Genomic DNA, 65,403 nt, shown 5'->3' with positions numbered 1-65,403 from the left:
GAGCTCTGTTATCAGCTGCAGAGACCTTCAGGAAAGCCTTGCTGGCCAAAAAAGGCCTCTGACAACAAAAAGGAAGCTGGGGGCAACGTGCGCAAGTGAGGTGAGTCAGCGGACATCTCCTACCCCTGAAAATAAAACCTGGTGCCTTTTTTGATGGCAAAAATATTACAAGACAGTGTCTTATTTTCAGGGAAACATGGGTAGTTACCAAATTTTGATTCAGCAAAAATGGGGATGCTGCAATGGTCATAAATGTGAAAACACAGACATTCAAAAAATTTAGTGCCACTGTAATTTTGAATGACATTAAACAAATGGTTGTAAGTTGAAGATTATCCATAGTTTCGGTTGTCCATGTAAAGGAGGTGGAATAGCCTTGCAGATGTGTTGATGCTTGATAACCATGGCCTGACTTGTTCAGTTTTGTTGACAGGGGAATCAATGCAATGACAAACAGTAGTAGTGATAGCTAGTCTCCTTGAAAGATTCCTCTCTTTGATGCTAACCTGTCTCAATCTATCACCATTGTAGTACTGATCTTTGCACAAATCTTCTGGTGTTTCTATTGTTATTCCTGGATACATGATTATCCAGTCATGGTTCAAGGAGTCAAATGCCTTCTTGTAATTAGTCCAAACTACATTCAAGGTTTTCCTTCTTTTGCAGTTTTCCAAAATCATTGCCAGTCTCTGTCTCACACTACTTCCTTCAGATCCACCATGATCATCCGGTGTCATCCTTTATAGTGTCCAGCAAGCAGGTACCAGGTAGCCCCTTCTTTTTCCACTGATCATTCCCAGCATGATTACTTTTCGAATGAGTCAGCTCTCATGATATGTCCAAAGAATGTCAGTCTCTGTTTGGTGATCTGGCTTCAAGTGAGGTTTGTTTTTGAGGTTCAGTCTAGAACAGGGGTTGCCAACCTTTTTGGACCTCAGGGACCACCAAACTCATAAGTAAATTAAACCAACTACCGGTACCTGAACACACTTGTAAGTGGATCATAAGCTTCCTAACAGACAGGAAGTAGCAGGTGAAGCTAGGCAGAATCACATCCAATACCTGTACAATCAGCGCAGGGCCCCCCCAAAGCTGTGTGCTATCTCCACTTCTCCCTATATACCAATGATTACATCTCAAATGATCCATCTGTTAAAATACTGAAGTTTGCTGATGACACAACAGTGATTGGTCTCATTCGAGACAACAATGAATCTGCATACAGACAGGAGGTTATACAACTTGCCTTGTGGTGTAACCAGAACAATCTGGAACTGAACACGCTCAAAACCATAGAAATGGTGGTAGACTTTAGAAGAAACCCTCCCATACTACCACTTCTTACAATACTACACAGTATCAACGGTAGAGACCTTCAAATTTCTAGGTTCTACTATATCACATGATCTAAAATGGACACCTAACATCAAAAACATCATAAAAAAACCACAACAAAGAATGTTCTTTCTGCGCCAACTCAGAAAGCTCAAACTGCCCAAGAAGCTGCTGATACAGTTCTACAGAGGAATTATTGAGTCTATTATCTGCACCTCTATAACTGTCTGGTTTGGTTCTGCAACCCAACAGGACAGACCCAGACTTCAGAGGATAATGAGGACTGCAGAAAAAACAATTACTACCCACTTGCCTTCAGTTGAGGACCTGTATACTGCACAAGTCAAAAAGAGGGCTGTGAAAATATTTACAGATCCCTCACATCCCGGACATAAACAGTTTCAACTCCTTCCCTCAAAACGACGCTATAGAGCACTGCACACCAGAACAACTAGACAGAAGAACAGTTTTTTCCTGAAAGCCATGACTCTGCTAAAAAAATAATTCCCTCAACACTGTTCAACTATCTACAAAGTGTACACTATTATTACTGTTAATCTTCTCATCACTCCTTATCAACCATCCCCTACCACTTTTTGATTGTAGGACTGTAACTTTGTTGCTTGTATCAGTACAATTTATATTGACTGTTTCCTAGTATGATTTGATTGTTGATTGTACCCTATGACTATCATTAAGTGTTGTACGTTATGATTCTTGATTCTTAATGAATGTACCTTTTCTTTATGTATACTGAGAGTATTTACACCAAGACAAATTCCTTGTGTGTCCAATTACACTTGGCCAATAAAGTATTCTATTCTATTCTATAATTTTAAATCCCAGGACCACTAACTGGTTCTGTGGGTGTGGCCTAATTTGTGGGTGTGGCTTGGTGGTCATGTGACTGGCTGGGCAGAGCTTGTATGTAAATATCATAAATATTTATATATTGAATTTTTTTATTAAAAAAGAGCAACTTTTACCCAAAATCAGGCAAAGCAGGCAGGCAGATCGAGTTGCTGACAGAATCACAAATTCATTCAGAGATCTATCCATCTGCCATCGGCTAGTTCAGTCTGTCACATAAAATTTGCTAACAAGCAAACTCACAAAATTAATTCTCAACACACTATGTATGTAAATATTGAATTTTTTATTAAAAAAAGAGCAACTTTTAAACAACATCAGGCAAAGCAGGCAGGCAGATTGAGTTGCTCACAGAATCACAGATTCATTCAGAGATCTATCTACCTGCCATCCGTTAGCTAAGTCTGTCACATAAAATTTGCTTGCAAGCAAACTCACAAAATTAACTCACAACCCACCATGTATGTAAATATTGAAATTTTTATTAAAAAGAGCAACTTTTACCCAGAATCAAGCAAAGCAGGCAGGCAGATTGAGTTGCTCACAGAATCATTCAGTGATCTATCTATCTGCCATTGGTTACCTGAGTTTGTCACATAAAATTTGCTTGCCGTGAGTCAGCACTGAATAATAGAACCTTCAGTCCTAAGGGAAGTTCAGCTGTGCTTAAAAGCAGAGCCGAAGATCTAAAGATTAGCTAGAAAGCAAGAAATCCAACCATTTCCTGCTTCCTAGCTAATCTAAATCTCCTGGCACAGCAGAACAACTGATGGTTGGAAAAAGGAACAATAGCAATTTAGCAGGCAAGTTTGCCAGGTAAGCAGTGAGTGGGTGGGAAGGGTTCCTGTGGGCCATGTGAGCAGCACAGGCTTGAGTTCCTGTGCAGCCTGGATTAATTGCTTTGGGGGATGCTCTGGGGGTGAGATTTCTTTGCAGCCCACCAAAATTTTCTTGCGGCTCACCAATGGGCCATGGCCCACCAGTTGGCGACCACTGATCTAGAACATGTTGTTTTTGCAATCTATGGGATGTGTAATAGTTGCTTCCAAAACCACAGTTCAAAGGCATCCATTTTTCTCCTATCTGCCTCAGTCCAAGTTTCTAGACATAATTAGGAATTGGGAAAAATATTACATTAACTAATCTGCATTTGGTTGTGTGGCTGATGCCTTTATTCTTCCAGATGTTATTCATGCCAGACATTGCAATTCTTCCAAGTGCTATATGTCTTCTGTTCTCAGGTCTGCAGTCACCACTTTGATTTTAGAGCCCAGGAAGATGAATTTCTCTACTGTTTCGATAATCTTACTGTCGATCTACTCTCTGGGAACTATGTTCCATAAAAATATGAAGCCACCTGAACAGAATCAGAGCAAATCAATGCCAGAACTAAGGCAAAACTCTTTGAGTAATGGTTCAGAAGCCACAACTGTGGTGCATCAGAACAAACAATAACACATGTAGGTTGAGAATGCCTCCTTGGGAAATTTCAATGTACCTGGGATGATCTCATCATAGCCATCTAACCAGAAGCAGTTAGATGATTAGCTTTCTTAGATATCAAATTATAACATCTATTCTATTGTGGCTTATTTTTGAGATTTTTTATCATGATTTTACCCTAATTTAATATTTTCTCTCATCTATGGTATCATCCACATTCTCTCTCTCTTTCTCTCTCTCTCTCTCTCTCTCTCTCTCTCTGTGTATTTGTTGATTATTTAACTTGTATTTATGTTTGTACATATAATGTGTCTTATCAGTATTGCATATGTGACTGCATGACCAATGCCATACAATAAGTAAATAAAAGGTAGGACCTGATCTTTTGATCCTCTGTTTTTTGAGTGGTTTATTGATTGATCTATTGATTGGTTTTTAGTTTGGTTTGCTACCATCTCACCTCAACAGAACTTTGGGCAGCTTATAACATTAAAAGCCAATAAAACCATAAAAACACATATTTCTAATAACAATAAAAATACAATTAAAAAGATGGGGAGGAAGAGAGCAGGTTGTACAGTGGGGGAAAGTTGAATCTTCTCTTAATCCATCAACCACCTCCAGCATAATGCACCATTGTTGGGGCCCCAAGCCAACTGGAAAAGCCAGATCTTCAGGCCCTTATGTATTGTCTAAAGAGATGTTTCAAAGGGCAGGTGCCTGGACCCTGTCAGATGAAATTCATTGAACAACAGAGTTCACCTCATGCCCCTTCTGCTAGGACAGGTGGAGCAGGCCAGTCCATTTGGACAAGACAATTCCTCACATAGCCTGGAACCATGGCATGCGGGGCTTTAAAGATTTTCTTTTTGCTCATATGGAAAGAGCTTGTTTTCAACTAATGCTATTGGACTGTATCAGCTGCAATACCATTCAGCAATTGAAAGTTTTTGTTAAGCAAATAATTGGCCTGTAGTTGCAGGATGCTGCTCTTTTTGCTGAACATTGCATTATCAGATAGGATTTGCAAAATGTTAACAATGTTAAATTTCACTTCCTTGTGGTATACTACTAAACTGTTCAGCAATGAATGTATGCATATTAGTTCAATGCCAACACTCATACAGTTCATCTTCACCAAGATGGTGCTGATGAATTGGTAAATAGTCAATGCTTGATCCTCCTTGCTCCTTGCAACCTGTGGCTCTGGAGCCACATGTGGTTCTTTTGGCCCTCTGCTGTGGCTCCGTCGGCTGATCCCACCACTGGCTCCCGGTCACTTCTCGCCTGGCCTGAGAAGGTAAGGGTGATGGCTGGGGATGGAGATTCGCTCCACTTTCCAGAGCAGATGACTGGGTGGGAGTGAGTGACATTGAGTTGGCCATGCCCACCCAGTCACACCAGTTGTTAAATTATTGGCTCCTGGTGGGTTTTTTTCTGTGGAAAATGGGTCCAAATGGATCTTTGAGTGTTTAAGGTTGCAGACACCTGTCCTTGCCTTTTTCTCCATTATTTTATACTGTTATTGGTTGCATATTCAGCCAGATGTTTAGATTAGATTTGGCATTTTTATCCACCTATCAAGTCCTTTCTAAGGATTTGGGATTAGTTTTACTAGTGTGTGATGCTAACGCCAACCAGTGGGCTCATAAGACATAGTTTATAGTTAATAAACAATGTCAGGAGTGTCAAACTGGTTCACCGCGGGCCTGATGCGTCAAGCACAGGCCACGCCCACCCCAGCTCCATGGTGGGGAAAAACGTTGATATGTCACATAATAGCATGACACCGTGAGTTTGACATCTGTGAACTATGTGAACTCTCTAGCTGTGATTCCTTCAATATATCATGTTTAAGCCAATCATAGCTTCATATGTTGCATGACTATGTGATATATGGAGATTTTTATTTCAGGAGAATCTTGAAAAATTACTAGATTGTACCTTATTCTGAAAAATTCATGGCCTACTGAGCATGAAAAAGTCTTGCTGTGTCTTCTTAAAAACGGGTGTCCTAGGTTTGGGTTTTTAAGGATATTTTAAGACCATGCAGTCTTTTTTCTCGTTTTTAAAAGGAGTTCAGTCTCCCAAACCAGGCTTGCAACCATCACATCCTGCGTTTCTTTCCCAGCGTTTAAGCTCCTGCATCACTGCATAGCGTTGAGAAAACAATAACCCGCTTCTGCTGTCCGCCCTCCCTCATCAGCTCCGCTGACCTTTATTTCAAGGAGTCATCCGACTACCTCGGTCCCTGCACAGAGGACGACAGCCGGCTGCCTATGCGTTTGCATAACAAAAGCCTGCCATCCAGCCGACGCCTGGGAATGTCGTCGTCACCCCTCGCCCTCCTTCCTCCCCCTCCCGTCGCCCCCACAGCATATTTGCTTCTCATTTTCCAGCCTCCTCTGTCTGACATTTCATACATTCATCCAAAAAGGCGAAGGGGGAGGGGGGCGGGGAGTGGATGAAGCAATGAAGTATTTGTAAGGAGAGCGATGCCTTGAAAATCCTTTGTCGTTTGCAACCCCGTCTCCGCATTGATGTTTCAGGGCGACCGCATCACTTTCTGGGAGGAGGGAGGGAGAGGTTCGCGTTGACGTATTCTCTATGGGCCTTTTGGAGCAGCGGGCTATTGCTCCCTTGATTTGGGCCGTTGCTATGGGTTACGGGATTACGGCCGGCGACAGCCTTCTCTCTCTCTCTCTCTCCCTGACAAACAGCCCCCAGCAAAGCTCAGGCACATGGAGGGAGCCTGGAACACACATTCCCCGGGCGGGAGGGGGGACGAGCGAGCGAAGCGCTGCTGCTTGCTTGCTGCTTGCTGCTGAGGCAGCGCTCTGTGCGCGCCGGCGATTCCGCGTGCGGCATTTGCAGCTGCGGGGGCAAAATGTCCAGCATGCGGGGTTGAAAACAGGGGGGCGGGCAAGAAAAAAATGGATCAAAGCCTTGAGGTAAGAAACCAGCGAACTACTATACTCTATGCCAGGTCGAAGGTGCAAAACTGGCCCAAGAAACCAGGTTTGGAGAGAGAGAGGAAAGCTAATGGCTATAACTGATGGCCAGGCATCCCTGTTTCGCTTCTCCTAAAATGAAGCCAGATGGCTTACGAATGGATTTGTTTATTTATTTATTTATTGCTTCGTGCAGGGAGAGAGTTAGCAATCAGACGGCAAGTTTCAGGCGATCCCAAAAAACAAGCCGGTAGCGGGGAACGGAATAGAGTACTTTTAAACATAAAAAAAATCCTTCCCAGCGTAACAATTAACCAATGAAAGGGAAAGTTTTTGAGTTTGAAGAAGCGGGACGACGGCGAAATTCTAAACAGTTCGCTTGTCGGAAGCGAGTGTTTGCAAAGCAGAGAAGGCCAGCAAGGAAAGGGTTACGTTGAAAAGCCGAAAAGTTCAGATGCGTCAGCCCGTGTCCCCTTGATTCTTACCCCATTGGCCTTTTGCAATTATAATTCTGTTTTCCTGATTTTGTGTGAGGCTAAACTGGAAAGCTAACCAATTCTTCCTATTTGATGGATAACTGTAGGTAAAAATACTTATTTTCTTAAAATTATTTCTAATCGGCATAAAATTATGAGGAAGAGAGGGTAATGTATTTGCAGGGGAGCTAAACATTTTCCAATAATAAAAATAATTTATTTCCACTTTAAATTTTGTAAGATGTGATCTACTAAAAAGGAAGGGCTGTCAGGTTTTATAAGGGATTTGTTAGAAACAGGAACAAAAACTTTTTAAAAATTTAAGCAAAATTACAGTATCACTGCAAAAACAATCAATTTTAGAAAGGGAAAACATTAGGGAAAATACTGAATTAATGCACTACTGCTTATAACTATTAACTACCAAGAAACTAGACTTCATACTCTGCTAGATATTTTTGCCTACTTTACATGAAGTTTTAGCAGATTTAATTTATAAAATGAGCTGTACAATTAAATGAATTTATTTGCAAAGCTTTGTAATAGCAAGTTGTTACAAAAAATCTTCAGAAATGAAGGTGTGGGAATTACCTAAATTGTATGTAAGTAATAAAATTTGTCTTACTATAATATACAAAAATATGGGTGACAGATTATGAAAAATATATAAACTTAGAAAACAAATTCCTTTTCCTTGTCTATATTGCATAAAATAAAAGGAACAATTTAAATCTGAGTAAGAACAAACTGAATCCCAAAATGGGAAGTGTGACTTGGAAAATTAATGGGCTTTTTTAAAAAGAAAATTGTTTTATTTGTGCTTTCTTAAAATATGTCATTACGTTCAGTATGACATCACACACACACACACACTATACATAAGTGTGTGTATATGATATAATCTTGCAATTTAAAAAATCAAGACTGCAAAGACAAAAATAAATCAACAAAGAAAATGTTTTATTTTGAAATATAACAAACAGAAGCATTTTCTAAACATTTTAAGAGTCCACACAGTTGCGATTAAGTATTTTACTAATAGACACTTGATAGACATAAAATATTTCAAGGGTCATCTGCAATCAGATGCATTCCAGAATAAACAATTTAAATGTATTTACATCATGTTGACCACGTAAAGGTTTGCTGTATGAAAAGTATGAATATAGCAATACTGAAGCATCATGATTAATATGCCCCATATTGATAAACCAAATGACAAACTGCATCAAATCCAGCAATTCACAGTGGAATTCGAATGTAACAGTGGTTCCCAAGCCTTCTATTTGCTATACTTAAGACTGAAATAATTGTTTATCCTCCAGCAGGCATCAATTAAATGACATCACGTAAATCTTTAGACATCATAAACTAAAATTAGTAATCACTTAATTTATAGCATACACATTGCTTGAAATTACTTCACAGTAATGACTCTTGATTTCTGTAAGCAACAATACTTATACTTCTGTAAAGCAACAATACTTATTCCACTTTATTTGGTTTTTTTTCCCTTTCCTCAGTTGGATGCCTTTTCATTTTATTGTAACAGCAGCAAACACTGCACTTGTGATTTTACTTACATGTTCAGGCAGTTACCTAAACATAAATAGCTAGCACTCTTTGTAATTAGACCTAAATAATTTTATCCAATTCAATAAAATAAAATAATCTGCAAGAACTCCAAGACCTTCAAAAAGTATTACTTAATATGAATATAATATGAAAACTAGTAAATACATAGTAAACACATTTTTGGATTGAGTAACCGGTTAATTTTACTGAGGATTTCCAAAATGAATTGAGTTTTCGAAGTTGTTCAGCTAGATACTTTAAACATATATATCCCTAAAAAATTAAATTGTCTTTTGTTATATCCTGCTCCTCTGGATAAAATCTAATTCCTTCACTGTTACATCTATAAAGAGAAAAAATAAAATTGAAAAAATAGCATAATTCTGTTATAATGCAAAAAGGGTTTGATATACAACATTATTTCTTTATTGCATCAAAAAGCAAGGCATACTAAATTCCTTTAACCTAGTACCCTCAAATGTGATGTACTTCAATGAGATTATGGGTCTGAAACATATGGCCTGTGACAATTGTTAGGCAAGCTTAAGCCTACTGACTTCAACTTTATCTAAACAGAATGATTGAAGCACTTGATACTCTGTAATTTTGATTATAACACAGGGTTCAAGTTTGTTGAGATGAAGCTAATATTTTAGAACATTTATTTACAAATAAATTTAGTCATTTATTCCTGTATTGCATACTTACCTGGCAATAAGTCTCATGAAAAACTGAGTATTTTTTTTAAAAAAATATTTTACCTATGATTTGGAATTGTTAGGTTTGTACAATATGTATGATAGAATTATGTGGCTATTTAAAATGCCAAATGAAAATAGAATTTGTATATTTTGAGGTCAGATATTCCAACACATTTCAAAATCATTCATTCAGAGGTTTTTTTCTGTTCTCCCTTATAATGACCCCCAAAGGATTACACCAGGAAATCTAAGATACTGAAGGTGTCTCTACAGATGTAATTCATAACTGTTCAACAATATAAATCAGGTTTCCCCTGCTTGGCCTGCAAAATAACTTGGACTAATATCTTTATAATTCCCAGCCCACATGACCTCTACTGCATATACTGTATATTTTTCAAAACTGGTTTGAAAACAGAAAGCACGTGCTTTGGAAAGTAGTTGGAAAGGTCACATGCAACTTTCAAGTTATGCCCGTCATTCCAGGAACAGCATAGTGCAAATAATATTTCAGGGTTCTTCAGGAGCTCTGCTTGCTTTATGTCTGTGTGAATTGCTATCATCGCTACTGTGTTCAAGCCCACAGGATGAACTGCAGAGGGGAGAAAAAAAAGGGGGGGGAGAGGAAATTGGTTTTCACAACACACTCAAAGCCTGAGTAACAGAGGAGAACTTTAATTATCCCCAGTCACAAAAGAGAGACAGGAAATTTGGACTTTTAATTAGTCATTTGGAGTGCAGTTGGATATTTTTTTAGCGAGATAATTTAAACGTGAATAATTCAAGTCTGACTAAATGAAATTCACATAATCAGAATGCAGATAATTGAATTTCTACTGCATTCATTAATTCAATGTGGAGGTGTATGCAAAGACTTCTATGATGAGCTGTCACAGCTCAATAAAATCTCAGTCAATTAATTTTTTTCATTATCTTAGCATTGCATCAACAACAAAAATGCTGAAGTGTTTTTATTATCATGTGTGCATGTTTAGCAGAATGTAAGGAAGTAACCTCTCAGAATCTGAATCGGCATAATTTTCTTTTTTCTTCTCTTCATGTTCTACAGGAAATCGTCGTTTCAAACAAGCAAAGTCATGGATTGCTTCAGCCACAGAATATTTCGTATTTCCAGATACACAGGCCTCAATATCTTCAGGACTCAGTTGTGTTTGTACAAATAGATGAAGTCTACTGTCTGAAAGCAAAACTGGATTCTGGAGTACCCTTTAAAAAAAAATACAAAAATTTCATCTTCCTTTCAAGAACGTTCAATATTTTTTGCCTTAAAGTTACTTTTAACTTCATACCCATTGCAATTTGAACGCAGTATAAATGTTAGAATGTTTGAGTAAGTGATATTTACCTTTATTAAAGTGGGATTTTAGGTGAGTAAAATAACATATAGCTAATAGTTATGAAACTGTTATATAAGTAATTTTCAAGGACTTTTTTTTCTGTTGCTACCATGTGAATCAATTACTAGTTTGGCTGGGGGGCAAGAATGTGTGCCTGTATGTGTGGGAGAACTAACATGGGAAATGATGCCTAATCAGTAATTCTGGATATGTAATAAAACTGTTGCCTTAAAATAAGGGCATTATAGAATTTACAGAAATTAAATGCCTATGTAAAACTTCAATTAATTTTTAATTTTACTTCAATTAATTTTGAAAAGTGTTTCTGACTAAGCATGTAATCTTAAAATGGGAATGCTCAGTTCAGCAAATATTTAAAATAATTTAATACATTAAATATAAACATCATTATGGTGTTACTTCCAACCACACACAATGTCATAAAATCTATTTTTCCAATCTAGTTTTATTCAACATTAAAAAAATTATTTAATCCAGCAAATATAAATCCCAAAATAACATTACTTCTATATTAAAATTGTGGAAATTCAGATATTTACTTTTTTATTTAATATTTGTTGAAGTCAGTTAATTACTTTTATCATTAAATGTTCACTTAATCAGAATTCTTAAATCCAACTGGGGATAGTCAATATAAAAATTCCAGAACTTTGGTTTATAATTGGCAATCATTCAGGATAAATGTCTATCAGAGAACTCATTATTTTAATATGAATAACCAATGCTGTACTATGCCTTCTGTACAAGAATAATCTCAAAATATCTCATAAACCTGTTTTAGAGAAAGGACATCTGGATTAATTCTATTAAATATAGCTATGAAAGAATCAATATGGATATTATGTAGCCTTTGTAACCTAGTGCCTTATGGATATTATAAAATTAGAGTCTACATTATTTGTCATCAGAACAATGGGACCTGTAGTCTAACAAATTTCAAGGATGTCAAATTAGGGAAGTCGGATGCAGTGAAGAATATTTTTATAATAACTCATCAGGTCAATAGAATAGAAAAATAGGGTTTGATCTATTTCCTGCTGGCTATATAATACGAAAAACAATGGCTGAGGCATATTCTTGAATTGAAGGAAGAGAAAAATTAAATCATTTAAAAATTGGAATGATAGAGAAGAAGGAAATAAAATGAGGGTTAGACCAGTCTCAATTATGTGTGCTGGAAACGAAACATGAAGGCATCTCTTTTGATCTAGACAGTCATCTTACATATCTAAGCAAAAAAAAAAATCATCTAGGAAATCTCTTAACAGCTAGGCAGAGAATAATAAAATTACTACTGAAATTCTAATTATTCCATTAAATATGTGCAATGTCATGATGCACATATAAAGGAAATAGTACTTATATCATGATGGCTGCTTCATCATTTGCCCCCACAATGGACATCCATACTCATTTGTTTCCTGAACTCATCCATAAAGGCTCTTGGATTTTCCTTCATTCTATCCAAGCCCACTTAAATCTAACCCATTTTACAAAGTTGTTATGAAAATAAAATTGGGGAGAGGGAACCGTGCATGCTACCTTGAGACTTTGGGGAAATAAAGTGAAATATAAAATAAATAAACAGGAAGCATACCAACCCTTGAAACTGTTTCTCCCTTAAAATCAAAACTAGCCTATTCACTTCCACCAGGTTTCTAATTTAGTCTTTAAAACAAGGACATCTTGGATAATACAGAATTTATCAGTTTGTGAAGTCACACTCCTGTCTGAACCACCTCAACCTCCAGTTGAGGGCAAGGTGGCATCCTGATATAAAAAACGAGGGTCTCATATCTTTAAATCTCTATTTCTTTCTGCTGTGAAAATATATTCTGCATATGTATGTCCACACCACTACTGAACATTATGAAGTGGCCAATCTGTCATGCAGCAGAGCTCCAATACAATACATGAAAGCATGCAATCAAGAGCTGTTTGGTTGTTTGCAGAGGATGCTTTGCCCAAGCCACAATCAAATCAAAGGGTTCCTTCAAGGTTTTGTACAGATATAATTCATACATGCAGGCAAGAATGCTCCGATATATTATCTAATTGCATGCACATTAACATAAACATTACACACAAAGCTCAGATATTTGTCAACTCTAGTGGATTCTGCTAATTGCCGTGGTCATTAAAGATGCTACATACGTCATTCTCCTCAGGCCGTGATGAAGGGGACAAAAATATTACTGGTAATCTAACTAATATTATTTTATCTTAATCATAGAGCTATTCAATTATTTTAAAATATTTAATGTGTATATCATTTTTATCCAGTATAATTTGTCCTTTTCAACTCCAATATACCTATATTAATATAAGATATTGGACAGTGTTTTGTTTTTGGAGCATACCCTCTATCTCAGCAACCCATTGAAAGATTAAGTGTGACCTTCATCTGAAAAATATAGGCAACTTCTTTAAATTCCATTTCAAGCTAAATCATGTTACATAAGAAATCCCAAACAAACTAAGCATTAATCATCCCATCTCTTGATAGGATTTTTCTCATTCCACGGAAAAATCCTATCGGTTTACTAACAAAACGTCATAACCAGACACTATTGTTTAAAGTATGCATATAATATGCATATAGAGATAAAGAGGGGACAAAAATATTACTGATAATCCAACTTGGTATTATTTTATCTTAATCATACATCTGTGATCATACAATTTAATTCTCAATAGATATTTTCAGTGGTTGCTTTAGAAGTGTGATTTTGTCACCAAACTAAAACCTAAGTAACTGTTGATACAATTACACCACAGTTACTTCTTTGTTACTGTTTGAAATGCATTTTAGTTTCTTTGTAAAATAATGGGTAATCTTTAAAATTGATTTTTGATGGTTTGAGGCATTGCACCACAAAAATAATGAACACTAATGTCAATGATATTGGACAGAAATTCATTTTAGCTTTATTTCATGTCCAGTGCAATTTTGTTAAGCCTTGAACTGCCAATGCACTGTTATTAACTTGCTGGTAACCTAACATATGGGAACAGCAAACAAAAGTGATAAGAGTACAGGTTGATCTAAGCACATCAAGGCTACCATTAGCCCTCTCCTGCCCCTCCCTGCCACTACAATTCAATTTCCACTTTTATTTTTCACTGGATTCATTACTGTACAGTCATTCTTTTTTCTGCTTAATAGTGCCATCTGGAGGCTTAAAAAAACTGATCAGTTCAAAGATAATAAATTAAAAACAGATAGGGTATCCTAGAAATGCAAATATGCCAAGTGTGAACAGACATGTATTGAAAGGTCTAATATCTGTCAGTCCTTTGAGGTAACTAGGTCAAGAAAAAGTGCTGGCAGGAATTCCAGAAAGGCTTTTCTTATTGCAATAAAGTAGAATAACAACCTTACTGCAATACTGTTTATGTCCCATTTTAAGTAAAATCAACATGGAATTATTTGAGGCTTTGTTCCCAAGTTTCCCTCTACCTCAAAACTCTATAATCTTTTTCTTAATCTCCCCTTAACAGCTTGTTTCTTCCTTCCGTATCCGCAAGGTCGGTTCTATATTCCCATATATTTTCCTACTGTTTTCTTAGGAAGAACAATATTTAATATTTGCCTTTGATCCATGATCCAGATTTGGACTGAAATGGGAGACAGAGGTAGAGTTTAAATCAGGGATGACAAACTCAAGGCCTGTGGGACAGATCCACTGTGCAGAGTGCTTAAATCCAGTTGACAGGGCCGGCCTGGAAATATCAAGGGACCAGTCTGTGGTACCTCTGGCAGCTAAAACGGGTTTTGTATGGCCCCCTGCATCTCGTTTTCACCCTGCATGGCCTCCTGCAGCACTCTGCTGGCTGAAACTGGGCTGAAAAACAGGCCTAAAATCAGGCCCAAAACAGTTGGAAAATGGGCCCAAAACAGGCCGAAAAATGGGCTGAAAAATGACCCGAAAACGGGCCATATGGCCTGCTTTTGGCCAGCAGGAGACCATGGAGGGCAAAAATGAGGCACGGGGGCTGTGTGCAGATCCCTCATGCCCCATTTTGGCTTGCAGGGTGCTGCAGGAGCATCCATCCTGTTGTCCTGCTGCCACCCTGCCATCCTTCCCAGCTGCTGCCAGCCCACAGACAAGAGCTACAATGCTGATCCGTCCCTTGAAGAAATCCAGTTTGACCTCCCTGGTTTAAATCATGGTTTGATCAGATATTATGCTTTTTACCAGCCTTGTACACTTGGCTTCTAGTTTATTTGCTTGTAAACAGTGCTTAAACCTGTTTCAGACATCACAGGAGAAGGTAATAAACAAAGTCTGTTGCTTCTCTCCACATCTCTTTAAATAGAGACATGGGGAAACTAAATTCACATGATAAACCCCAATCTGAATACAAGTTGTCTGTTTCCATATCCGTCTTACCTGGTTGTGCTAAGCTATAATGTAGCTAGTCTGGGTTTGGATTAGCATAAATCATAATACATAGATGATCATTATGTATCTGAATCTTACAGATATCATTTGTTTGAAAAAAATCTCTAATATTAAATATATTTTACCATACTGTGGAATAGTATGGCGCTATAGTACTATCTAATATGTAGCTTATAAATAGCACTTGAATTACAACCATTCATCCAACAATTCAAAGTTATGACAATGCCAAATAAATGCTGGTTTAGCCCTGCTCCTGTTCTAGTGAGCCCAGCACCTGCAGTCATGTGGTCTCAATTTGGACACTTGGCCACCAATTCACACTTAAAACAACTGCAGCATCGTACATCATACTTTGCAACTTTCCTGCCAGCTTCCCACAAGTCAATGGGGAAGCCGGCAGAGAAACTATCCCAGACCTCTGCACAGCACCTCACTGCTCATCAATCTCCCTCACCTGGCAGCAGCCACTAACTTGCCTGCCAGATTGTAAATAACCTGGGATTTGCAATTTCTTGCTAGTTTCCCCACTGACTTTGGTTGTGAGAAGCTAGCAGGAAAGTGCAAGTACTTACTTAATGACCTAGTTAAAGACAGTATCACTTAGCAACAGAAATCCCAATCCCAATTGTCATCTTTCTGTACAGCCTTAGTAATTTGAATGCATTACCCTAATAGGGATTTTTTTAATTTTGTAAGCATAGGAGATGTTGAAGTTATGTTTGTAGCCATTTCTTCTGGAATTTATGCATCACAACTTGTCAGCTTGAGATTTGATCTGGCCTTGTTTCCAGTTATCAGAAAAGTTAATTAGATTGCAGAGGGCTGCCAAGAGAAACTTGGTTTCATCTAATCAGTTGAGATCTTGAAACCATTGTTTGCAGCCCTCTGTTGGACAAAAATAGTAATGTTTAAAATATATTAATTCCAATTACCTAACTGCATACATGGTGAAGACAACACGCTTTCAATTCTATTCATAACTGGCTTCTATGTGCTTTAAAGAATTATTTTATCTTCCATTTTAGTCTCTAAGCAAGCACAGGTGACAATGAAGCCTTCAACAGCAATTGGCCTAGTTGATTCAAATGTTCTAGAACATTCACAAACATTTCAACTGCTAAGACAAGGACAGACACATTCTAAACTAAAATATTTACAAACTATATTTTGCTGAAAGAAGCAAAGTCACTGGCTACAGTGATGGAGAGCAATGCAAACAAACTGCAACGGGGCGGGTGGGGGGGCGGGAATGGGGACAGCCTGCAGCCTGAAACAATGACAGGATGGAAAGATCAGTGCAAAGAAACCTTTGAAACAGAACTGCTTAAAGAGCAAAAAAACCTAGAAGAGAGGTGGCTGGAAAATGGGATTTCTTTCTTCCTTTTTTTAAGGCAGTTAATAATCACCAGGATGGGCCAAACAAATTGTTGAGAATATGATGGGCTGAAAATATTGACTTGAAATGAAGGGAAGTTTTTTAGCACCACTGAGTAAGGAAATGTCTCTGTGGCCACTAAGTATCTTCTTTCTATAGATTCTACGTCTTGACCACTTTTTTAATGATTCTTGTGGTATAACTAAGAAACTGGCTTACTACTAAACAAGAACTAGCATAATATGTTACTGTGATGGTAGAATAAGACCACGCTGGAATGGTTGACATTATCCTCAGCAGCTAATTTACCCTTCCAGTAAATGGATGATTTGGCATCTATGGCAGGCATTTTCTGAGTGGGCAACTATTTGGGAAATGAGCCTTACCACATCCTCCAAATGCACTTTCAGCCTCAAATCTATTTCCGAGATAACAATAATCATTTGTGTGTGTGTGTGTGTGTGTGTGTGTGTGTGTGTAGCTACCATTTATTTATTTACTCATTCATTCATTCTATCAATCATTTGTTTATTTTAAATGTATAGGCCTACCCCCATCTTCCTGTCCAGGCAGACTCTGGCTGGCTTACTGTCAGAAAAGCTCATTCACACAAGGCCAACAAATTGGTCTAGCTTATGATGTATGGAAGAAGAAAATAATTGCCAAGGGTATCGCAGATATTAAGTCCATAAGTCCTATCAGTCTCAAATTTCTTAAGGCAGTACTATTGTGGGACTGATGGGCATTCTGGGCTAAAACTCTGACAAGATTCAGATTTCAAGGAGGCTAATTAAAACCTTGTTCAAACACACATCTGTGGGGAAGAAGGAAAAGAAAACGGGAACAGATAAGCATAAACTGAAAGTGTTTGAACAGTTCTACAGTACGGTACTAAGATACAAGATAACTGAAAGTATTAAGTATTAAAATTATTATGAATCTTTCAATCATGCATCTTAAATTACAAAAGTTTAATTTAAGGTGGTATCAATTACTTTTCATCAAACAGATATTACTGAGATATATTAGGTATATACACAAAGTATTGGAAAATACTAAATGTTTGTGCATACTAGTGCCCAGTATTGATCTATATATTGTTAAAAGCTACCCAAGTTGGGAGAGTGGAAAAATAGCCTATATTTCCTCAGTCAGATCTACTGCTTCTATTTCCATTATATTCAGCATAGAGGACTTAAATACATTAACAAAATTCCAAAGCTTAAAATAAACTTATGTGCATAAGGCAGGCCTCAAGATGTTTTGTTTATTTAGAGCTTCTAAATAAGTCTGAAGTCTGGATTTTTAAAACTAAAACCATATTTTTAAAATTAGATGTTGCTTTGTTTGGACAAAAGAGGAGGGGGCCAGATTGTGTTTATTATATGTATATTGTAAACTATTCTATTAGAAGAGAACATATAGCTGAAATGGACCATGGCCTATTCTAACTAAAACTTTTTCAGTGTCTTACGTAGCCCAATATAGTGACAAGTGCCTGCTTGTATGTGTGCTGAAAGCTAAAATACCGATCTGTTTTCAATAAATTTGTGCAGCTTATTTACTTCATTTCTTGACTCTGGATAGGTGTTCATGAGAAATATAATCTATAGAAACAAGCACGCACAGCCTGTGCTTTGGTGCCCTCTATTGAATGCATACACAGGCAAGATTTCAAAAGGAATTCATTAAAAATTCATCCTACAGTAACATACAGTAGATAAGGCTGCCCCTTTTTTCCTCCTAAAAAGAAAGCAAATACTGAGTCTTAAATATTGAATACAGAGTTAAATAATCTTAAAAGCATTACATCCATTTGATTTCAATGGTTTTGGCCCATGGATTGTTGGAAAATAATTATTCCTGCTCCTCCATAACTTATTATTCTTGAATAGGAAAAAATACAGAAATAAACTTTTATTGTATTTAAATGGAGAGAAACAAAAATGAACATTCTTGAAACAGCTGTTTTAGGTGTTACAACTTTTCTTTTACTCTGATTTATTTACAACAATGCATTCAATGACAGTTCAAAGTTACAATGGCACTGAAAAAAGACTTGTGACCACTTTTCACAGTTATGATCTTTGCAGCATCCCCATGGTCACGTGATCAAAATTAAGATGTTGGCAACTGGTTCATATTTATGACCATTGCAGCCTTTCCAGTGTCATGTGAACACCTTTTGGAACCTTCTGACAAGCAAAGTCAATGGAGAAGCCAGATTCATTTAACAACCAGGTAACTAACTTATCAACTGCAGTGATTCACCTAACAACTGTGGCAAGAAATGTTGTAAAATAGGGCTAAATTTACTTAACAAATGTCTCATTAATTTCAACAGAAATTTGGGGGCAATTGTGATCGTAAGTTAAGGATTACCTTTAACCGTGGAAACCTGCAGGGAACCCTAGCAAATAACAGGTACAAAGTTAATTTCTCCTGCTATAAACAGGCATGATATTCCCCTCTGGAAAAAAAATTGGGGCCAGCCAAAAGAGACTGCGCCGCGTGCCAAGAAATCGCACACAAAACACCAATGCTACACACCCTTTCCAGCCGGTCACGTGTGGATCAGCTCCAGAGCTGGGCAGCCGCTTCCCCGGTGGTGGGACCGAGGCCGCCGCCCGGGGAGCGCCCGCTGCTTTCCCTCGCCAGGACCAGGCGGTGGTGTGTTGCACGGAGAGACGGCTGGTCCGTGGCTGCCCAGCTCCCTTTTTCTGCCGCTCAACGGCCTCCGCTCGTACCGCCCGGGCTCCGCTCAGGTGTCCGGCTGGAGCTGTCAGGAGTTGCTACCGCCGGCGCGGCTCTGCACGGCTCTAGTCCCGCTGTTGCCTCGGGAAGGGAAAGGCAAAACCGGGAGCCACTGCACCTGAGCCTCCGGTGCCACTGCCGCCGTTGCAAAGCGCCACCGCGGCTCTTCCTTTTTGCCTTTCCCTTCCTGAGGCAATGTGGAACTGGAGCCGCGCCGGCAGTAGCCACTCCTGACTCAGGAGGCCTCCAAGGGGAGGGGAAGGAGGAGAAGAAGGGTGGGGGAAAGGATGGGGGCAATTCTCCCCCAAAAATCGGAATTCTAATTTTAATCGGAAGAATATCATGTCTGTATAAACTACTGAAAGAAGGAATTGGGTCACAAGGTAAGTTAAATGCACGTTCCTAGATTGGAAGCCATTTGGGATATAAACATCAGAACTACTGTTGCCTGGAAGTCAGTTGCTATTTATGGTATACTTGGTTCTTTCTTTCTTTTTTACGTATTTCACACTTGAGTACCCATGCAAGATAGCATTGCTACACTCTGCAAGAAGAAATCAATTCTACTCCAGATCTGATAGTTTCCAGGAATTAGAGACTTGCCAGTAGTAGTGAGCCACCACTGGTGAGTCTTCAAGAAGTGACAAGGACAAAGTTCAAGACTAACTCAGCCTTCCATCCTTCCGAGGCCAGTAAAATGAATGCCCAAATTGTTGGGGACAATAGTCTGATTCTGCAAACTGCTTAGAGAGGGCTGCAAAGCAGTATGAAGTTGTATATAAGTCTGTGCTGTTGCTATTGCTATGAACTTTTCACCTGGGATCTGATGTGGGGAGGAGACAATGGAAATCATATAATGATTTCTCAGAAAAAGAGAGAAGTGGTTTCATAATATGAGCAAAATCTATCATGAAGATGAGCTGACCACTTGTCAGTGTATCATTAGGTGATTAGCAAGAGGTTCAAGAAATTCCATTCTAAAGAATTTAAGAGATAAACTCAGTATTAAAATAAATATATCCAGTTATCAAGATTTATGTAATCTATAACTTCTTTCTGCATAAATCTTGTTTACATAAAATGTTAGACATGTGAGCTCAGTATTACTCAAATTCAAATATTTGAATTTGTAATACTTCTATACTTTGACAAGATAGCATTATCACATCAAGGTATAGAATAGAAGATATAAATACAATATAAATAAAATATGAGGATAGTTCACTAGAGCAACTTTGGTACAGGTTCAGGAACAAATCTGACCAAACATATCATAGGTTTTATTGGGAGGTTTATGCTGCTGTAATTAAGTAGAAGGAAAAAGCTGTGGGGCTTCTCTCTGGATGAATTCACAGAGAACTATCTTAAAGAGTGTTCTTCTAGGCTGCCAGGTGGAAAATCAAACTTGCAAAACATTTGGCTGATGTCCTGATGCCATCTGAGCTGTTATTAACAACTGGATGGCCTTTAGTGTCTCCCGCTTGGGTGGGGGGTTGGACTAGATGACCTACAAGGTTCCTTCCAACTCTGATTATCTGTTAAAGCTGTTAAATTTAGCAAACAAGTTATTTTGGATTTATTCCAAACTCGGTGTCATTTGGGGCAAAATTACATGTCGTATTACCATCTGTCTGATGTCATCAATGTGCTGGTTATATGCAATTAATATAACCTCAAGCCTGAACTATTTTATTGTGCTCTTCCTAGGAAGTCCTTGAAATGTGAAAAAATGTAGCTAGGCCCAACCATGGCAAGATGGTTGATGAATAGAGCCTCTTGAGATTCTTGATTATCTCCATGTTGAAATAGCTTATTGGTTGCCAATTGTCTTTCAAGATGCTGATAATGCTACTTTACATAGCTTACGGTCAAGATAATTACAGGACTCCTGTTTCCATATAATCTATCATATACTCCAAGTCATCCATATACCATGGATATATTTGGCATCAAAAACTAATTTAGTTTTCTCTTTGTAATTTAGGAGGTATCTCAAAGCCTTTTGTGTTTTAGCCTTCATGTGGAGATGATTTCCTTGCCTGGTCTACCTAAAGGTTAACAATTAAAATGTTTCAATCCATTTTGCCTAACTAATTGGTTATTCTACAGGTCATCCAAGTCATCTTCCTTATACTCTAAAACAGTTTTCTAAAACCAAAACATCTAAGTTTTTTTCAGAAAGAAAATATAAAGCTAGTATTAACATTAATGTTAATAAATATCAATATTTAAATTCTCTGAGAATCACAGAAAAAGTCATGTGGCCGATGGTCTGTCATACTTTATCTAATCTGATGAATGTCTAATATTCAACTAGTGAAAGCTTTACTGCCATTTTTCTTAAAAAATATCAGAGAATGCTGGTTCTTTATTACCTCCACCATGATTGATTATGGAACATATTTTTGCCTTGTATGGACTTCAGCTTTAATTAAATTCTATTGCTTTTCTTTATATTTCTAAAAGATTAATTCATGTATTGCTATTTTAAAACAACTTGGTTTTCAAATTAAATAATAACAATACATTATTTAGAAAATTGTTGGTTCAAAAAGGAAACCAAAAAAATTCAAAGGCAAGAAAGAGTAAAGAAAGCATGTGGGCTATGTAATCTTCCTCCACAGAAGATTAGAAGTACAAATTCATAATTATGGCCACAAGGTGGCTGCCGTGCACAAGAGATGAACTGGTATTCCAGGTAGAGGAAATTAACAACTTCATTAAAGTCAATAAGCAACAAACAACTACTCACTTTTGGAGAAATTCTTGCAATCCTTGGCGACGCTGGTCCACATGTTGGGAATTATTTGAATTAAAAAAGGGAGTTTTAGATGGAAGGTCTGGTAATTGTCTTTAAAAAAAGCAAAGAATAATTAGTGTTCCAAATGAATACATAACTTAAATTAGAAAAGAAATACTGGATTCTTATCAAAAAGAAAAATAAAAAAGAGAAAAAATGGATTCATGAATTTTTATGAGTCAATTCAAATGTCAGCTCTGTTCATTTGTTGTAAAGATGGCTATTTTTTACAGCCCGCCATGGAAAATAATGAATGGACAGAATTGAGATTTGTGTACAAATAGTCCTCGACTTAGCAACAGGAATTTTGGGCTCAAGCATGGTTGTAAGTGAGAAAAGTTAAGTGAATTTTAGTCAATTTTTCAAACTTTCTTGCCACAGTTGTTAGGTGAATCACTGCAATTGTTAAGTTAGTTACACGGTTGTTAAGTGAATTTCACTTCCCGATTGATTGCTTGTCAGAATTTCAAACAGGTGATCACATGATCACAGGACACTGCAATCATCATTAACATGAGATACTTGCCATCCGAATTTTGATCATGTGACCATGTGGATGTTGCAACAGTCATAAGTGTGAAAAAGTTACAAATCACCTTTTTTAGTACTGATGTAACTTTGAATGGTCACTAAATGAACTGTTGTAAATTGAGGAATACCTGTATTTCATTTGATTTTTTTAAATTGCCTAAACAGTGTAAGCTGTTTAAATGCCTTTTATTTGAAAAGATCTAGGAGCTGCAAAATAAAAAAAAGGATTGGATGGGCTTCTGGTATTCATGAAATCCAGGAGTCTTGCTATTTACTGTATATCATCTATTGGATTATCACTTTGATCCAAGAGTATTATTTATTGGATATGTTATTGGATTAAAATTATTCTGTTCTATCCCAAGAAAATGACATTCCCTCCTAGGAAAGGGTTATTCCAAGTCTGAGACTAAAGGATAAAGTAAAGCCCTTGAAAACAATGACTTAATGTTTGAATTCATGTTTAGGAAAGTTTTAAAATAGTTTGATGTGATACCTGCATTGATAAATTCTGATTTGTGAATTTTCACATTTGGGTTAGAAAGTATGGTTTTGTTAAGTGTCTAAACTGTCAATTCAATGAAAGCTGTTCTATTTCCTGAAATTATGCTGCTTACTGAAGTGTTGAGAAATGGGAAATAGGAACAGAAAAGCAACTCTAAACATATATTCTTTTATATACAGACTATTTGACCATGCATATTGTTACATAATGCTGCTTTGAAGATGTCTTCTATCTTCTTCTGGGTCTGCCTCATGCTCTTTGACCTTCTCCTCTTTGTATTTATGCCTTATATGGTATGCAATTCCCACATGTTTCAGTAAATGCTGTTTCTAAATATTTGATCTCTGATACTTGTTTTATGCTTATTTCCTCTATTACTATGTTTAAGGTATACTTTTCTCTTCTGATTACCATCACTTCTGTTTTTTGTTTACTAATTCCCATTATTATTTGTCTTAAATTCTTGATTCATGGACATGAGTTGTTGTTGCAGTTCTTTAGCTGTACTTGCTATCAATGCTTGATCATCTGGAAAGAATAGTTCTTTGTTATTATTTTCTTTTCTGAGCTTGGCTTCTTTGCTTATGCTGTCAGTGTAAAATAAATAATAGAGGTGATAAAATGCAACCATGTTTTACTCCAGATATTATTATGTAGCTTGGTTTGTTCTGAACTACACTTCTGCAAGTGCTATGTAAGCTTGTATATAATCTAATAGATCAGGGCTGTCAAACTCCCAGCCTGCGGGCCGGATGCATCATGCACTGGCCACGTCCATGCCCAGTTTATCGAAGGGGGAAAAAGTCCTGATATGTCATGTGATGCTGCCATGACGACATGAGTTTGACACCCCTGTAATAGATGATCACTTCCTCTAAATTGGTCATTGTTTGCCATAGTAATTTCCTATCAACTCTATAAAATGCTTTCTTTTAGTCTACAAATGTGATTAAGAGGTTCTTATTGTGTGCTATTTTAGTTATATTAGCTGCATCTGTACAGCTTCTGTCTCCACGAAAGTCCACCTGTTGTTCCGCTCATTGTGGGTCTTAATCTCATTTTTATTATCTTGGCATACATTTTCCTTGCATGTCAAGAGTGAGATGCCTCAGTATTGTGTGCACTCTCATTTGCTCCACTTCTTTTTCCATAGTAATATTATTATTGCGTGTTGCCAGTCACTAGATGCAGTTTGGTTAATCCATGCTGCATTACAGATTCTATATAGCTATCTGAAGTTATTTTCCCCAAGTGTTTGAATTATTTCTGTTGGTAGCCCATTCTGGTGATTTATAGTTACTGACTCTTTAAACAGATCTTGCCACTTGTTCAATCAATATTTCTGGTTCTAGTGCTATTATATTGTAGTCTTGCATGATACTTCATGATACTTTCCTAGGGGATTGAAGAGTTCTTTGAAGCATTCTCTCCACCTTTCTATTATTTCTGATGGTTTTATTAATGACCTTTTATTCTTATCATTAATTATTTGTGAGGTTATAATTCTCTCTTTTCCATATAGTTTTGACTACTTTGTAAAACATTGTTCAGGTTGTTCTCTCATTGTCTACTAAAGATTTTCCCAAGCACTCTCAGGATTCTTATTTTGCTTTCTTAATTATCCTATTGGCATCTCTACACTGTAATCTGTAGTTTATACAATCTTCTTTCTCTGATTTTACCAACATTTATGCAGATAGTCTTCAACTTAGGACCACAATTGAGCCCAAAATTATGTTGTTAAGTGAGACATTTGCTAAATGACATTTCCTGCCAAAGTTGTGAAGTGAATCACTGCAACTGATAAGTTAGTAACCTGTTGTTACATGAATCTGGCTTTCCCCGTTGACTTTATTTGTCAGTAGGTTGCAAAAGGGGATCACATGACCCTGGAACATTGCAACGGTCATAAGTATGAACCAGTTGGCAAGAATTTTGATCACATGATCATGGGGATGCTGCAAAGGTTGTGAAAAAAAGGTCATGTCACTTTTTCCAGCGTCTTTATAACTTCAAATTGTCACTAAAAGAACTGTTGTAAGTCAAGGACTATGTGCATAACTCTTTTTTTCAACTTTATTGCTTCTTTAGCCTCTTCATACCACTATGTTTGTTCATTCTGCCTTTTTCCACTTTTCCTTTTTCCATATAGTTCTTCTATGATGTTAAGCAGGGTAGTTCTATATCCTTTCCATTCATCCTCCACATTTCCCACCTCTGGTGACCGTTAATTATATGCTGTCTTCACCTTTTGTTGTAACTCTTCTACTGTAACTGTTTAAATTTTTCTATATTAATTATTTTCTAATTTTTATTTTGCATTTTTCTGATAATATTAAGATTATCTTTTTTATTAGCACTATAGTCTTGTGATTAATATCACATACTCCACCAAGGATTGCTTTTGCATCAAATATTCTATATCTTTTTTTTTTTTTTTTTGCTTTTGCATCAAGTGTTCTGTATCTTCTTTTTACTTTGGTTAATGTGTAATTGACCTGACTTAATAGTGATTTCATTCCATTTATATGTCGTGAGTCTCAATGTTCAAAAAAGGCATTAGTAATAAAAAGATGATGTTCACTACGTAAATCTAGCATCTTTTGCCCATTCTCATTCTTTTCACACTGTTCTTAGCAAAACATGGGCAAATGAAGTGCTCAGACTCCCTTTTATTATTACCTACTCTAGCACTGATAGAAATAAAAATTAATTAAATTAAATCACTTAATTAAATCACTTAAGATTTGCAGATGATGTTATTTTCTTCTCACAAGATCCAGAAGAGCTACAAAGATGCATACAACAGCTGCAAAAGCAGAAGAATCATTTGGCTTAAAAATAAACCTGAAAAAGTGCCTGGTTATGTTTAATAAATTAACCAAAGAGTGGATTTTTTTAATGACTGGAGACTTACTGTAGGTGTAGTCAGCCACTACATAAAACTTGGCCGATAAAATCTCAGGGGATACTATAAAGGAAATTGAATGGTGTGTTAAATGTGGTTGGCGGGTATTTAGCAAGCTAAGCACAATTTTCAAAAACAACTTACCCCCATGACTGAAGACAGAAATTTTCAATCCGCTTGTGCTACCTGCTCTAACACATGCTGGTGAAACATTGACACTAACCTCACAATTGAGACAAAGGCTATGAGTGGTGCAAAACAGCCATGGAAAGATACATATTCAGCATTAGAAGACAAGACAGAAAGACCTGCACATGGATTAGAGAACAAGCAAAAGTATACAATATCATCAAAAGAGTAAAAGAATTGAAATGAAAGAAGCAAGAAGAACTGATGGCAGTCACAGAATGGATCCCACTTGATAAAAACCTTCCATGAAAGAAACCTAAAACAAGATGGATCGAATAACATCAGCAAGTGTTGTGGGCCCAATTGGCAAAAGAAAGCTCAGGACTGTATTGATTGGAAACATGTGAAAGAGGCCTTCGTCCTGCAGTGGAAAGACAATGGCGATGATGATGATATTCTGTCTGAATAGTTGTTAATGTCTAGGATGCATTTTACTATATCTGAATCTGCCCAGCCCATTCTATTTTTTGCTATGTCCCTTCCTTAGTAGATAAGTATCCTTTCTGAATTTCCTTGTTCTTTGTGTCTTATATCGGCTAGTCCCATGATCTTAATCCCTCTTCTTTCCATTCTTTCCAAAATTTCTATTTTATTTGCCATGCTGGTCATATTCAAAGTTCCTGTTTTGTATTTTGTTGCCCTATCTATTGGTCTTTTGACAATTGCTGGGATCATTTCTCATTGGATCAGTCCATTTGTATCACATGTGGATTTGTGTAGCTGTATAATATAATATAATATAATATAATATAATATAATAATATAATATAATATAATATAATATAATATAATATAATATAATATAATATAATATAATATAATATAATAATATGCTTGTAGAGTCTGTTGCAACTTCACCAAAGCCCCTTAGCCAGGCCATTTCATGGCTGCCATAATAGTCCCATGGCACCAGGCTACGCCATAATTTAGCAATCTTAGCAATCTCTTACTTTATCCTGTTACCACCTCTCACAAGGACATGGGATTTTGAGGACTTTGAGATTTTTAATATGTAATGTTGCCAAATTAATTTTCTAACTTCAAGACAGTGTCAGCGTCAGCGATATACAGTGTACAGAGAAAAATAAGTCATAAGTCCCATATGTTCATTGTGTTAGTTCTCTATTTTTTGCCTTTCCTTTGTTGTTAATACAAATACACTGAAAACTGAAAATTAATCTATGGATTGCCTAACCATTTAGATTTAATTTCTGTACTACTGAATTACTATGTCAAAGAAAACTTAGAGATAGATAAAGCAAAGAGATTAAATATCTAAGGATCATATTGCACACTATGCAAATTATATAAAATACTAGCTGGATACACATGCTTCACGACAAAACTTTGTGATCGGGCTATGCAGGAAAAATTTGGTTCACAATCCGTTGGCTCAGTGGTAGTCGGTGATTGAATTCCTACTGCCTTTAGTCCAGAAACAGTTCCATAGGTGGAAGCAGTTCCTCAGTGGTGATCGGTGATTGAAACACATAAGGGAATATCGCTCCTGCCACCTTGAGTCCGGAAGCAGTTCCATAGGTGAAAGGTGTGGACATTTTGGTGAGGTACCAACATTTAATACTGTAAGGAACCTAGGGCCATTCCTGAGTGAAGGAGTAAAACGTCTGCCAGTTTGAACTGAGGTTACGGAATGTGAGGCAACTAGCAATTGGAACAGAGTTCTTTTCAGGTGGAGAGAGGGAGTAGAATGTCTAACTCCTTAGCGTCAGAGTGTGTTACTATAAGGCAACTGGCAGTTAGAACTTTTCAGCTGGGGAGGGAGAGTAGAACTCCTTAGCATCAGAGTGTGTTAATAATTGTATAAGAAATACTAATGATCTGATGGTCATTTTGAAAACTCCTTTCTTAACAAGCATCTAGAAGCCAAGAGAAACATACGTGCCAAATATCAAATTTTGTAGACTTTATAATTCTGGAGATTTCATGATGAGTGAGTGGTACTTGGCTTTTATATATATATAGAGAGAGAGAGATAAAAGATCTTGTGGATTTTACAGGTTCTATCTATTCACTGAAATGTGCCAGATTACAATTAAGATTATCATGGTTGATACTACTGTATAAATTTTGAATTATTTTAGTATTTTGTAAATTACTTACATTAATACAGCATTGCTTTGAAGTTTCTGTCTGAGCCACACAAATTCTCGAAAACGGCGTCGGACACAAGATGTTTTTCTTGTAAAACACATGCTATTTGTCTGCAGAAACACAGAATGTGTTGGTACATTAGTTGAGTTTAGTGACACAGTGTTTTCCCAGAACTAATAATCTGACAATGCAAGATTTTGACTGTTCTTTTCTAACCCTTCCTATGTATTATTTTCTCTACTAACTAGACTGGCAGTAAATTTCCACTGACCTTTCTTTCTTGTTCCATTTCTATCTATCCCTCTGCCAGTGAGAAAGTTCTTACATTTGACAAAGGATAATTCTCGATTCCTCCCCTCCCCCCCAAAAAAAAAATTATTAGCAAAAATGTTAAAATATTCAGTATAAATATTCAGCACACAAAATTCTCCAGCTTTTCCATGGCACATTTTGTGCTTTGCTTCTTGCCACCTACTTTGCCTTCACCACACTCAGGCCAGCCACTCACTATTGCCATTAACACCACTGCCTTTTGACCTCAAGCATTGAGAAACAGCAGAGAGTGGAACTGGCAAAAGTAAGCGGCTGACCTGAATGCACATTCAAGATTAGCAAGGTTTTGTTACTAAAGCAGGATATTCCTGCAAAGTTGTTGACTTCTGTGTGAAGAGTTATAAAAAGGAACATAATCCAATCAAGAAAATAATTCAAGTCAGGAAAAAAAGAAACAAAAACAGAGGAATCATTCAATAATCATTTATGAAACTTGTACGAAGCTAAACTCTGAGCAGTTCACAAAAATCAAACAAGAAATCACAATGAAATCAATCAAATAAAAAAACACTAATCCCCGTAATATTTTAAACCAAAGATGCATTTATGATTCTATCCTTGAAAAATAGGAACAGCTTTTTTATATGCTTGCTAGGAATTATTTGAATAGCAATTTAAATTAGGAAAGCTATGGTTTTGTCCTCTACTGTCCTAAAGGTTCAACTTCCATTCATTTTCTAAGACAGCCTTCCCTATCCTATAGACTTTAAGAAAAGTCTAGATCATATTTCAAAATTCTCACATTCCACAATTGGGATGGGTAGTGAATCGTTCATGACCACCCTCCACATAGCTTGTCACATATATAGTTCAGATATTAGAAATGCCTTAAAAACCATTTTCACAGAAGAGCATAACTACTTACATGAATGAAGATTTCATAATCTATATAGGAATGCCAAAAATCTTCCTTCTGTAACCTGGGATCTCGCACCAATACTGTTACAAATTCCTGCAAGAGCATAATAAAGCAATTACTGGATAAAGAGTCTTAACAAAGTTCTCTCCACTGACTAGAAATATTTTTGTCACTGTAAGTTATACGTATTAGTAATAATTCTGAAAGAGGAAAAACAACATTCAGACAAATGTAACACCAATCAACTACTTCGAAAGCAATGACTCATCTCTTGTCGACTAGCCAAGGGGGAAATTCTAAGTTAGATAATGCTGTGTATTTCCAACCAGGAAATGTATTTCTTACAAATAAAGGTTTTGTATTTTTCAGTTAGTCTCCAGTATTAGGCAATATTACTGCTGAAAAAATGGAAACAAATGTCATTATTTCTTTCCGGGTAACTTGTCATAATATCCAGAAATACTAAATACCTTTGCTGATGTTGAAAAACAATGTTTAAAATATAGATTAAAAGGGTACTGGTATTTGTTTAAAGGTTCAATTCCAAAGTCCTAAGTTTAAGTCTTTTGTATTAATTGTTTAATGTATAGCACATTGCAGTATAACCAAGATATGAAGAGCACAGAAAAAAGTTACTGTTGGCACAAAGTCTAATGTGCACTTGGAATAAATCCAGTAAATGCCATCAAGTGGTGCGCTACAGTGCAAACCCAAATAGGAGAATGTGCATGTATCACTAATTCGTATCCCAGCCAAGGTAGATTCTATAGCCTTGCACCTTTGGGTCTTTCATTTAAGCAGTCTTTCCTGTCCCTCCAGGTATTAGTGGACAGGTTGAAGGAATGAAGCAGTCTAACCAGGATCCCAAAGGGAAGTAGACCTCTCAAGAGGGAAGGGGAAGCAACAATGGAAAAAATGTCAGTTAGTTACAAAACATGTTGACAATTCAGCAGTTTTCTTCCTGAAATCATATTCATTATTTGCTACTTCAAGCTCTGTAGTAAATTGTGTTTTTTTTTCCATTGTATTTTTTTCCCATTGTATTCAATCACGTATTCCATTGTATTTTTTTTTCCATTGTATTCAATCACGTCTGATTCTCAGAGATAGTGGACAGGTTCCTGCAGTTTTCTTGGCAAAATTTTTCACAAGTGGTTTGCCAATGTCATCTTCCAATGGCTGACAGAAAGCCCAGGTTCACCTAGCTGGCTTCATACTGCCTTGATGTCTTAACCACTGTACAAATTAGTTCTCTAAGAAACTGTTAGGTAAGACTAATGCTAATAGAAGGAAAACAAGAAGTCAAAATAAATTTAGTCTTAAGATTTATACAATATACATTTAAAGATTGGACACTATTCTTAATTAGACATTTTAATTTTACAGGTATTCCTCGACCTATGGCTGTAATGGAGCTCCTCCTATACTGACTAAAGTCAGAGGGTTGTTAAGTGAAGCACCCATGTGATTGTCTCACTTATTGCCATCTCTGCTCTCACCAACACAGTCATTAAACAAATGCTTGGGTTGTTAAGCAGGCAAGAGAGGCATGGGCCCAAGGGGAAGCATTGGGTGGCCTTGTGTCTTCCTAAGGGGAAACTATCAGCTTCTTTCTTGAGTCTCTTAAGGTATCCTCCATGACTAATGCATTTCATGCTCTGCTTTTCACCCCCCACCTTGTCTTCACCACACTCAAGCCAGCCACTCCCTTTTGCCATTTCCACCACTCCCTTTGCCTTTCAAGTACCGGGAGAATAGCAACAAGTGGACCTGGCAAAGATAAGCGGCTCACTTGAATGCACATTCATATTTGCAAGATTTTATTATAATAATAGTAGTATTATGTATCTGGTATTGATTTTTGAATCTGGTTTACCATGAAAGACAGAAAGAAAGAAGACAGAAATCTGGGTTACAAAGATTCCCAAATGAAAGAAAGTCTCAATAAACTTCATGCATATATTAACTGCACTAAGCATAATACCCAAGAAATATCATCCCTGTTCCTATTCATAATCAAATCTTTGTAATGTTCATGGTTCTCAAGCTCTGAACATTATAATACCCATTCAGTGGACAGACCATTTAGTTTTAGTTATTACTGTATTGTTGTAAAGGAAGGGAGGGGTGCTTATGTGTGTGTATAAATATCTAGCAAAGTTATTTAAGATTAAAAACACACTGATACAAATAGAAGCTATGTTTGCTAAAGGGAAAATAGCTAAGAAAAATAATAGCAACAGGGCAAAAACACTATAATTGTTCACCTACAAGAAAAACATTTCTGTATAACCTACCAGGATCCTGTGAGAAATTAAAATGAGAGCCTTGACTTAGTTGACTAGTATCATCCCTGCTGCCAAGTAAAATTGTCAGGGTCCTCTGATGGAAACAAGAGACATTTTGTCCAGAACCTCTCTAATCTCTATATTCACAATTAGGTCAGAAATTTCAGTTGGGAAAAACTTACTTCAAGAAAGTTTGATATTTTAACGGAATATACATGCCAGAGGTTCTCTAGCTTTTCTTTGCTTTCAAACCTTGAGAAACAGAAAGTGACAGTGAAATTTCCTCTGGTTGCAACTGTACTTTCAAAAGTTGTGTGGCTTTGTGCATTTCATATTCAGTGAAAAGGGCTTTTTGCCATTTCTTCAGAGTAGCAGTTACACAATCTTCTTTATGTCCTAAGATGCTACAAAAATATCTGAAAAGGGGAAATTGAGTTGCACAGTTCATTCATAGCAGTTGGTTGTACTTCCACTTTCACTGAGGCAAAAACCAGTTTAGTGCTGTATTTTTAAAATGTTAACACTGCAGTGCTTACCTGTTTTTCATGCTTTGGGGTCATCTTCAAAGCCGTATCTAAATCTATCTAAAACATAAAAATCCTGGTTAAATACAACTGAAGGAATTGGATCACTTTTTAAATGCTTTCAATTTTCTTGGCATGATTTTGGAAGTAGTTTGCCATTGGCTGCTTCTCGGAGCTGAGAAAGATTGACTGGCACAAGGTCACCAGGCTGGTTTTGTGCCTATAGTGGAACAAGAACTCGGGGTTTACTTATTTGTAGTCTGGTGTTCTAGCTACTATACCAAACTAATATACTACCATTGAAAAGGATACTTTAATTTGCCACTTCCTTATTCTGGAATAGGCAGAAGTGAAATGGAAAGACACACGGTTGAATCCCATGCTGTCATGAAGCTTTATCTAAATGGCCTTGGCCCAGTGATCTTTTCTCCTACTTCATATGGTTATTGTAAAGATGAACACACTGCCCAAAACAGTGCGTATTTTGGTGAAAAATATATATAAAAAATTAAAAACACCACTACTCCTGGGCTGAGTTATTAGATATTTAAAATATCTCCCTGTCACAAAGCATGCAATACACACCTGGGCAGTATACAATTAAAAAAATCAATAAAACATGTAAACAATAGAATAAACATACTAATAATGTGACATTTTCTGAAAGTAGCTCAAACATACTATTATGAACTCTTAAATGCCAAGGGGAATGTAGGTGTATGTGTGTGTATATATGTATGTATGTATGTATGTATGTATGTATGTATGTATGTATGTATGTGTGTATATATATATATATATATATATATATATATATATATATATATATATATATATATATATACACATACATACATACATACATACATACTTTATACGATACATATATATATTCTGTTTTTCATGGTACTTATGTATGGCATTCAGCTTTGTTCCAGTATTTTCCCCGTCATTATAGTTGTGCTTTTAAGTTGTAGCAACGTTTCAGCAGAATCTCATCTGCCATCATCAGGCTTCTGTATTGTGTTCATCTGTGAGCCTGATAATGGCAGATGAGATTCTGCCGAAACGTTGCTACAACTTTAAAAGCACAACCACAATGACATGGGAAAATACCCGAACAAAGCTGAATGCCATACATGTAAGTACCCGCGAAAACTTAAGAAAACACACACACACACATATAAATATATATATAAATATGTATATATATACTGTATCTATTAGCATACATCTAATTGTACAAAAACTGCTGCTTAGTTCATAAGCAGAGAAAAATATATTAAAAAGACAGACTTTAAATGAATATGATACTTTTGTGGCCCTTATTCAAAAAATGAGATTCCCCTTCTCTTTTTTACAATCAAAAAATATAGTGTACAGTCAAGTCTCTTTCAGAGAAAACAGGAATGGGGTTTCCCTTAACATTTCCCTTTCTTTGCACTGGGAAAAGTCAGGGAACACAGATAAAAACACCCAAACCACATGCTTAAACGGTTTTCTTGAGATATGAGGCTGAATTATGCACACTAGTTTGTCTCCAAATTCTGATGGGAGATAATAACATCAAATTGAATCAAAAATTACATTAACCACGGGCAAAAAAAGGAAAGAGGTATGCTATGCCACCGTCTTAGTGCAATCGAAGAGCTCTTCCCTTGAATAAAAGACAACAAATGTGGGTTACCCAACATTATTAAACACCAGAAAATATAGGTATGTTTATTATTTCATTGGCCCAAATTTTTGTCCAAACTTCACTTCATGCTTCAATTAAACCACATACAGATTGAGGAATTCTGGGAGTAAAGTCCACACATCTTAAAATTGTTCATGTTTGTGAAACACTGATCCAGAATGCCCTTTAAGCTATTATTGCTCCTTTATCTATGGAAGCTTCCAAGCCATTTTGTAATGAACTATATTAACCCTGTAACTACTCAAAACAGCTTCAAATTGCTACAGTGAACATAAGACACTTGCTGTCTTCACAAGCCGAACATGTATCTCCAAGACATTATATCCTTTTTTATATGTCCTAGCCAAGTACCATCTCAGTACTAATCAGATCTGAGTGATTTTAAGCTTTCTGAAGATTGCCAAAAAATAACTATAACAAATACTGACTTGCTGTTTTTCAATGGCACTTTCTATCTAGGTAGACTGATCCCTGGCTTGTCTATCAGAATGGTTCTTCCAGACTGGGTATTTTTATAGCCCTCCTGAAAATGCCAGTGTTCAGACATAGGATCTTGTACATGGAAAGTACATTCTGACCACGTTTTCTACACTTAGTGAAAGAAAGCAAGAGCTTTTTGCAAATGCAGCTTAATTATGTTTGCTTAGTCCTTAGTGCTGAAAGGATTAAAAACACATCCAGCCAGTTTTCAGCTGAGTGCAGAAGTAAACAAAATGTTCAGGAACTGGACTAAGAACATAAGCAAGCAGAGTTTTAAAACAAAACACAGGTACTAGAACAAGAAATGCTTTATGAACATAAAGCAAAATTACTAATGCCGTTGTACATGAAGTTTCCAGCAGGCTGGTACAATGATGATTATGAGACATGAGCCTGGTGGACTTATTCATCATATCTTGTGACACACTAAGTATTTACCATGAGTCCTGCACAAGGTAACTTGGAAAATTGTTGCTAGCCCCCCTCCAAGATCTTCTGTTATCTTATCCATTTTGTGACAGCTCTCCAACCAGTATTTATTACTTCGTTCCATTGGGGTGGGGTGGGGGAAGAGAAAAGTAATTACATGATGGTCAAAGTAGGTTCTCTTATTATCTCAAATAGGTTATAGAAAGCATATTTTACCTAGAGCTTGTTTGGTTCTATACAGCAGCGGTCCCTGTTTGGCACCAGGGACCAGTTTCCTGGAAGACAAATTTTTCCATGGACCAGGGAGAGGACAGTTTTAATTTCACTCGCTTGCCTGCCATTCATCTCCAGCTGTGTGGTCCAGTTCCTAACAGGCCATGAACCATGGCCTGGACCCATAAAGGAACTCGCACTCATACCCATAAGATGGAAAACTGAACTTGCAACAGAGTAGCTCAAGCTAGTCTTAATTTTGGTTCACATATCATGGTAAAACCATGGCCAGAACAGAAAAAGCCCAAAATAATTCATGGTTTTCATGCTGTGGTTAACTTCGTCTTTATTTACCATCTTAACATGACTTCCCAATTCTCATGTAATGCTAATGTTCAACCATAACAGATTTCATGAACAGTAGCTATGAGATTGATAATAATTTAATGCTGAATAGTAAAATTAGCTTTAAATTGGGTTAGACAACTACTGCATTTCTATATACTCAGCATGACTTCCTGACCGTATTTCTTTTTCCCCAAAGTGGAGAAATTGCCTAAACATATCTTTCTGAGCTGCTTTTCTTCACCTCAGATCTGATTCCTAAAGAGTCCACTACAAGTTAACAAACTCAGCTATTGTCAGTGTGCAATGCTTAACGTATTTTTGTTATCTCTTACAGGGACTAATGTCCTTTTTCTAGGGGGGTCTGAATGTCAGCCTCAAGATCTCTTTGGGTACCCTAACTGCTATCTATCTCATTTATCTCTCCCATATCCTATCTACTTTATCTTCTCTACTGCTAGGCTTAATTCTTTCGGCTGTCATTAGCAACGGGAGGAGGGGTAATTGTGGGGGGAAGAGAGCTGGAGGTGTTTTGCATTCCTTTACTGTGGGTAAGCAAAAGGAGGGGGTGTATGATTTCTTCTTTTCAACTTTCCATTTCCTTGCTAGTTTCTATCCCTTTTTGCGCAGCTGCGAAGTCTTATCAAAATATGTCAAGGTCAACGGACAGAGACCTGAAGATGCCCACATGATCATATTCAGAACTTTTAATTGGAAGAGACTTCTGGACTTTGGGGGGTGGGAACAATTCCATTCCTTTGTATATGTGATCTGCGCGCCAAATTCTCAGTTTCGGAATTCCATCTGTAGCTTCCTCTTTAATTTCCAGTAAAAGAATAACTTTGCTCTGATCCATGGAGTCTGGGTATTTCTTTCTTGGATTTTGAAGGGAGCACACACTGACATTATTCCAAAACTCACCATCAGCCCACCCGGAGAAAACACCAACTTTTCTTCCGAGGGGCTTTCACATCATGTCATCTCCAGCCAGCGATGAAGATGACCAGGGAGCTGTGGGGGGGGGGGCAGCCAATGCTGTTACCAGAGATGCCAGCCACCGACTTATTGGCCGACCTTACTCTGGAAGAAACCCCAGCTGAGATGCCCAGATGGTCGTTAGGAGTTGGATGGAGAGATCTGGAAGAGCCCCCCCTCCTGGAATCACTGTAAGTCGAAGAAGTGCAAGGGAACGGCTGTGCCAAGAGGGGGAGGAGATGGAATGCAGGCTGGATCAAGCCGGGAAAAGCTCAACTTCAACTCAATTGGCCAGTCGCTCGTAAAGCTCTGGATGAGGCGTACCAATCCCATAAGAAATTTGCGGACAGGAAGAGAGCCCCACAGAAGTCGTAGCTGACAGCTATTAACCTGAACTTGTTGATTAGAAGGTTTGGTCCATTCACAGCTACTATGTGAAACTGAAAGGGCCCTAATCAGTTTCATCTTACAGGCTTTTATTTGCACATTCCTTCAATGTGCAATCCCCATTGTGTACTTTCTTACTTCTTGCAATATCCATCTCTCCAATGTGTCTAAATATAAACATTAATTTCCGTTTGATAATTATCCAAACATTGGGGTTAGGATTTCGAAGGGCAGGAAAGAAAGTGTGGGTGGGTGGGAGATGCTATAAGAGTTACCTTCCCCCCAACTTCTTGTGACTATTTCAAAAACCTTTCCCAGTTTTGGGCTCACCCTACTGTTTGAGGTTCACTCAGTTGACAGGAATCATATTTTTCTGGTACTGTAAATATAGATAAGCCTTGACTTACAACCATTTGTTTAGCAACCATTCAAAGTTACAGTAGCACTGAAAAACAGTAGTACAGTAGTACACTGTACAATACAACACTTACAGCTAATCTTTGTACTAACTTCATCAGTGCTCCTATAGTCACATGATCTAATTTGGGCACTTGGCAATAATTTCACATTTACAACGACTGTAACATCCCACGTCATAGGATTGCCATTTGTGATCTTCTTAGCTAGCAAACGAAGTCAACAAGGTAAGCCAGCATGGAAGGTCACAAATTGCAGTCACCCAACATCTTGCTTAATGACTGGCTGCTTAAAGACAACTGTCCCAGTCTCTATTATGATCATGACATCAATCATGACTAGCACAGACTAGCAATAGCACTTTGATTTATATACCACTTTACAGTGCTTTACAGCCCTCTCTAAGCAGCTTAGAGACAGCCTATGGCCCCCAACAATATGCCTCCTCATTTTGCCGACCTTGGAAGGCTGGAAAGCTGAGTCGACCTTGAGCCTGGTGAGATTCAAACTGCCAAACTGCTGGCAGTTAGCAGAATTAGCCTGCAATACTGCATTCTACCCACTGTGGCACGGCTCTACCTGTATATTTAAGGGAAAATTCTTAATAAACTTTTTAAAAGGTTTATTACCATCCTGGCATCTTCTTTTAGTGTTTTTGTTCTTTGGTATCCATCCTAAATCTAAATTAAGCATCCACACACAGATGAACGGCAACCGCTGTGAAACCTCTTTCTAGTGCAGTGTGTCTATGTGGAAACCTAGGGAACTTAATTTAGAATAAAAGTACTAAGCACTGCAAGCCTTGTAAAATTCTATTAGATAGAAACAATTTTATCTGAAGTTTTTCATAGGATATTCTTCTACCTCTGTAAAAAATGGGCACAAGCAAAAGTATGGAGGATGCCAGCTACAGTTCTCTCAGAACAGAGAACAACAGGATGTGAAAACTATATTTGATACCACATAGATACAAGATCATGGAAATAGTTGACATTGGTCTTGTGACAGAAAAACAGTATAATAAAATAGTCACATTTCTCTTAATCACAAAACTAACCAGGAAATTGATGTGGGCCAAATAATACCTCTTAAAAATTTTTAAAGCCTTGGTGCACAATGGTTAGAATGTAGTACTGCAAATTACTTCTGCTGACTGCCAGCTACCTGCAATTTGGCAGTTCCAATCTCACCAGGCTCAAGATTGACTCAGCCTTCCATCCTTCCGAGGTGAGTAAAATGAGGACCCAGATTGTTGGGGGAAATATGCTGACTCTGCAAACCGCTTAGAGAGGGCTGTAAAGCACTGTGAAGCAGTATATAAGTCTAAGTGCTATTACTATTATTAACTTTTTTTTTCAAAATCTGTTTTCTTCTTCTTCTTCTAGACAATTTTTGGCTCCTGGAAACTGCCTGAATCGGTCTCTACCGGTTTCTTGGTAGTATCTTCAGAAGTAGTTTGCCACTGCCTCCTAGGACTAGGACTGGGAGACTGGTCCCAAGTTCACACAGCTGTCTTTGTGTATAAGGGAGGACTGTTGTATAACTCACTATCTCCCAATTGTTAGTCAGGTGTCTTAACTATTACATCAAATTAGCCTTCACATTGACCTAATCTCCAACCCTAAAGAGTTTCTCAAATTTGGCAATTTTTAGATGTATGGATTAACTCCCAGACTTACCCAACTAGAAGGCAAATTTGAAGTACACACATCTAAAAGTTGCCAACGTTGAGAAACAATGCGCCAATATATAAAGTAGAAGACCTGATGTGATTTCTTTAGGTCCCTAGTAAAAAGGGCACAGGAAGGAAAATTCTATTGTTTTCAGGAAATATGCTGATTTTAACTATACACTGCCCAGTCAGTTTCAAGTTGAACTAGCTTAAATCAATCATAATTCTAGTGTTTTTAAACAAATAATTTTAAGTTAATTTAAACAAATTATTTTATATGTTCCTCATTGTTCCTTTATATTTTTTTAGTTTTCATTCTTAGTTTATGCTGTTGAATAGATAAGGAATGAATGTTTCAATAAAGCAGGGCTATTGCCAATGAATTCTGAACTTTCTATTTGCAAAATATTCAGAGAGGATATACTTATGCAATGTGGTGATTTGGTCTAAAATATTACAAATTTCTTTTTGTTAAAATATTTCTGGACATTGTTTTGGAAGTATAAAATATTTATGGATGAAAATTATTTAATCTCTTATTAGACTCTATCTTTTTTATCCAGCAATGATGTTGACATAATTCAACATCTTACATTCATGTGACAACAGCAAACAGTATTTTCACATTCTTTTGTAGTTAGCCAGAGAAACACTAATTTGTGTTGTGCTTATGCAAGGTAACTGACTAAGGAAGTAGAACCTCAAGGCAAAATAAGTTTCAAAGGAAAACAAATAAAACATTTTTAGGTATTAAATTATATCAAATTGCTGTATCTCTATATCCATTCATCATTAATTTTCATAATTCATAAAACAGAAAATAAATCTTAAAACAATATTTTGTAAACTAACAGAAATGAAAGCAGGCAGACATGTGCTAGCCATGCACTTAGCCATCTTTCAGATGAGGGTGTACTTCATTGTGTAATATATGAAAGACTTACAGTAAAGTGAGAAATACCTTAGTTATGTTACTTTTCAATTCCTGTTTGTTTTTAATTATTTCTGATGGTTGGACAATGCTAAAGGTAAGGAGGTATTTGTAATTAAGAGATATATTTTGAGATTGAGAAAATATCTACAGACCCTTCATATCTGGGATATAAACTGTTTTAACTCCTCTCCTTGAGATGCTGCTACAGGGCACTGCATGCCAAAATTAGACACAGGGACACTTTCTTCCCCCAAGCCATCATACTGCTGAATACCTAATTCTCAAAGTACTGTCTAATGTCTATATACATTCATTCATGATATATGGCTTTAGATGATGATGATGATGATGATGATGATGATTATTATTATTATTATTTACTCTGTAGTGTGATTGTGTTTGGGGTATTGTGCTGGAGTAGCTGTCAAATTTCATTGTATTTGTAAAATGTAATGACAATAAAGGTATTCTATTCTATTCTATAACATTCTTATATCCTCCTTATCTTCTTTACTATCCCTTCTTATTAAGAAGATGATGATGATGATTATTCTGTTGCATGTACACTGTCAGCTTCTGCACTGGAGCTAAACTCCCTCTGTCTAATCATATTTGGTCAAATAAAGTATTCCATTCCATTAAAATCTACATTATGGATCAACATACTAGTACCTCTAGGCTGTGAATCTGCACTGACTTATAAGGGAGATGGGCTCCATTGACTTAATTTACGTAGAACTGTTTAGTATTTTTTTTCCCCTAAATCTGTTCTTTATTTCTATGAATACAGAGTTCCAGTTCCTCCCTGGATTGGAACAGATATGAATGTCATGTTGCAAACTGAAATATAAGTGTATCAATTACAAACTTTGTTTCCAGAGGAAAAATTGCAGATTACAGGAACCAGGAGCACTACTCAGGTGACCCTGAAGACACGGGATAAACCTCCAAGTGCTTCAATGACCCTCTAAAAGGATGCAAATTACCAGCTGACTGCAAGGAATATAAATCCTTTGATTCCCCACCTTCCTGTCAGAGCTGAAGATTCTTTGGCGAGAAGCGGAACGTCTTGAAATGAAAAAAACAAGAAAGTCCAGTTGCCTGTCACCTTTGGGACAACCATGGCCTGGATGACTGAGAATCTCTACAGGCTATCAATGGCAAAGAAATGTAATTGAGAATTTGGAGAAACTTGGAGAGAATTGAGATGCATTATTGCAGATGCATTATGACCTTTAGTCTTTTCTAATTTGTAGCATATTTTTAAAACTGAGAATATGTAGGTGCTCTCATATATCTGCTCCCTGGTCAAATTTATCAAGTTATCAATCTTATCAATATGGCAAGTCACATATCATGCATTTACAGGAGAGTAAACTAAGGATGGCATACCCTAGTGCCTAAATCTAGAGGCACTAGGGAGTGCTTTCATCAGTTTACTCTCCAGTAATTGCATAATATGTGACTTGCCATATTTATAAGCTTGCCATGTGACTTGCAATGTGCGTGTGTCTGCACAAGTGTTGAGGGTGACAGGTGGAGATGTTTCCAAGAAAAGTGTTATAGTGTACTCAATCACTACTTTGATCTTCTTATCCCCATGTAGAGTTCAAAGACATGATGCTAACAAGAAGTTGAAGGAAGAAATCAGTATTAAGAAATGAAAATACTATAAGGCAGGCAAGCTTTACAATAACATCAGATATTGCCTCAAAGTCACTTCAAAGAGCAAAACGGGCAGCAAATAAATTTAATAATAATAGATTGGCTAGCTGCTACAAAAAGACTGACTACTAACAAAATGGCATGACAAAGTAGCAACATGGTGCATGGAAAAATCTGCATTTGCCAGAAAGCAAGAACTGATCGGATCATAAAATATAGAAAGTAATAGAAAATGGAGAACCTGAAATGCTCTGAGATTTTAGAAATCAAACAGACACCTGCCACATAACACCTCAGACGTAACAAAATGTCAATGAGAAAAAAACAAAAAAGTCTTGACAGTAGACATAGCAGTACCTGGAGACTCAGAATAGAAGAGAAAGAACTGGAGAAGATGACAAAATAGAAATAGAAAGACAAAGGAAGCAAAGTAGTACAGGCAATCCTTGACTTACAACAGTTTATTTAGTAACTATTTGAAGTTACACTGAAAAAAAGAGACTTATGAACATTTTTCACAATCGTTGCAGCATCCCCATAGTCACATAATCACAATTCAGATGTTTCAGATATTTATAATGGTTGCATTGTCCTGGAGCCATGTGATCAACTTTTTGACCTGACAAATAAATGGGGAATCCAGATTCATTTAACAACCATGTTACTAAGTACTGCAAGGATTCACTTAAACAAATGTAGCAAGATAGCAAATTGGGGCAAAACTAACTTAACAACTGTTTTGCTTAGCAAACGGAAATGTTGGGCTCAATTGTGCTTAAGTCGAGGACTAACTGTACCAACAGTAAGGCACACATGGGTGCAATTGCAAAAGTCTGCTTTACTCAGAATAACTTACATCATGCAATGATACCCTTAATACATCCACATCTGCCTATCTCAGGTCTGGTAGGTGGACTAAAATGCCAAATCCAGTGTGAACATTTGCCTTACTGTGTAACAAACCAAAATAATAAAATATTGTTATTCAGATCCTATCTCATTTTTAACTAGGTTGCCGGACATGAAATCTGAGAATAATTAAAAGAAAGAAGATGCCTATCAGTTATTTACTGTAAATGTGTCTGCTATTTGTCCGGGGAAATTCAAATCAGTAGATGAATGCCTTGTTTTGAGTAGAACTCTTCAGCTTCATTCTTTACCTATACTGTATACCCAATTCAAAAAGTTTCTTCTATTTGACCTTGCATTTTCTTATCTTATCTCAAGCAGACATCATACTAGCAGGGATTACACCATATGCTAAGCCACAAACACGATTTACATATTAAAGTAGTTGAGTCTGCAAAACTTAAGAAGTGAAAACCAGAAAGATCACATGTCAACTTCATACAATGTCAGTGCAACATTTCTTTTTATCATACTTAAATTTAGAAACCTTTTCTGAACGTAACCAGAATTTTCAGCTTTTCCTACTTAAGCAGGTCATTAGGCAGAACATGGAATACCTGTGGGATGAGGGAGGCTGTGGGATGCCTACCTCTGGCCAGGCTTACCTGCCGCAATCTTGCCCGCTCCCTAAGGCACCCTGGGCTCCTCTTCCTATACCTCAGGGTCTTTGTAATCCTTAAGCCTATTTTTTCCCTTCCCACATACACACACACACACATACTAGGTCACCGAAGGTCTTAGCTTTGTTTCCCATCCCACTGGGCCCTACACTCTTCTGCCTACCTCCATCTCACATTTACCTTTGGAAGATCCTCAGAGCTTGTGTTGGAGCAGGAGGCAAGGCTGCTCCACCCCTCAGCATCCCTGCAGGTAGTCAGGAACAGTTCCATCCCTAGGCCACACGGTTTCATGGTGGGAGCAGCAGAGGTGGTATTCAGCAGGTTCTGACCAGTTCTGGAGAACCGGTAGTGGAAATTCTGAGCAGTTCGGAGAAACGGCCAAAACCACCTCTGACTGGTCCACCCACATCTATTCTCTGCCTCCCGAGTCCCAGCTGATCGGCTGGGTCTTCTTTTGTTGCCCTGCACAGGAGAACGGAGCTGGAAAGCAGGTTAGTGGAGTGTGGAGGGAATGGGGATTTTGCAGCAACCTTCCCACAGGAGTGGGAAGGGAATGGGGATTTTATAGTATCCTTCCCCTGCCACGCTCACCAAGCCAAGACACACCCACCAAGCCACACCCACAGAATCAGTAGTAAAAAAATTTGAATCCCACCACTGGGGAGCAGCCCCAATTGTCAGAACAATTACAATTCATTGCTTCAAAAATGGTACCTGCTAATGGGATGGAGTCTTACGGACTAGAGGTGGTTTTTCTATGCCCTCTTGACTCTTCTCCTTCCCTGCACTCTGAAACAACCTCGGTCCAGAGACATGAATGATACCCATTCTCCAAATGTTCCAGGAAGCTCTTAAGAAAGACCTAGGATTGTTCTCAGATCTGTTGTTACCAAAGATCTGTTGTTATTTATATAATTTTATCCAGACAATTATGACAATTTTGAATCATTTATTCTTTTAAATACTGTATGGATTCATTTTGGGGGTTGTGGGGAATTAGATTGAAATCCAATAAATAAAATAATAAATCCACTTTTGCAATAATCTAAAAGATTAAGGCTGTTCATGCTATGAAAAAAAACTATACTGCTATTACAAAACTATGAAAAAATAGAATCTGTAAAATGCAATAATATGACATTATTTATTTAGCTATATTTCTATGTGGTTTCAGCAATTAAATTGCAAAGAATTCAGGGGAATCAATCTGTCAGATGTTTGTAATGGCCTCATTATCTCCTGCCAGTTTTACAAAGCTCCTGAAAGAGATATAAATTGGTTCATTACATACATTCATGCAGGGCTAACTTGCCCACCTGAGTAAGATAATCTAGTCTCCAACTAAACTGAAATTTTATACCTGTGTAAACAAATGATAGGAGAAGGGGAGCTAAAATAGATCTGGAGTTCTCATTATTTTTTAATGCCTCCTTTGACATAGGTTTTAGAGGCCAAAATAATGAGGAATTAGGATAGAAGCTTATGAGTTTCACTGAAGCCTTGCCCTTCCCTCTCTCAGATTCAAATACTATTTACAAGACAATTTATGTTGTCTAAAATCCCCATTGATTTCAAAAAGATTTAAGTGGCAGGTCTCTAATATGGAACCCAGGTCAACTTGAGTCAGCTTGCTTCCACTGTCAAACTGCTCATAAGTCTATATGAGTTGTGTATGAGCCAATCTTTCTCAAGCCATCACATTTGTTGTGAAAAACTCTAATCCAACACAGATGGACAAATCAGGGAATGCAGCCAGCCTTCATGGAGAGAGGAAGCACAGGGACAAATTACGTCACATATTTGGATAACCAAATGGAGCATATTTACATCCAATGATTAAGATATGTGCCAATTTTCAAGGTGAAAAATGATAAACATCCAGGAAAAACTGTGATGTCACATGTTAAATAGAGATCTTGAAAACAAAATAAATAGTAATGTAAATACAAAAAAGAAATTTTATTCTTTTTAAGCCTAAGTTCAGAAAATAACAAACTAATCAAAACAAAGCATGTACATGTGAGCTTGATAATTCCATATGAATGTTGATTCACTTAGCTAACCATTCAGAAAATGTCACCGAAACACCAATAGAACTGATTTCTTTCAATGACTGAAATGGGAGAGGCATGCAACTGTAGTTTTTCAGAGCTAGGAGAGCTAATGTTAAATAGTGATTATAATGTCAACATAGCACAGAAGAGTTCTGAATTTAAGTCTCCAATAAATTATGGAGTTTTCAGTCTACCTTTCAGGAGAAACAAAAATATTTGCCTACTCTAGGGAATTCAGAAAGTTGAAAACTATTTTTGACATTTTGATTGTCTGCTAAAATATTGCATTAATAATGTATTTTTATTTGTATACCATTGGTTTTTGATAAAGAAAAAATGCTAAAAGATGAATAATTTGTACATTGCCTAATGAAATATGAATCAAGTATTAACACTCAACATAATGGTACCCTTTTTGTCTTTTTAATAGGGATAGAACAAATGTATAAAATGTTTAACAATTTCAAACTCAGAATGCCAATAAAAGGACATCAACCCTAAATATCCCTTATAACACAGATATGCTTATCGTAACACTTAAATCTGAATTATTGGAACTTGATACCTGTATTAACATGACATATTATTCCCACAGAAATCTACACAACATGCTAAGCCAATATCTGGATTTTATAATGCGCTAAACGATGAACTATATAAACTACTTTAGCCTAACCTAGCATGCTGTGCAAAATCCAAACAGTAGACTGTCTACTTGAAAAAATAGTTAGAAATCGTTACCCACTTCCTGTAATGTACAAAGAAGCCATAGAAAATGTGAAGTGACTCCATTGGCAGATGTTATCAAGTCTCTGCTTTAAACACACTCAGTATAAAGGAATTATAATTTAGCAAAAATGCCTCAACTGCTTCTCTCTTGATTATCAGTACTGTTTCCCTACCACCTGGCACTTCTTATGTATGCTGAATTACAATTTAGTAATTGTAGGCCAGCAAGATTTGTGGTCCTGTGATATGAGATGCTGCAAGTTTTTTTAATTATGGGATGCATTGGCAGTCATGATCCAAGACATTCTGATGCTTTGAGTCATACGGAGCAAGACAAAGTATAGTTTAAGGCAGGGGTCTTCAAACTTGACAGATTTAAGACTTGTGGACTTCAACTGCCAGAATTCCTCCTCCAGTCATGTTAGCTCAGGAATTCTAGGAGTTGAAGTCCACAAGTCTTACATTTGCCAAGTTTTAAGACTGTTGGTTTAAGGAAAAGTATATAGAAGTGAAAGCTACTACCCATTTCCCCCCCACCCCGAAAATAAGACCCTGTCTTATATTTTTTTTGCCACCAAAGAGGCACCATTTTCAGGGGATGTCATCCACTTACTCCCTCACTTACACCTGTTGCCCCGACCTACTTTTCACTGTCAGAAGCTTTTAGGAACTACTTTTTCTGTGGCTGACAATCCGGAGCTCAGTTATCGGCTATCGAGGCCTTCAAGAATGCCTTGCCAGCCTTGCTGGCAGAAGAAATGGGCCAGCAAGGCAGGTGTTGGGGTGTGCGAAGTCTGGCTGAAACTATCTGAAATAAGTAGTTGGGCAGCTCCATCCCAGCATTCCCACACTACCTTAATTTTTACCTGTACACCCTGGAGTGGGTGGGGTCTTAATTAGGGCTTATTGGGGGGGGGTAGGGCTTATATTGGGTGCACATGTAAAAATCAAACTTCAGGGTAGATCATATTTTTAGTGAAATACAATATGTAAAATATGTAGAAGTTAGTAATACATACTGTATCATAGAGAATCCCCCCATCACTAATGGAATATAAAACCCACAAATTAAGTAACCAATCATACAGCAAGTGTTTCATCTCTTTAAAAGGTATGAACTAATCTTACATTTTGATAATGCCAGGCAGGAAAAAAACCTCCTGCACTGCTTTTTACCATTTATTTTATCCAATGAAAAGAGATTTGCTTCTGGTAGTCCTTGACTTACCACTAATCATTTAATTAGGGAGCTACATTTGGCAGACTACAGCATCAGACCTTTTCTGCTCAGGAGTGATGAGGCCAACACTGCCTGGATTGTAGAATCTTCTCCCCCCCCCCCCAGAGATAAGGTTGGCCTCATCACCTCTGAGCTTTTGAAGGTCCCTCAAGACTTGTTTATGGAAGCAAGCCAATGGATTTCAGGCTCTCATGAAAAGGCTGTGTTATTAACATCTCTCCATCTATCATTTTCTTTTCTTATTCTAGTTCTGCTTTTATAGCTTTTAATGCTCTTTTAGTAATTATTTTATTATGGTTTTAGGTAATGATTGTTTTATTTATTTACTGTTTTACTTGACTGATGCATGGTACATACTTTCAATGGGCAGCCATATAAATTGGATTAATAAACAAACTACTTCATATCAAGATGGCAGATCAGTGAATGTAGATGTCTTGGCTTTCTTCATATAATCATAATAACTTCATAATAACTTCAGCAGCCTAAAGTTTCTCTAGTTTCCTACCCTTCAAACAATTCCAAAGAAAAAGTCTTTTTGCTAAACTCTTTCAAAAGCAATACTTCTTGAGAAATTGTTGGAGAATGTTTTCTCCCTCTCAAGAAATATAGACACATCATCTACTCAATTTTTCTGTCCAAAAAACCTAGTGGAGAATTTTGAAAACCCATTTTCTTCCTGAAAAACTTCAAAAATATTCTTTTTCTGGTTTTATTCCTGAGGATAAGTACACACTGGCTTCACAGCTGACGTAAGAGTGGAATTGTTAAAAGACAATTTACTGGCTTTTTTTTAACATTGCAGAGATGTAATCTAAAAGATATCACCTGGATACAGGTGGGTAAGATGTAACGTATTATCCCAACTATATTATAAATAACTCAAGATGCTAAACATATCCAATACTTCTTCCTCCTCCTATATTCCACACAACAAAACATTGTGAGATGAGTTGGGTTGACAGAAATTGACTGGCCAAGTCACTCAGATGGCTTTTGCGACAAAAGTCACAACTTAGTCTCCTGGTTTCTAGCTTGGTGCCTTAACCACTGGACCAAACTGCTCTAGTGCCACCAAATGTATTCTATTCTCAAGTAACTGAATCCTCTCATAGAAGACTAACAAGTTGTATTGTACTTTCCTCCTGTATTAATATTCCTTTTAAAGTGCTGTGGAGTGTTCAGTTACACAAGATGCTAAAGTTGCTTTGCTTAACCTTTGGACAATCCCTTATATCTAGAAACAGAACTTTAGTTTATGGCTAAGTACATCAAACAGTATTTGGCCAGTCTGTTGAATTTACCTTAGACTGTCATAGCATAAGAGGAATCTAGGTGTGTTCAGCTGAATATCTATATTAAACCCAATCACATATTTTGAGGCCACAACAGATTGCACAGCATGTCAAGTTCCCTATTCCAAAGGAAAGCTCATTTTTATAGGGTGGGGGTTCAGCTGGTATTTTAATGGATCAGATGGGCAATATTTAAGGCACCTATTTTGCTCTTAAGCTTCCCCCAATCCCCCTAAATGCCAGGCTGAAATCCATGCTTCCACCTATTATAGAAAGGATTTGGGGGAATCAAACAAGGTGCCAATAGACCACACTTGCTTCTGCCTTAGCTTCTTTTCTTCAGGCCCCTTTTTCTAGTTTCCAAATACCCAATTTCATTGGGAATGGAAAAGGAATGAGTGAACGATTAAAAGGGTTATCTCTGAAGAGATTACTGGGAAAAGCATTCTTGAGAAAAAGCAAAATGGGAGAAAAAAACGTATACTCGAAGATGAGGATTTGTTTAAGATAGAGTAGAGATAAACTCTGAAAGAGGAGGTTCAAGATTCTGTTATTCTACCCTACAACAGTAAAGAGCATTGTAGGGATCTCTTACCTACCACAAAGGATTGACATTAGGTAAGATTGTGGTTGAATGGCACTAGCCAGGGATCGCCAACCTTTTGGACCTCAGGGACCACCAAACTCATAATTTTAGATCCCAGGGACCACTAAGTGGTTCTGTGGGTGTGGCTTAATTTGTGGGTGTGGCTTGTGGTCGTGTGACTGGCTGGACATGGCTTGTATGTAAATATTATAAATATTTATATAAATATTGAATTTTTTATTTTAAAAAAGAGCAACTTTTACCCAAAATCAGGCAAAGCAGGCAGGCAGGTTGAATTGCTCACAGAATCACAGATTCATTCAGAAATCTATCTGCCATTGGCTAGCTCAGTCTGTCACATAAAATTTGCTTGCAAGCAAACTCATAAAATTAACTCACAACACACCATGCTTGTAAATATTGAATTTTTTTATATAAAAAAGCAACTTTTATCCAAAATCAGGCAAAGCAGGCAGATTGAGTTGTTCACAGAATCATTCAGTGATCTATCTATCTGCCATCGGCTAGCTCAGTCTCTCAAATTTGCTTGCCAGCAAACCTTCAGTCCTAAGGGAGGTTCGGCTGTGCTTAGTTAGAAAGCAATTAATCCAACCATTTCCTGCTTCCTAGCTAATCTAAGTCTCCCGGCACAGCAGAACAGATGATGGTCGGAAAAAGGAAAAATAGCAATTTAGCAGGCAAGTTTGCTGGGTAAGGAGTGAGTGGGTAGAGAGGGTTCTCACAGGCCATGTGGGCAGTGCAGCCTTGTATTTCTGCGCAGCCTGGATTAATTGCTTTGGGGGGGGGTGCTCTGGGGTGAGATTTCTCTGTGGCCCACCAAAATTTTCTCACAGCCTACCAGTTGGCAACCGCTGGCACTAGCAACAATGCTTTTAAACTATTATTAAACTAGTTATTAAATATGAATCTATCATATTTATAACACATGCAGTCATATATATATAAGAATGTATATTAATTTATATACATAAAGTTCTACCAGTTTACCTGAAATAATTCTGAGCATGTTTGGTGTAGCAGTTAAGGCACTGTGCCACAAATCTGGTGATCATAAATACTAATTCCATCTGAGGCACAATGCCAATGAGGTCACCTTGGGCCACTTACACTCTTTCAATCTAGGAAGCAAGCAAAGGCAAACCCCTTCCAAATTCTAGTGAGGAAAACAGCAGGAACTAATGCTGGACTCTTCAGGAATCAACAATGACACAAAGGCACAAATGAATTGTGGTGAGTTCTTCTTGCAAGCACTGCAAGCATTAATACAAAACACAGAATATACTGGGGAGTGGCAAGACAATAGTACCTTTCCATTTCATACATTAATTTAATGTAAAAAAAAAAAACCAAAATCCTTCACAACTACAGAACATTAGAAGCAATTTTAATGATATTTTTAATATATAGTTCTGTTTAAAAAAAGATGTTTTTAAAAACATACAAGTTATCCAAACCTCTTATATGATGAAGAATTCTGGAGAATTCAGCTAAGGATTTTGGAGTTCCTCTTCATATGTTCATATATTTTAAAAAACCTTCTTAAATCAAATGAACATGTTAGGCTCACACCAGAAATGTAGTTATACTCATGTAAATCAGAGATAGAGGCAAGCAGTGCAGCCCATGTTCCAAGTTTGAATATATAATACACAGAGTTTTCTTTTCAGAAGGCAGGTCATCCCATTGTCTTCAGCAATTTTCTTATGATTTGATTTCTGTTCCTTGCTTAGTTCAAATTCTGAGAAAGGCTATTTTATCTCCAAATAGTACAAACTTATTTCTATTCATTAAATATGATTAATTTAAGCTGGTTCTGCAAAGCCAACATCTCTCTTAATAACTGAATAGGTTTTTAATCTATATATTTACTTATATCAGATTACCCTTTTCTTTACAACACATTTAAAAAGATGATTACTTTCAATGGGCTTTTTAGTTTTGATCACACCATAGAATAAATCTGACTATATTTTACACACATCTATGAGACGTGGGAGAAGTGGTTTATCTTGCAGCATTGAGGAAAAACTTATTCAATAAAAAGTAAATGCTCCCAGAATACCATTGTTTTAATTTCCAGTATGTTTTTCACGAATGCGAAATTCGGGGCGGGGGGGGATGGGGAACAACGACAAGGATGTCTAAGTCTATCCCTGCTCTGATAAATTTGCCTCCTCATTACAGTCAGTGCTGTAATAATATAGGAAGAATTAATCACAGTGACGTCCTTCCAAACAGATGCAGCAGAGGAAATCATACTGCTCCCTGTGATTATAATCATTATTCTCTTTGACTAAGCTTTTCACCCTGGGCATAAGCATCAGATCCCAGGAAATAAAACGATAGTACAAGATTTAATTCTGGTCCAGTTCGGGTTCCAGAGCTCATTTGACAAGGATTCTATGCGCCGTACTTACGGAGCGAATCTTTCAGGGCGGCAAAGGTAATGATGGAATGGAAATTCCTCCGTTAAGCCACTTTGGTGATACCAAATCACTATCAAAGCGCAATCAGAGTGAAGGGTGGAATCAAATCAAATTTAAAAACACGAAGAAACGTCTTCATGCGGGAAAGAAAGAGCGGAGGGTCTCTATTCATTCAGAGACTGGCGGCCCAGGATAGCAGCTTCCTCTCTCTGAACCGGCTGCTTCCTGAAAGGATTTGGGATTTCACAATACCCACTCAGCGCTGTCTGGGGATAGTGGGGCTTGAAATCTAACCCATTTGGAAGTACAGGAATCTAATCGACGTGCAAGGGCAACCTCGTTGTAGGAAAGGCGATTCCCGCCACGTTCCTATGATATCTCCCCATCTTTTCGTCCGTCCTCTCTTTCCAGCCTCAAATTACTTACCGGGCTACCGCGGCTCCGCAGGAGCTAAGGGAACGGGCAAAAAGCAGCAACCAGCACGAGTCTCAAGCTCCTCGCGCGCCACCACAAAGCTAACAAATGCACCAACAGCTGACCAAATCCTGCCTTGTATGAAGCGTTTGCATCCACGTGATCACCGGCAAGAGGCGGGGTTGCCGAGGTTTCGTCATCGCCCGCGGTTGCGCTCAGGTGAAAAAGGCTTGGGAAAGCGCCCAAGGCTGGTGGTGGGAGGCGGTGGCTGATTGGAAGAGTCCTGGTTGGCGAAAACGGTGGGGCCTAAAGCATGAGGGGCATCCCTCTCTTCCACCGGTCCCTTGAGTTCAATATTTATCGCTTTATGTATTGATTTTTAAAACACTGGCTGAGCACCACCCTTCCTCTGCCCGCCCTTTTCTGCTTTCAGTCCTTTTGCTCTCCAGAGAACCGGAGGAAGAGAAAAGAGAGAGGGACGCTCCTTTAGACACACGGCGCCGTGGAAGAAAGCTATTTAGCAAGCGTACTTTCTTGAAGATTTATTCCAAAAATCATCCGCTTTACTGTGTTAAGAACAATTTAGGGCGTGTTTTGTTACCTCTGCCTGGGATTCTGGGAGTTGAAGTTTCTGCACGCGGGTAACAATGATTTGGGGATGGCGTATTCCTGCCCAATGAACTTTATGCTATCTCGTGCCGGGATTGATGGGCCTCTGGTCCAACAGACACGTTAGTACATGGTTAGAACTGCCATAAACCCGTGAAAGGCGGCCCAATTCGTCATGATGTCTTTATAAGTAAATATGTATAAGAAAAATGGCTTGAGGAATCAAGTTACCCCACTTATACCTTGTTCTTTGAAAAAGCACTCCTCAGAACACCATTATGTCTTGCTAATTGGTGTCATGACACTCATAAAAAAAATTGGAATCTGTGCCTTTTGCTGAGTATATTTAATTTGCTCATGGAACCTGTACAGCCAGCTTTGTAGAAAGTATCTTTATTGAAGAATGAAAAAATACCAATTGCATCTTAGTATTCCAGCCTAGTCAAGTTTCCTATTAATTTTTAGTCAAATTCACACTTCTAGTGTCAAAGTCAAGGGATCTACATCTTTTGATTCCTCAGATCCATTTTGCATTCAATATTTGTTGTTCAGATCAATATGCAATATGTACTTTCATTGCATAAAAATATAGAGGAACCTGTAATACAATGGCACTTATACACATCTTTGTATAAAATGTATGTTAACTCATAAACTTTGCTTGTGTTTGTACCTGGAATCAATTATTTTTCCTAGATTTTAACTTTTGTTTGGTGAAGAATTCCTAGAGCTGATGGAAGTTGGTCCCATACAAACCACATTGGGAAGTGAATACTAATCTTTCTTCACAGCCAAATTGTTCCGTTTCCAAAAATGCTATGACTGACAATAGTGAGCTCATAATAAGCAGCATTCTGATTTGCCTTTAGGTCTATCTATCATTGAGACAGTATCCCCATCTCCGCTTTCCATGGCATTTTATATGAACAATAAAAGTCCTACCAATCCTTCCATAATCGTCATATTGCTGTTCTTTATGCAAAACAAAATTCTGAATAAAAATATTAGAAATAGTGAATAGAGTGGTGCAGACCCATTTTGCTCCATCATTAGAAATGAAAAATTACAGATAATCTCAAGGTTATGAGCATTCCCTTAGCAAATGTTTGAAGTAATGGAACAAGTGCCCCTAGGGTTTGCAAACAAGACCCGAAACTACTAATCTTGCAGCACCATGGCAGTTGTTCACCCTTACAAACAACCACAATGGCTTTGCAACATTCATCCTGCACGTTGGCCCCATTCATTCTGCCCCTCAGAAGTCCCATTTCGGCCTGCAATAGGCCAGAGGAGGCCTGCAGAGGCCGAAACAACTGCAGAGGGGCACACGAGGCTGGAGAGAAAACTACATGCTAGATCTTCACAAGATAAGTGACCCATCCTAGCAGGTTGGGTGGGGGAAAGCAATTTGGGGGGAATGAGATATTTTGGTGAACGGAGAGTCCTTGGGTGATCTTAGGCAGGTGGCCTGTACCATCAGTAGGCACCCCATCACCTTCCTCACCCTGAAATACCTCATGTGTACTTAATGAGATTCACATTTGATTAGTAAATGTGTACACGAAAGGAGGGAGTGATCTCGTTCAAGGTATAAGATTCACTCCCATAAATCTTTGGGTTAAGAATGGAATGGACAGGCTTGAAGACTACTTGTATTATATAACTACCATGTAAAATTTTGTTTTTAAGATTTAGCAAAATCTCTGCCCCACCCTATGCCTTTTAATTCTTCATACAAAAATCTTCCATATTCAATGGCACATACATAAAAGTATATATGCATAAATTGTATCCCAAATTAATAATTACTGGATTTTTTCCTGTGATAAATGGATTAAGAAACAAAGCATGAAGCTAGTCAACCTAGTTAAAGCATTGTTTACTTTCTAAGTCACGGAATATTTTTTAGTAACTTGAAACTGCTGGTGTGGCTTATCTGTAACATAATCAAGTTCTTCATGGCTAAGTATCTAGTTTAACTGAAATAGCTGCAGGCTTGGCCTAATTGAGAAGATATGATAAACTGTTAAACAACTTCTGAATATCAGCCTGAGTTCTCACGTGTTTGGGTCCAATAAAATTATTGCCTTGCTTGTCTTGTGTTTCTTTTTCTATAGCAGTGAGACAATGGCAACAGTCCTTTAGATTATAAAGAATTATTTAGATTACATAATTTCATAATTATATGTTTCATAATGCACAGTCATTCATATATATTAGTGTATTCAATTTAACTAGAAGTTTGTAATAAAACTTCCCATAAATACATTGAATACAGTATTTTCCAGCACAGAGACTCTGTCATGTTAGATCTGCTGACCATAGGACAAAACTAGAAATATTAAATGGAAAATATGTCCGTTCCAGACAATATATCTACCTGTCTCTTCTAGTGCTTATAAAAGATCCCATTTCTTTAATTCCTTATATTTAAAAAATATAAGCTAAAGTCTAAGGACTCAAACAACTCAGGGCATATCCCCACAGGAACTACCATCCTCAAGGACTATAAACACACAAAAAATCACACTTCGTCCAAGGATGAAAAGCAAGCTACTAAATACAAACAAACTTCATGCACTTTCTCATGCACTAATGACCTTATGTAGCCTGCAGAAACATCTGCAGAAAAGAAAGGTTAGAGAATACAGAATCCAACAATTCAATCAAAGCTATCAGTACATATATTCCCTGCTAATATTTTTCTTCAGATTGCCATTGGTCAAAGAAGTAAAGCAGTATCTGCAGATTAGGCCTCTCACTCTCAGTTCTTTGTTGTATTGATAAAGAGGGAACATTTTTGTTTCTAATAAGGTCCTGTAGAGACTGCCTGATTTTGCTTACCCAGAAATAGCTCAACTTGCAATAGCCTAGAAATAGTCTATCCTAAACAGATACAGATAATCAGAGTTGGAAGGGACCTTATAGGTAATCTAGTCCAACCCCCCCCCACCCCACCCAAGCAGGAGACCCTACACCACTTCTGACAAATGGCAGTCCAATCTCTTCTTGAAAGTCTCAAGTGATGGCGCTCCCACAACTTCTGAGGGCAAGCTGTTCCATTGGTTGATCCTGATTCATTTCTGATTTAGAGCTATGTTTTGGGGGGAGGGAAACATTTGTTCTTGCTGAAAATATTCCATCCGTACTGATTAAAAAAAATCCTCAACAGTTATTCATTTGTGCATAAAGTTTCTTCTGTTCTGAACAAGTGATTGGAATCAAACTATTGGCAAGTGGTCATTCCTTTCCTCTTGTTTCAGCTGTACCACTAATGGGCAGTGATTGAATTTAGAGATCATACTTCTTACTGTGCTTTTACCATTAATAAATCATTAATACATCAGCCACAACAAAAAACTCTAACTGCTGAATTGCTCTCTAGTATCCCACATTGCTTCTGAGATGGCTTTTAGCAACCTTAGCTTACCTTTGTTTTAAAATGAAATAATATGAAACAAAATTAAGTCAACACTGCATGTCTTATTTATTCAATAGATGCTCTACATATGTGGTCCCAATATTCATTTCACAGCAATGACAGTACCCAAGGCACCTATTACCATTGGTACTATCTTTACTTTTTTTTGCCACAGTTGTTCTATTTGCAGGTCTTTGTATTTTGTCATCTTCTTTTTCTTCTAATGTCTCCAAGTATTGCCATGTCTACTATCCAATTTTTTTTCTTTTATTGACAATTGTTAAGTCTGACGTTATGTGGCAGATGCTTGTCTGTTTGAATTCTAATATCCCAAAGTACTCTAGCTTCTTCATTTTCTATTAATTTGTCTATTTTGTGGTCCCACTATTTCTTGCTTGTAGGTAAATTTTATTTCTTGTTCTTCAACTTCTAGCAGAAGTAGTATTTTCTGTCCATTGTGGTCTTCTCAGTTCTGGCTTCAAATATGCTTGTTCCTAAGGCTTGGTCTTTTGCAGCCAGAATAAGCCGCTCTGTCTCTTTTGTCAATTTTCCAGTTAGGCATTACCTGGTCTTGTTATCTGCCTGCTTTTTATACGTGTGTGTGTGTGTGTGTGTGTTTTCCCAGGTATTTATTTGTATGTTAGTCAGGTTTCTTCGGGTATTTTCCCACGTCTTAATATTTGTGCTTTTATTATAGCGATATTTCAACAGAATCTCATCTGCCATCCTCAGGCTTGTGTATTGGGTTCTTTTTAATCTTGTGTGTCAGATGCTAAGCCTGACACACAAGATTATAAAGAACCCAATACACAAGCCTTAGGAGGGCAGGTGAGATTCTGCCAAAATGTCGCTATAATAAAAGCACAAATATTAAGACGTGGGAAAATACCCGAAGAAACCTGAATACCATATATATGTGTATGTGTGTGTATAAATGTGTGTGTATATGTGTGTGTGTGTGTGTATGTGTATGTGTATATGTGTATGTGTATGTATATGTATATGTATATATATGTATACAATACAGAAGCCTGATGATGGCAGATGAGATTCTGCCGAAACATTGCTACAACTTTAAAAGCACAACTATAATGACATGGGAAAATACCGGAACAAAGCTGAACACCATACATGTAAGTACCCGTAAAAACGTAAGAAAATAAATGTGTGTGTGTGTGTGTATGTGTGGTGTGTGTGTATGGTATTCAGCTTTTTTCGGGTATTTTCCCACGTCATTATAGTTATGCTTTTAAAGTTGTAGCAACGTGTCAGCAGAATCTCATCTGCCATCATCAGGCTTCTGTATTGTGTTCGTCTGTGAGTCAGACTTTCACAGCCGTTTCTGTTTTAAATTTGGTGCTAGCCTACTGCTGTGCCAGAATGGTTTTTTCTTCATCCTGATTGGTTGGGAGTCTTGGTCTGTGTTTATTGGTCTTGGAGTTTGCTGTGTTCTGCTTGATTGGTGTTTCTAATATCTTCTGTCTGTTTTGTAGCGTATTTTTGTCTTGATTGGCTGGCAACATTGTGTTTCCTGTATTGGAGGCTTTTAGTGCGGCTTGGCTTCAGGTGAATGGCCAGCTATCGCTTATTAGGAAGCTAGGTTTCTGTTTGTGTCCAGGTGTTTGGTTGGCTTGTGGTGTGGAGATTTTTTTATTTGTGAGTGCAGGCTTCCAGATAATTGACAGTCTGGTGGAATCATCTCTACTATTCATTCTTTCAGGGGTTTTTTTCAATCTCTATGGCTTCTCTGATAATTCTGTAGCTGGGGTTTTCTATAGTGGCTAGGGTTTGGGTGCCATTGAAGTCGATGCTATGACTTGTGGCTTTCATGTGTTGGACTAGTGAGGAAGTGTGTTCCAGCTTTTTTACTGCATTTTTGTGTTCGTCAAGGTGGGTACTTATTCTTCTATTGATCTGTCCGATGTACGTGGCAGAAACCAAGCTTCCTAATAAACAAAGAAATAAGCCTTCAGGTATACTAGTCTTGATGAATCTTTTTCACACTCCAGATATATTTTCAGTGCTTTTTTCTGCTTCTTCAGTTGTCTAATACTTGCAGCATTGCATAATTACTTATTCTTGGCAAGTAAAATCTGTCAACATCACTAAATGGACAAAGAGCACAATTCAATTTTTTTCCTGGTCTTTCTATCCAGGTTTTTTTTTAATTCTGCTTGAGTTCAGTCCACTATTCCAGCTATATGTATAAATGACTGGAATTGCCTTGGTGCTAATTTCCATGATGATGTTTTCGCCATTGAATCTTGACTTCGCTCTCATTTTGTATTCACTTCTAACTTTCTTCTTGACTTCAGTGTGTTTGATGTCAATTTAAAGAATGTCCATGTTTGTAGTGATCATCTTCTTCCCCAAACCCCAAAAACTTTAACAGACTGTCTACTATTGACCTCACTCCTTTACTAAGAGGTCTGTAGGGGGCGTGCATAAGCGCACCAAGGTGCCTACTGTCCCTGTCCTATTGTTTCTTTTATTTTTTAATTCTTCTTATATGTATCCATGTATTCATAACTATGTTTTCCTTATACCTATTATCTTGTAAGCAATTGACAAACCAAATAAAATAAATGATAAATAAATAAATCTTCATTCAGACTCTTCAATAGAGGTGGGCAATTAATTTTCCCAATGGGCCACATGAGAAACTGGGACTGTTGTAGAGGGCTGCTACTGCCGCCTCAATTCCCATCATCCCACCATTTGACAGTGCCACCACACCACCTGCTGCCAATGCCATGGGCCTGATCTGCTCTTGATGTTATTTCATAGGGCATCCCAGGGTAGTGAAGAAGCTGGCAGATGTGATCTTGAAACCACTGAATGAAAGCTTTCAGATCCTAGAGCAACAGGGAACTGCCAGGAACCTGGAAAAGAGCTGATTTGGTTCCAGTGCTCCAAAAGGGCAAAATGTGGACCAATCAGTTTGATTAATACCTGGGAAAATCATGGAAAATATAATCAAACATTGGAGTTGTGAGCATCTAAAAATGACCAAGCAATTATTGGAAGTCATCATGGCTTTGTTAAAAACGGATCCTGCCAGATAAACCTTATTGCTTGTTTGATAAAAAGATTAAGTTACAGGATCAGGGAAATACTGTGGATATACTGTAGTATACCTGGACTTCAGTAAGGCTTTTGATAAAGTAGACCAAAGCCTACATCTTGGTAAATAGAACATGGCATAGAACATGGATTTGCAGTTGGCTAACCAACCGCACTGAACATGTAGTCCTCAATAAACCTACAGCTACATGGATGGAAACATGCAGTGAAGTATTTCAAGATTTTGTCTTGGGCCTGGTGCTCTTCAACATCTTCATAAACATCTTCTAGATCAGTGGTTCCGCTCCCTAGGGGGTGGGGGGCCAGCAGGGGGGCACTAAGAGGCGCCAGGGGGTGCTGGAGGTGGCCCCCTCGCAGGGCGCAATCCAGGGGTGGGATTCTACCGGTTGATTACCGTTCCGGTAATTGGAGAACTGGTAAACGAGCCCCTGCCTGGCCCTTCTCCTCTTCGTCCGCTCCTCTGTTCCCCGACCAGTCAGTCCTTATTGAGCATACACGACATTGTGCACATGCACAACAATCGCTGACGGCCACAGCGGCGCGTTGGAGAAGCAGAGCAAGCAAAGTCGGAGGTCGGTAATTTTTGCTCCAAAAAGCATCCAGACGCGGTGTGTTTTTTCGGTGCAGTTGGAGTCCAGCCGCACCGAAAAAAACACGCGGCGGCTGGAGGTTGTTTTTTTTTTTGCAGGCACAGGGGATCAGCGCAGCGCTGCAGGCGGGATTCACCCTTCCCATCCCGGAACGCTGCCTGCACCGAGCCACAAAAAGGTCCCCCACCCGGGCCAAGTCAAGCCGGCTGCAAGGAAATCTCCCAGCGGCTGATGGGATGGACCCGCGGCGGGGCGGTTCTCCTGGCCCGCCGCTGTCTCCGACCCACCCAGAAAGCTCAACAAGTGACGACCAGAGCCACGGAAAGAGAGAGATGGAAAGCCGGACTTCTTCCCCGGCGCCACCCAGAGCCCTCTGGCAGTGGCCAGAGACAAAGCCTCCTTCGCAGGCGGACGAAGAGGGTTCTCTCGGGGAGCAGTGGCGGGATGCGAGGAGGGCAAGGCGTATGTGCCCTCTCTCATTACGCCAAGATTTCCAGCAAAAAGGCAGCGAGGTTTTGAAAAGCAAAGGAAAACCTCTGGCTTTTACGCTAAATCATGGTTAGCTGAAGCACAGCATAAGTTAACCTAATTATCTGGGTTAGGTAACCTATTAACCATCCTGATGGTTTAGGTTTGCATCGTTAAATTATACCAAATTTTAAGTCATTAACCACACCTTCAGCATCTCCAGTTTATACAGGGCTAGATTTCAAGATGGTAGAATGGCATTGAGAGCTGGGCAGCATTCAAAGTTCGTAAATATTATCGATCATAGAAAGAAAAGGGTATATAAGGAATATCTTCTAAGGATGATGACATTTGTACTGTACAGTATAGTATTTTCACATACTCCTTCCATCTTTCTTTGATCTCCTTTGAACTGGTTACTATCTTTCCATTAGCATCCTTTACTACCCAATTTGTGTCTGTGACCTCCTTCTGAGTTCAGAGAACTTTTGGATAACTTTCCTTGGTTTTCCATGTCTGTTTCTTCAGTGTCTCTACAGATATTGTTCTAATACTGCTTGTCTCTGCTTACAGCTGTCTGAAATTCTGGGGTCTTTGTCCTTAATTTTGACTTAGAAACTGAATTGCTCAATTAGGGATTAAAGCTGCCTGGGTCACTTTCTCTTAGGCCAACCTACCTAGCAAGGTTGTTGTGGGGAAGAAAGGAGAGAGAACACAGCTTTCAGTAATATACAATTAAGGTGTGCTATAAATATAGGAAATAAATAAAATTTATTTTATTCCACAGTGTCTCTGGTTTTCTATCAATGAGGTTCAGCAATTGAACCAGTGTAAATACCCTTTCTATTTGCTACAGCAAATAATATCCTCAATAGTCCTCAATTTATGCCACAATTGCTCCCAGAATTCTGTTGCTAAACAAGATGATTAAGTGAGTCATGCCTAATGTACGCAGTCCAGCTGCACCGAAAAAGACGTGGCCGCTGAAGGCATTCATGACAAGGGTGACATGGGCTGGTGGGAAGCCCAGTGACAACAATGGCTCAGCCCTGGATTGCCTTCCCTGGCAACCAGCCGCAGGAGGAAGGTAAAGTCATGGCCATGGGACGACAAAAGAGGCAGTCATGGGTGAGGAAACAGGGAGATTAAGGGCTGGGACCTCTGAAAGGGGAAATGGAGTGATGCAGGATTATCCTGCCTGGGTAGAAAATAGGTAGATAGGTTAAGAAAGGGATAGAGAGAGAGAGAGAAAGAGAGGGAACAAGAGAAAGAGAGCGAGCGAGCGAGCTGATGCATCAGATTGAAATGAGGCCTAGTTTAGAGGCCCTTTTCCACATTGAAACTTCTTTGCCAGCATCTTTGCCAGCACACTGAAACATCTTTGGCTTCTAATTAAAGGTTTTGTGGAGAAAACATGGTCAAGACTATCAGCAAGCTCTCACATTTTGTTGAGGCTTTAAACTGGACCCATTGGAGCAGACCTTCACCCTAAAAAATTACTTTTCCCTAATGTTAAATTACAGTGCCAATTTTGAAGAAGGCAAAACCAAAATGTACTGGTAAATTACAAGGAGAAAACACACACACATGCACAAACACACACAATCCCTTCTAACCCTGCTGGAACAGGTGATTGGACTAGAATAGATATCCTTCTCTTCCCTCCCTCCCTCCTTTATTTCTTTTCCTTTCTGTCCTTTCCTTCCATTCCCCCCCCTTACTTTGTCTGTCCCATTTTCTTTCTTTCCCTTTTTTCTTCCTTCCCTCTTTCTCTCTCTCTCTTTTTTTCTCTCTTTCTCTTTCCCTCTCTCAGGCTCACCCCATTAACTTGGTGCACTGCTCCCCTCAGACTTGCTTGGGCAGGTCCCACCAGTGAAGCAAGCTCAAAGGGGTGGACCTGCAGGGCCAGCACCTAGAATGTGGCAGTGGTGGAGCGTTTGAAAAGTAGAGCAAAGCCAGAGGTTGGTAACTTTTGCTGCAAAGAATCACAAAAGCTTCTGGGCTGTGCACAAGAAGGGACACGCATGTCAATGCAATTCAGCAACATAAAATAAAGAAATACAAATAAAACAAATCAACAAGAATCGGCAGAGCATCTCTGTTTAGATTCTATTCACTACTAGAATCTAATCAGAGATACTTTGCCAATTCTAGTCCAATGACCTGCTCCAGCAGGGTTAGAAGGGAGTGTGTGTGTGTGTACATGGCTGTCAAAACTCCAAAAACAGGTCAAGTAGCTCTGGGGAGGCTAGTCATAAATTAGAACACTTGCTAAGCAATTGGCCATTAAGTGAGGACCACTTGTATTTGGTTTGCCGATCAGCTGGCCACAACTACTCAGTCACATGACCACCGAACCACACCTACCCAGTCACATGATCACCAAGCCATGCCCAGCCAGCAAGCCATGCTCAGGCAGTCACGTGACCAGCAAGCCACACCCACCCAGTCACGTGACCAGCAAGGCACACCCTCAAATTAGGCCACGCCCACAGAAATTTGAATCCCACCCCTGGGTCGGGGGCATCAAGGATGAGTTTGTAGCACCAAGGGGGCGGTGGACTGAAAAAGTTTGGGAACTACTGATCTAGATGAAGGGATAGAAAGGGAGATCATCAGATTTGCAGACAACATTATGTTTGGGGCAGTTGCCAAGATGTTGGAAGATGGACTCAAGATTCAGATGGATCTTGACAGACTTGAGCATTTGCCCTATTTCCCCCCCACCCAAAAAACAACAACAGTTCAGTGCTGAGAAAAGTAAGATCCTGCACTTAGTAGGAAAATACAAATGCATAAATATAAAATAAGAGATACCTGGCTCAATGATCGTAACTGTGAGAGGGATCTATATGTCCCAGTAGATCACTAATTAATTATGAGTCAGCAGTGTGCTACTGCTGCCAAAAAAGCCAAAGCAGTTCTAGGCTGCATCAACAGAGACATAGCATCAAGATTGTAGGAAGTGATGGTACCTATTTGTATTGCACTAGTGAGGCCACATTTGGAATATTCCATCCAGTTCTGGTCACCCCGATTTTAAAAAGATGCTGAGACTATCTATAGTAGGAGTGCAAAGAAGAGCAATAAAGATGGTAAGGGATATGGAGGCTGAATCATACAATGAACAGCTAAGGTAACTAGGTATGTTTAGTCTAATGAAGAGATGACTCAGGGGGACATGATAGCAATCTTTCAATACCTGGAAGGCTATCAACAGTGTTGACTTATACTCCACAGCTCCTGACGGCAGAACAAGAGGCAATAGGTACGTAGAAGTTCATCAGAGAGAGATTCAACCAGGAAATATGGAGGAATTTCCTGATAGTATCTTGATTAACAAATGGAACAGCTTGCCTTCCAGAGTTGACACTGTTCCATCACTGGAGGTTTTTAAGAAAAAATTAGATAACCATTTGTCCAGGATATAAGGATCTCCTGCCTTGGGCAGAAGGCTGGATTAAAAGACGCCCAATCCCTTCTAGCTCTACCTTGATTCTGGCAATTTTCATTATTTTTCTTCTGTTGATGATGAGGGTATCACATTTGTCCGGTCTAAATTCCACTGTAATATTTTGGCTGTATAAATGGACAGTGTTGACAGCAATTCTATTTCAGATGATGTTTTCCCATATAGCTTCAGATCATTCATGTAAAGGAGATGAGATAATGTGGCAGATGTTTGAAAGCCTGACTTGTTCAGTATTACTGACAGAGAATCAGTACAATGACAAACAGCAGTGATGATAGTAAGTCACTTTGAAAGATTCTTGCTTTGATATTAATCTCTTCCAGTCTATCACCATTGACCAGCAATTGTGTCTTCCATTATGCCATCAATCTTTGTACAAAGTGATGCAAAGATTCTGATGTTTCTACTGATTTATTATTTATTAATTTGATATGCTATACATTAGGCAACTCTAAGAAGCTCACAATAAAAATGGCAATATAAAACAATAAAACATGAAAACAATATTAACCTTATCACCACATTATATGTTTATAGAATATTTATACTTTTTTTTTTACAAATTACATATATCTATAGATCACATATATATTGGAAATATTGAAATGAATTGCATTTTATACATGCACATATTACGTCTTTATGTTTTGGAGATTTGAATCCAAAATGGTGCATGATTTTCTTTAATCTTCAAGAGATGTTTTAAAGTGTATATGAATGCAAGCATAACTCTGTACCATTTATTTTTTAAATCATTAAAGCATCCTGTCTTTTTTCTCCAGGCTAATTGAACTCCTTTGGAAACTGCTTTGGCCCAACTGCCTTTGCATATATGTGTAGCCCAGTCCCTTTGCTGGAAAAAGTATAGATAGTGAAAATAAAAGGTTAAGTCATTCTAGTCTGCAGAATCAAAAAACTAAAAGCAGCGTATAAGGGCTTATCCTTTCTACTTGAACTAAGAAAGCCTACTAATATATTTCTCCCCACTTTTTGGCCAAATAAATTGTTTTATAGATTAAGAATAAAACATATCCAGTTGGATCCGTGAATTTAATAGTTTTTTAAAAAAAATTGTTTTTAAAAAGTATTAGTTTAAATTCCCTTCTCTCTGCTTTCTTTTCAAAAGAAGCATCAAATTAAATGATACAGTACTATACATTGTCCCTTCATGATTAGATATCATGATATCTATCATGATCAGATATCAATTAACTATCTTAATACTTGTAGGATCAATCATGTGGTAATTAGTATTTATGCCAAAGCTTCATCTGTGAAAGAATTTGACAATGGCAAAGATATGACAGGGGAGGGCAAGATAGTTAAAACAACTGTCATTAGACCAATTCTGTGCTGCAATTATCCACTCTGTATAATAGATAACAGCAGAATGCAGTCACTATTGCTACTTAGGACCAAGCTATTTTCAGGAACAACTCCAGGCACCAGTATAGTTGCAATCCAGATCGTGTTGCAATTGTACATAGTGGTGAATGGGAAAGAATGAAGAAAATAACAAGACTGTGGTTTCAAGAAAAAAGTGCCATTCCTTACAACAGAATTGCTGCATTGTGAAAATACAGCTTTAAGGGAAGATGTAATATATATGCATTTATCCATAACAAAGGAACATGTCTAGTTTCTGAATGTTGTAAGCTGTTTTCTACCTAAACAGCACAGTGAAATTACTTTAAAATAAGCATATAATCAACTGACGGAGCACAAAGATTTTGATATTCACATTAGAAGACAGACCTTCGATGACCTTCCACACTGCACAGTTCTGGTTCATGGCATTCTTTCTGTTCCTTTACAATTGTTACACCAAACATCCTGTACATTCCTCATAATCTGAATGATTTGGATCAATACATATCCAACTAATAATTTTTATCTATTCTGCAAATTAAGACACATCTTTATCACTTGCTT

General features: G+C 37.9%; 1 protein-coding gene across 4 annotated transcripts; it reads right to left on the bottom strand.

Moving 5' to 3' along the window:
• Nucleotides 1-8,014: 8,014 nt before the first annotated feature.
• On the bottom strand, nucleotides 8,015-52,057 carry SNX10 (sorting nexin 10). Of its 4 annotated transcripts, none has more exons than XM_087917999.1 (7): nucleotides 51,840-52,057; nucleotides 32,330-32,373; nucleotides 29,512-29,598; nucleotides 28,323-28,423; nucleotides 22,021-22,119; nucleotides 10,366-10,578; nucleotides 8,015-9,943 (listed from the first exon to the last, which is right to left on the bottom strand). In XM_087917999.1, exons 2-7 carry the CDS (start codon nucleotides 32,351-32,353, stop codon nucleotides 9,862-9,864), a joined length of 606 nt encoding a protein of 201 aa, XP_087774125.1. In that variant the 5' UTR covers nucleotides 32,354-32,373; nucleotides 51,840-52,057; the 3' UTR covers nucleotides 8,015-9,861. The 4 variants fall into 4 exon arrangements, with proteins under 4 accessions (XP_087774125.1, XP_026564041.1, XP_087774126.1 ...); XM_026708256.2 differs by having other exon boundaries at nucleotides 32,330-32,377; nucleotides 51,840-51,998; XM_087918000.1 differs by lacking the exon at nucleotides 51,840-52,057 and adding an exon at nucleotides 50,442-51,211 and having other exon boundaries at nucleotides 32,330-32,377.
• Nucleotides 52,058-65,403: the final 13,346 nt, after the last annotated feature.

This window comes from Pseudonaja textilis, chromosome Z (genome assembly GCF_049901715.1).
Source record: "Pseudonaja textilis isolate UNSWEBS1 chromosome Z, rPseTex1.2, whole genome shotgun sequence".
Taxonomy (NCBI): domain Eukaryota; kingdom Metazoa; phylum Chordata; class Lepidosauria; order Squamata; family Elapidae; genus Pseudonaja; species Pseudonaja textilis.
The sequence above is the reverse complement of the archived record's forward strand: the minus strand, read 5'-3'. Positions and strand labels throughout refer to the sequence as shown.

Coding starts and splice junctions, on each gene's coding strand:
- SNX10 (XM_087917999.1), bottom strand. CDS start 32,353: ATGACCCCAAAGCATGAAAAACAG. Junction 28,424..29,511: donor ATTATGAAATCTTCATTCAT/GTAAGTAGTTAT, acceptor GTGTTTCTGCAG/ACAAATAGCATGTGTTTTAC. Junction 22,120..28,322: donor CAAAGCAATGCTGTATTAAT/GTAAGTAATTTA, acceptor CTTTTTTTAAAG/ACAATTACCAGACCTTCCAT.